The sequence below is a fragment of the Arachis stenosperma genome, chromosome 9 (assembly GCF_014773155.1).
Source record: "Arachis stenosperma cultivar V10309 chromosome 9, arast.V10309.gnm1.PFL2, whole genome shotgun sequence".
In the NCBI taxonomy this organism is placed as follows: Eukaryota; Viridiplantae; Streptophyta; class Magnoliopsida; order Fabales; family Fabaceae; genus Arachis; species Arachis stenosperma.
The window spans coordinates 4,327,128-4,399,216 of record NC_080385.1 but is presented as its reverse complement, the minus strand read 5'-3'; the positions used below and the strand labels follow the sequence as shown (position 1 = coordinate 4,399,216).

The 72,089-nt window shown below is 29.9% G+C and overlaps 5 protein-coding genes and 1 pseudogene across 7 annotated transcripts; 4 read left to right on the top strand and 2 right to left on the bottom strand.

The window, feature by feature from the left end:
- Positions 1-5,263: 5,263 nt before the first annotated feature.
- LOC130948434 (protein IQ-domain 26-like) lies at positions 5,264-7,927 on the bottom strand. The gene is made up of 3 exons (XM_057877158.1): positions 7,225-7,927; positions 6,466-6,672; positions 5,264-6,045 (listed from the first exon to the last, which is right to left on the bottom strand). Exons 1-3 carry the CDS (start codon positions 7,708-7,710, stop codon positions 5,458-5,460), a joined length of 1,281 nt encoding a protein of 426 aa, XP_057733141.1. The 5' UTR covers positions 7,711-7,927; the 3' UTR covers positions 5,264-5,457.
- Positions 7,928-15,463: 7,536 nt separating this feature from the next.
- On the top strand, positions 15,464-20,774 carry LOC130948433 (nuclear poly(A) polymerase 4-like). Of its 3 annotated transcripts, none has more exons than XM_057877156.1 (12): positions 15,464-15,888; positions 15,994-16,071; positions 16,633-16,740; positions 17,297-17,359; positions 17,445-17,606; positions 17,940-18,053; positions 18,165-18,227; positions 18,362-18,691; positions 18,790-18,954; positions 19,086-19,877; positions 20,164-20,235; positions 20,325-20,774. In XM_057877156.1, exons 1-11 carry the CDS (start codon positions 15,775-15,777, stop codon positions 20,185-20,187), a joined length of 2,013 nt encoding a protein of 670 aa, XP_057733139.1. In that variant the 5' UTR covers positions 15,464-15,774; the 3' UTR covers positions 20,188-20,235; positions 20,325-20,774. The 3 variants fall into 3 exon arrangements, with proteins under 3 accessions (XP_057733139.1, XP_057733138.1, XP_057733140.1); XM_057877155.1 differs by having other exon boundaries at positions 20,159-20,235; XM_057877157.1 differs by lacking the exon at positions 15,464-15,888 and having other exon boundaries at positions 16,633-16,738; positions 20,159-20,235.
- Positions 20,775-22,640: 1,866 nt separating this feature from the next.
- Positions 22,641-29,187, top strand: LOC130950501 (uncharacterized). The gene is made up of 6 exons (XM_057879017.1): positions 22,641-23,075; positions 23,678-25,219; positions 25,340-25,524; positions 25,628-25,798; positions 28,034-28,486; positions 28,579-29,187. Exons 2-6 carry the CDS (start codon positions 23,716-23,718, stop codon positions 29,017-29,019), a joined length of 2,754 nt encoding a protein of 917 aa, XP_057735000.1. The 5' UTR covers positions 22,641-23,075; positions 23,678-23,715; the 3' UTR covers positions 29,020-29,187.
- A 1,367-nt stretch (positions 29,188-30,554) lies between these two features.
- Positions 30,555-32,632, bottom strand: LOC130948887 (BES1/BZR1 homolog protein 2-like; annotated as a pseudogene).
- Positions 32,633-44,588: 11,956 nt separating this feature from the next.
- On the top strand, positions 44,589-50,324 carry LOC130951108 (hexokinase-2-like). The gene is made up of 9 exons (XM_057879721.1): positions 44,589-44,944; positions 45,842-45,992; positions 46,087-46,269; positions 46,858-46,932; positions 47,073-47,228; positions 47,340-47,438; positions 47,524-47,654; positions 48,924-49,005; positions 49,785-50,324. The coding sequence occupies exons 1-9, from the start codon at positions 44,673-44,675 to the stop codon at positions 50,121-50,123; spliced, it is 1,488 nt and encodes a 495-aa protein (XP_057735704.1). The 5' UTR covers positions 44,589-44,672; the 3' UTR covers positions 50,124-50,324.
- A 2,445-nt stretch (positions 50,325-52,769) lies between these two features.
- LOC130948100 (auxin-responsive protein IAA26-like) lies at positions 52,770-58,802 on the top strand. The gene is made up of 6 exons (XM_057876808.1): positions 52,770-53,049; positions 53,170-53,665; positions 55,545-55,870; positions 56,641-56,803; positions 57,946-58,010; positions 58,573-58,802. Exons 2-6 carry the CDS (start codon positions 53,238-53,240, stop codon positions 58,608-58,610), a joined length of 1,020 nt encoding a protein of 339 aa, XP_057732791.1. The 5' UTR covers positions 52,770-53,049; positions 53,170-53,237; the 3' UTR covers positions 58,611-58,802.
- Positions 58,803-72,089: the final 13,287 nt, after the last annotated feature.

Below are 72,089 nucleotides of genomic sequence, written 5' to 3'. Positions count from 1 at the left end.
AAAAAAAATTAGAGATCAATTTTGATCTAAAATTTTTTGTACACCTTCTAAATATTTATTTAAATATTATCATAAAAATTTGTATCAAATATACAAGTCGTTTGTTAAATACAATTTTTTTATTTATAAAAGATATAATAATTATTAATTATTTTTGTTGTATTTTTAAATCATTCAAATATTATTTTATCGATAATATATTTTAAAAACTCTTTTATCAATTGCTAAATCTTTTTAATACCAAATTAATAATTAAAGGAATAGCACATATAAGTTCAAAAAATTTAGGAAGGCAAGTTACACCATTAAAAGAATTCATGAAAGTAATTTATATGTAACCAAAGTTTTAGAAGTTAAAGGATGCTAATTTCAATTAAAATAAATGTGCATTAAGAAGGTTTAGAAAATGCATTTGTAATACATATTGATTATAAGGTGGGCATCATCTATATAATTCACACCAAATAATAATAATAATAATAGAGAGCGTGAAGACAGTGAGAGAGAAGGTCCTAATGGGCACACTGCACGAAATATTGACATTGATGTATGGATGACGTCATACTTATTCATTCCAAAAGGGTTTTTAACAAATATTTTAAAAAAGACATAATTAGTTCCATTAGTTTATATTTCTTAAATTAAAAAAAAATTAATTTTTTAATAAAATTTTTAATATTTAAAATATATTTATTAGCTAAATCTTTCTTTATATATAATGTTGTTTTGTTTTTAACAATATTTACTTAAAAATTTTAAATAAATATTGTTAATCTGGCCTTTTTTTCTATTTTTCATTTAAATTATTAGGCAATTTTTAATCAAATTAAAATAACATAATGAACTAACCTTAAAATCATTCAGTAAGATAAATATTTAAAAATTGTTAAGTAAATAAACTATGAATTTATTACATATTTAAATATTTTTTAACTAGACCAACGTTTTATAATTTTTAAAAATTTTCCACTGGCAACCACGTGAGGTTATGGCTATAGACTATAGAGTAAGAGTAGAATATGTGCATGAAAAAAAAAAATGCAACGCGAAATCCAAAAAGAAAAAGAGTTCTAAAAACCCATGAGTCAAATGAAACCCTAATCATTGCTGATATGAAATTTAAGATTCAAACACTTTACACTTGGACAGCATCTCCCTTCAACACCCACGCGCTGCCTCAACGCGTGTACTAAACTCTCTCTTCCTCATCAACAATAATAATTCCTTTCATTTTCTCCTCTTATATCTAAAAATATAATTTATTTAACTTCTGTCTTAAGTAATAAATTAAGAATATTTTTTAAAAATAAAAAATTTAAATTTTAATATATTTATTTTTTATTTATTAAATAAAAATATTTAAAATATTTTATTAATATATAATAATTTTATTATATGTCTTTAGAACATATCATAACTAAATTTATAAAAATATTATATATTATATATTAATTATCAAATTTAGTATTAAATATATATTATTTATATATTTTTGTATATATTTTATATGTTAATAAATAATTTATATGAGTTATTAATTATATATATATATACACATGAATGTTATATTTTATTTAAGATAAATTGCATAACTTTTTTAAAATTGTTATTTTTCGATGGTGTCTTATTCTATATAAATCATTATAAGATATAGATGTTTTAAAATTTATACATAAACCGTTATAAAACGTAGATGTTTATGTAAAAATTAACTATCATTATAAATTATTATAAGATGCGTGTAAAAATTTATGTGAAAATTGACTATCATCATAAATTTTTATAAGATGTAAAAGAAAATTTATGTAAAAATTGACTATATCATATATTCTATAAGATATAGGAGTTTATTTGTAGAAATTTAGAAACTTATGATATTAGTCAATTTTTACATTCTGTAATAATTTATATATAAAATAAATATATAACCAAATATAATCATTTTAAAAAAATTACAATTAGATAAAATTAATTCATCCTTTATTTATTTATACAATTTGTCCTATACTTTAATTCTAATTAGTGTAACATTCCTTTCAATTTTTCACATCTATCGTATATTATTTTCACTCTACTAAAATGCTCAAACTTCAAACTCAAATCCTGATTTAGAATTTAGTTATCTAATTATGACACCCAACAACTGCTTCATTTGGATCTTGTTTCTATGTAATTGAAAGCAGGCTTGCGTAAAGACTAATCTTGGTACTTATCTTTTATGATGGTAATAAACATTCCTCCAAATTTTGCAATGATTCTATCTGAGTTTTGAAAGACTTCATGACTAATATATAGAGCTGAAATGTACTCATACCAAGATATAATTATGTAATGCATAAGTTAAACGAAAGGGAATAGTAAAATTATTCCTGATTTGCGGGGAAAAAACCATGGAAAGATTTGTAAATATACCATAAATATCGGTATTTTAATAATTATAATCGTTAATTTAAATAATATATTATAGTTAGTGTTTGTTTAGACGCTATTATTTTGATAAAAAAATATTTTTTTAATAAAAAATATTTTTTTTTATTTTTTAGTGTACTTAATAAAATTTTAATACTAAAAATAAAAGTACTAGAAAAATAAGAAAAATATTTTTTAAAAAACTGTAATTTACATTTTCTTTTGAAAGATTTTTTTTTCTTAAAAAAATATGTTTTTTATATAATAAATAAATAAAAAAATATTTTTATATCGTCATCCCCAAATATAATTAATAGATAAAAAGATCTTTTTAAATGAGATATCCAAACATAAAATTACTTTTACTTTTTCATAAGATCTTAAAAAAAAGATAACTAAAAAAAGATATTTTTCTTAGAAACTCACTCAAGCAACCCCTTAACATTAACTCTTAAACAACGTGAATACCAATATTTTGAATTATATGAAATGGTGATTTGAGCTTTAACACGTGAGGTTCAGATTCCTTATGAAATAGTGTCCGATTTGTGTTAATACCAAGATAATGCCATTCAAGTTTTTCGCGAGGAGGTGGATGGTGATACTTGTAAGAGACTTTAATGTTTAAATTAATAAGAATTTTAAATAGATTTTAGTAGATTGGTAGTTGAATATATTTGAAGATGTCAATGTATTTAGAATAGAATATATAATCACTTATTTTAGTAGTTTTATTTTATTTGTGGATGATCGTTCTCTTTATATTGATAATTTGATAAAATTTTTACTCTAAAAAAAATCAAAATAATAAGAGAGATTTTATTGGTAAATCTTTTTTTATTCGCGTCCGACCTTTTGATAAGTCAGATAAATAGAAATGATTACCCTTTTAAGATGAATCTCTTTTTTGTTAGGCGTGACTTTATATTTTAAGTTAGGAAATGAACAAGGCTCTTGTTTCAATACAATGAAACGATCATTCACAAATATGGATTATTATCCAAATTCATCACTCTATTATTGGTTTTCTTATCAATTTAAGCACCCGAATCCTTATAGCTACACTTATATTGTATGGACTATGACATGAATCCAAAAGAACCTTAGATATTCTTGTGGTAACATTTTGATTTTGGAGAAGAATTAGGAAAAAAAAAGAACTAAGATGATTATATATATATGAGTTTTGCAAAAGCTGTATTTTCTTAGTAAGTTCAAAAGAAAAAAAGGGGACTCTTAGCTTTTAAGAAGATTCCATTGCTAAGTTACTTCGCTTCGATTAAAATAATTTGCTTCCTAACATGAGATAAGACAATGGAAAGGAACATGTCTAGTAGTGTCACTATCTTAATATCTTTATAACCTTCTCACATTGTACCAATTCACGTAATCTTTGGAGATTTTCTTTTTCCAAATTGAAAATGCACTATTAATCATGGTTCTGATAATTGGATCTAATAGTATGATTTAACTATTTAAGTAGATTAATCAAAAGTCGGTTATGAGACCGATTTTATTTAGGATAAAAATTAATTATGGTAAATTGGTCAAATAAAGTTAGTGTTTTAACGGTTAATCGATTTAAAATAATAAAATATATCAAATTTATTTAAAAAAATATAATTTTATTATATTTAATTCAACATTAATTAAATTTTTGTTGAACTTTTAAACTTTAAAATATCTAATTCCATTTATTTCAATTTTGGTATTTGGAACCTTGCTACTAGTTCAATTCTTTAGTATTTACTTCTACCAAACATAAAAAAAAAAAACACAAAAAGAAAAAAAAAAGAGAAGAAAGAAGGATGCATAATCATTCATCTTTATTTTTTATAATTTTAAACAAAATTAAAATAAGTGTACAGAATAATTTTAATTTTGGGTGGCAAGTGGCGAGCATTGATTTTGAGTTTGAGTTTCAAATTTTCTGGCAAATTATTATGACCTTCACAACTGATAATTGTTCTGAACAACAATGTCCTTTTCAAGTGCTGGTTATTGCCAAACACATGAACAACTATCAATAGAGAAAAAACTGTGTTTAGTGAAAGTGACATTTCAACCATTTACCAGTGCTTCAAACTATTATGAGTTATGATTTCCCATCTAGACAGACCCCATCATCCTTTCCACTCTTAATTATTAATAATAAATAATAATAAATATATTTATTATTATAAATTTGGAAAATTTTCAAATGTATCAATATATCGGCATTTCAATAATTTTTAACTGTTGATTTTAATTATAAAAAATATATATAATATATATAATTAAGATCAACAATTAAAAATTAGTGAAATACCGATATACTAGTATACTTATAAATTTTCCAATAAGTTTTAGCTTCTAGTTCCTTACTCTTTCCCTGCATTCGGAAACCATCAATACAGCAACAAGCATTAAAGAACCATAAGATGTTTTACCTAAAATAGCACTCTGAAACTGTTTGAACTCCAATCCAAATTGTATAAAGTTTAAAAAATTTTCAAATGTTCACAGAATATTGAAATATTCTAATAATTTTAACTATTGATTTCAATTAATATATATTATATATTTTTTAAAATTGAGATCAATAGCTAAAATTATTAAAATATCAGTATTCTAGAAATACTTAAAATTTTTTTGAAAATTTAATTATATATTATTACATTGATTAAAAATATATATATATGAATTAATTATTTACTATTTTTAAAATTATAAAAATACAAAGATACAGACAATACATAATATTGAAAAAAAAAAAGGCCAAATCCTTTACTAGATGTAAATAATTTGGTACATTAAAGAAAGACATCATTCAAGAGAGAGAAAGAAAAAAAAAAGAATGTACATTAGCAAACTTTGTTCTATCCTTGAGTTTGTAAATTATAAGCACAAGGTTGGAAAAACAAATTCCAAGGTAAATAGTAGTACTAACAAACATCACTTTAGGCTTTAGACTTTTTGATCCTCTCTCAGATATTCCCTTTTTCTTTAGATTCTGAAACTGACATATATAGGGCATATTAACCAACCAACCAACCAACCAAAACCATGTCAAAAATTCCATGATTCTTGACCTTGAAAATTGGATGGCCTATGCATTCTAACACCACTTATGCTGTTCCTTGCTGCCATCATTTCATTGAGTGAAAGCCTCTTCTTTGGCTCAGGCCTTTGCTTTGGAGCACTATGACACCTTAATTTTGCATTAAAAGATTGAGTATTTGACATGTAATTTGGAAATTTTGAATAAGGCCTAAAAAATGTGTCCCCTCCACACACACTTTTAGCCGGCGTGGCCGGGGCAACTTTAGGATGCGCGTAGTTTGCGAATCTAGGAGTGTTGTGTGCCGTTGAATACCTACATTCGTCGGCACTCAAGTACCAATCGAAATCTTGAAGGTGCCGGCAATCTGGGACCGAGATTCGGCCGGGAAGAGGGGATGAGACAGCGTGGTATGGCGGATCTTCGCCACATTCGGACATTGTAGAGGTGTAACGCCTTGACCTTGATGATCTAGTCTTGTAAGTGTCAATTTCAACAATTTTTGGAGACTCATCAAATCCATTCAATGATGCTTCATATGATGTAGGTATCATCCTTTTGCTGTGGAATTCACTCCTTGTTTCATCAAATCGTTCCTAGTACAAAAAAATAAACATTGTCTTAAATTAGAATTAACTACAATAGTCAGTTTAAATTTAAGGTGAAAACTTAGGTGCAGTCGACTTCACGTGAAGTTGATAACTGAGAATCGTTAGACGATTTAATTGATTTGACTAAATTTTTATCTAACGACTCTCGACTGTCAACTATACGTGAAGTTGACTACACTTGAGTTTTCACCTAGTTGCATTTGGTTTGCATTTTTATATTCAGTTTCTTAAAATTTGTGAAGGAAAAAAAAAACAAACGATAAAGATAAAAAAACAGAATTTTATTATTTTTGTTATTTTCTTCTCTCACAAAATTTTAAAAATAAAAACACTAAAAATAAATCATCTTATTTTGAATCCAAAACAACCTATAATCAAAAGCTATCTAGAATTAAAAGCTTTTACCAGAGATTTTCTTGCAAGAACTTCAGGGAGGAACCTATTGTCCTTGCTCATGGAACGGCGGGCGCGCTGCGACCGGACGGCGGCCTGAGCTCGAATTAGAGCCTGCATACTGTGAAGAGTTGCGGCAGCCCTCTTTCTAACTAGAAAACCTCTAACAAGAGCTTGTATCTTAACCAATCCTTTCAGTGCTCTAAGAGCCTTCCTTGCCTGAAAAAAAAAAATGAAAAATCTTGGATTGAATGTTGCTACTAGAACATCCTATAATTATACAATATGCATTGATCAATAAAAAAATTTGAAAATTATGAAATTATCATTATCATTACAAAAAAGTGCACCAAACTTGTTTAAAACAGAAAATGGAGGATTTGGATGCTAACGAGGCAAGTCAAAGGAAAAGTGCATATGCTAGTTTCAATGAAGAAAAAGAAAAAGGACATTTGAGAGAAGAGTCACTGTTTCATTAAGAATCTAAAACCAACTTTCTCACCTTTTTAGAGAGAGGGGGACAAAAGAGTAGGAACCAAGCAATTAACTTCACTTATACCAACAAAAACAAAAGATGTGTTTTTTATAGAAAAGATCACAAAAACAATGGAAATACACAAAAAAACAGACATACCCATTTGTGAAAACAAGCAATAAAACATCAACACCAAATCAAAATTTGATTTTTAAACATACCCAAATGAGAAAACAAGCAACAACACATTACCATCAAATCAAACTTTGATTTTGAAAGAAGATAAAGTGACATACCAAATAGCCTCTGAAGAAAGTTTGGATTTTTACAGCAGCCCACTTGTCTCTGCTGCCACTGAACAATGTGCCTCTCCCTTGGCTTGTCAGCCTAACAACTGCCACCGCCGCCTGCGCAGCTGCCACGGCGGCATCTGCAGCCGCGGCAGTGGCAGCTGCCACAGCAATTGCATGCTTGTTCTGCTCACTCTCAGTGTCAGCAATATAGGATCTAATCCAAGCACCATCAGAAGAAGAAGAATCCAAAGCTGCACCATTGGAAGGAGCAACAATGTTTCTATTATTATTACTATTATTATCCTTCTCTACTTGCTTAGCAAAACTCCATCTTTTCTTCTCTTTCTTGTCATAAGAAGAAGAAAAAGAAGAAGCTATTGTTGCTAATGACCCTGAATTTTCAATGTGGTGTTGATCCTTATTACTATTCTCTTTATTCTCCTTTTTCATTCCTAATAGCCCCTTCAACCACCTTGTAGCTTTTCCCATAATAACAACTTCTCCTTCTTCAACACTATCACCAGAACTAGAAAGTGGAAGAGAGAGTGTTAAAGTGGGTTTCTCAAATGTAGCAACCAAATCCAAATGGATCCAAATGTGAAGGTTTGAAAATGAGAGGGAGGGGTGTGAATATTGATGATGATGCAAGCAAGCACAAAGGGATTGTAGAGGGAATAGATTAATAATAAACGGTAAATGGGGTGAAGAAGGAAGAAAAAAAAAAATTAAAAATTTTGGATAAAGATTGGAACTTTTTTTGAAAATTAACTTCTGACAGCACCTCGTGAAGAACTGCATTAGAAGACAAAAAGAGGGTCACAGAAAGTTAGCAGAGAGAGCCTCAAATGAGAAAAAAAATAAATTAAGTTAAATTAAAACAATTGTTTTTAAAAAAATAAATTAAAACAACCCCATTAAAATAGTTGCAAAATTTTTCAAAATCTAACCTCAGGAGTAAAGAGACAATAATTAACAGACAAAGCATAACGATGAAAAATCACATTGAAAAAAATATGGTAATAACAATAGGCCACAAAAATCATGGGGAGACCAAAACTGCAAAACACAAAAACAGGAACTCTTATTTTTTTTTTTCATTTAAATTCAAAAAAGAAAAAGAGCGCCGAACCATCCTTCCACTCACTCAACTAAAATAAAGAAATCACTGCAAATTCTTGTAAATTTCTTCCCTTATAAACTGCAAAACTTTCTTGAGTTTCTTCTTTTTTTTTTTCTTTATCTTTCTCTTTCTGGAGCAACGTGTACACTACATACATATGAAAGATTATATGATACTCACTGACAAAGTCATTTCTGATTCAAAACCTTCAATGAGTATGAACTATAATAAAAAGGTTATTGCTATGGTGCCTAAAAGTGTTTGCCTAACTTACTAAAAAGGGTTAAAAATTAATATTTAATTTTAAAAGTATAAAAGTAAATCATTATTAAATATTCAAAAGTTGCCATAAGAAGTAAGGCAAAAGTTAGACATCAAGTTATAGGTACCATAGAATTTACCTAATAAAAATGGCTGTTGTTTCAAGAATATCAATATGTTAATTGAAATTAAGAGTTAAAATAACTGAAATATCAGTGTTTTAGAATATAAATCTCTCTTTGAATTTTTATATCATTTATTCATAGAAGAAATTCTTCATTTATTTAAAATAACATGTTTAACCTAAAATACGTAGTACCCACTTTAAAGTTCAATTCTTTTTTGGTTATTTGCGGGATTTTTCATCTCAACAGGTTAAACACTAATTCGTTGTGGATTGTAATTCTATTTAAGGGTTTGTCACTAGTTAATGAATTGCTGCATGCATAAGACAAGATTCGAACTCCCAAATACTTATTTAACCACGACCAACCCAACTTAGTTCTAAAGTTCAAACTTTAATAAAGGCTAAAATTAGGGGTGAAATAGACTTTGCTTTTAACAGACTTGACCTGTCATGTAGTTAATTGGCTTGGACTTGGCCTGTAGTCTGTTATAAGCTGTTTTTAAAGTACTAAATCTAGACCTGGCCTGTTATTCAGTCTGGTCTGACCTATAACTGTAAAAAGGCTTGATAATTTTTTTTATAAAAATAAAAATATTATTTTAAAAAATTATTTTTTAATAAAAATATTTGTATGTAAAATATCGTATTTAATATTTATAAAATTTTTAAATTTTTAAAGTATTTAAAATATATAAAAGTATTTATAATAAAATATAATAAATTTAAAATATCTAATAAATGTGTTAATAATTAAATTAATTTACATATTTAATTATGTTTTAACAGGCCAGTAAAACTAATTAGTGAGCCTGAACTTAGCCTATTAACATATTAAGACTTTTATAAAAATCTAAATTTGTGCCTATTTTATAACAGATCATACCAAATCAGACTAAATACAAATTAAATTGCAAACTCCTAACAGATCGCTTGGCCTATTTCCATGGCTAGCTAAAACTTGAAGATCACATTGGACCTGTACTAACATGCATTAAAAAGGGACTAGACTATAATAAAAATGCACACTTTGTAATCTTCTTCTTTGTCCCATCTAAATATAACATATAAACAACATAGATTATAAGACATATATTCACAAATTAACACATAAATATCCGTCCTTCATTTTTTTTTCTTCTTTATCTTTTTATTATTATTGTAACAAATAGTAGTGGTTCCAGAAACAACTTTCTCGCTGACCATGATGATGATGATGATTCCACTGAGCTTCTTTTTCTATTTTTACTTACCCTTTTGCTGCTGCAACCACAGTTCCTTATTATTAATATTCTGCTGCTGCAAAACCTGAAACACTATTAGTATGTGTTAGTAGTATCCATTTGTCAAAAGGGTCTTTGATTTCTAAGTGGAATGGTCAATGGTGCTATATATTGCCATCATTTTATTGAACCTAATTATGAGCAATAAATTCAGGGTAGTTTTTCCTTAGCTAAAAAATTTTAATATGAAAAAAAAAAGTGAATTTTTGGTAAAATTGAAATTTTGTGGTGAATATATAGGTGAGTGTACGTAATAGACATACACATGTTAATATCTTTAAAATCAAACACTAATGTAAGAAACTACTGTGAGTTTATGACAATTATTTTCCTTAAAATTTGAATTGTGATAATTGTTTGGTGAACAAATTTGACTGATTAATAGTGAAGTTTTCTTTTTCTTTCTTTTAACTTGTGCCTGATTTAATTTGCATGAAAGCCAATATTCGTTTTTATTTAACTATTTTTCTGACTTCTTTTATTCGAATCCGATATGAATAAAAACAAATATATTTGATTAACTTATTTTAAAATATTAAAAATAATTTTCAATAATGCATAATATTAAATAATTTTTTTAACAATATGTGACATTATTAAAAATATATTTTTTAAAATATATTTTTAAATCTTAGAAAGGGGCAATATTTTAGTTGATTTCAACCAAATTCCTCCAAGAATATTATTTTGCCACGTAAGTGTTTTCCAAAATAGTTGTTTAAGTGTAATTTCTTTATATTTTTTAAGTGGAAACTTAAGGATGGATATAAGCCAAATCTGGCTATACAATTTAGGCCTTGTAACGTATTTAAGTGTGTGTTTGGATTACAGTTTGTAAATGAGATTTTATATAAAATTGATTTTATAAATTTGATTGTGATAAAAAGTGAGTTGGTATTAATTTATTTATGTTTGGTAATTTTGTATCAAAATAGATTATAATAAAATAAATGTTATTTGGATTACATTATTTAAAATTATATTTAGACAAAAATTACTAAAAACCATATGAATTTATATCATTTAAATTTATATTATTTTTACTTTTTTACTATAATTACTTTTGAAAATAATTTAAATTTATGTATTGAAAATTAGTATTTTTTTGTTATAATTTATTAATACTCTTCTTTAGTACTCTTTTTGTATTTAATTGTATTTTTTAATAAAATTTATATTATAAAAATTAATAATAATAAATAAAATATATACTAATTTAAGAATACATAATAAAAAATATACAAAATCAAATAAAAAAATAAAGTTCTATAAAAAATACATATTAATGAAAATAATTAAAAAAAGACATGAACAATGAATACTAAAAATTCTATTAAAAAAATACAATAATATACATAAGTAAACATAAAAAAATTCTAAAAAAAAATATCCATAATATTAATGAAAAAAATAATTGATAAAAATTAAAACTTAACAAAGAGTATTAATAATAATATTAAAAAATATTTATTGATAAAGCATAGCTATGAAAAAAAATTCAAGAATTCTGATGATTATTTTTTGTATTTTTTATTGTAGATGAGATTGAATGACACAATTAGTAGAATGTCAATTAATTTTTTAATTTATAAAGTGAATGCAGAAGTTAAAAACAAAAGCTACAATTTATTGCTTCTGCTGAATTAAACGTGAATTTAAATCTAGAATCATATTCGCATTCAGATATAAAAAATTAGCCAAACAAAAATTATAACATTCAAAAAGATTAAATGTACTCATTGTGCTTCTAACATGTTTACCAAACACATTCTAAATAGTGTGAGACGTGAGTTTAGTCCATAAATATTAAACTTGACTTATTATTGAATTTAGTATAACTTAAAGCCCGTTAAAGTGCCCAATATTTTTATTTTAAAAAGCTTTTAATATACGGCATATCAAATCTTAATGTTTACAACAATATTTAAACTTTTGAAATATTTAAAATACGTAAAAGTATTTATAAAAAATATAAAAATTAAAAAAAAAGTAATCACATTCTTTATTGTAAAAATTTTATTTATATATTTACTTATATCTTAATAAGTTCAAATCAATTTGTGAACCTGAATCTAAGTATATTATCAATTTAACTTTTTAAAAGGTTTTAGACCTAAAATTATTCTATGAAAGATAAATTAGGTTAGACTAAGTATATGTTGACATGTGTAGATTTTTGATTGGTCGTCTAGCGTATTTCTATTTTCAAGAGAAACTAAGAAAAAAATGTGAGAAAAGATATTATATGATAATAAAAATCTAATTTAATGATATCAATTAAGGAAAAAATATTCATAACTGTTTCTACTATTTTTTTTCCCCTTTCGTGTGCCGCCAATATAAATGACTTTCTTGACCTAAAATCAATGGTAAGTTGGAGTTTAAAAGATGTCATGCACATTGAAATAAGTACATTAAACAAACCAATGTATGTAATTATACAAAATGGTCGTCACCTGAACTAAATTAGCTAACAAGGGTGCTGTTTGTTTGATATTTATATGTGTTAATGACTTAATGTTATTTAGGATTGTCAAATAGACTAGTTCGGTTTATTTAGATTTGTTCCGTTAAATTTGCGAGTTAAATGGGTTGACTTGTTTAAACCAACTTTATTGCGGGTCATAATTTTTTAGTCCAAACTGTTTATGGTCAGATTGATGGGTTAAATAGATCAACTCGTTTATTTTTTTATTTTATTTTTTAAAAAATATTTTAACAAAAAATACTATTTTTAGGTCAAAAACTTTTAAAAAATAATTTTTTTAATTGATGAGTCGAATTTTTGAATTGGATCGAAAGAAATATTGACTAAAAATACTATTTTTTTAAAAAAATATAAAAAAATAAATGGACTACCTATTTAGTACATGGACTAGCCTATTTAATTCGTTATTTTTTTGGATTAATCGAGTTTAACACATTTAATCCAAAATTTAAACGGGTTAAATTTAAAATAAAAAAGGTTTACCCATTTAAATAGATAAATGGACGGGTGGTTGTAGTCCATTTTGACGGGCTTCATGTTATTGCCATGATTTTTGCAGAGGGGACCTTTTTTAATGATATCCAGCCAAACAGTAGGTAACATTGGACCATGACTCTGACCACTTGTGGTAGTTGTTTTTTTTGGTGATTGAAATAAATTAAACAAAGAAAAACAAAACAAACAAAATAAGGAACTATTTAAATAGAGGGGCAGTTCCGTTTAAGACTATTCTTAAACTCTTCCCAAGGTGAAAGAAGTTCTACATGCGAAAGTTGTAACTTCATCGCCATCTTTGCCATAGTATCTGCCACCGTGTTTGCATCTCTCATAATCAAACGAAAGTCAACACGCCAATTCCAATGCATGATATCTCTTATTATGAGCACCAATGGATCAATAAACCCAAAACCATCTTGAGTAACAAGATTAAATGCTTCCACACAATCCGGTATTAAATCACTATTTATGGTATTAAGATTTTTTTGTTTTTGGTCAGGGAAGATCTTTCGTTTTTTAAATAGCAGGAGCTTGGTCAAAAAAAATCTTAATAGTTAATTTAAAGATTATTTTTTTTAAATCACTATTAAGTTTTAGTTTAGATGGGATTTTTTGGATTTCTTAGAGAAGATGGGCTTGCGATAGAGTTGTTTCAGCTTTGATCATGTCAACATTTTATCCGAAAGCTGCTTTTTCAGAGCCCAATTTGGTTTAAATGATCCAGTTATAAAAGTAATAAAAAAATGTTGGGTTAGAAAATAAAAGATTTTTCAAATTCGCGACTCCTTGTCCTACGGATTAACCTAATTTGATGTGTTTTGTTTGGAATTTGAATCTTTTGAATTTTAAATTTAATTTTAAAAGATAAAATATAATTTTTTATTATTTATTTTATAAATAAGATAAAAAAATATTTAAAAATAAAAGATTATACTTTATATTTTTAAGTAAAAATTTAAAAATTAAAAGATTTAAAATTGTGTTGTTTGTGCCCTTTTTTTCTTTAACCAACAATACAAATAATTATATTTTATATTAATTATATAAATAATTATTCAAAAAACAAAAAAAAATATTATTAATATATCAAAATTAATTTTTTATAAGTATATTTTTTATAATAACATTACAGTAATATAAATCTTTAAAATTATGTCAGTATTGACACTATAAATTATGACACATAAAATTTATAATATTAAACTATTTTTATAAAAAAGTCGTAAGTCGATTAAGAAGATCAGAGTCTCTATAAACAAAAAATAAATAATAAAATTTTTAGTTATTATTTTTATATGAAAGAGTTTAATTTTTTACTAATAATTAACTTTAACATTCGTTATCTAAAAATTGAAAAAATTTAACGTGTATACTTTTATATTTGATTAGGTGTTGAGTTTGTTACACAAATAAAAATAATTAATTTTTATAGTTACTATTTAAAAATAATATTTTTTCTTTATATATATAAAAATATAATTAAATATTAATATAAAAAAATTTATATTGATAGTTATAAAATTAATTTAAATTTATTCTTTTAAAACAATTGAATCTTAATTCTAACTTTTAAACATAACATTATATTTTCTCTAAATTATATATAATTAATATTTGAAAAAAAGGTGAAAATATAAATTAGAAAGATAAGTATTAAAAATTTAAAACTAAATAAAAAATATGTATATAATAATATTTGTTATTTAAATTATATTATGTTATTAATTTTAATTTTTGTCTAACAAAAAGGTAAAAAAAGTAGAGAATGAGAGAAAAGAGAGAAAGATAAAGAAGAAGAATAAGAATAAGAGAGGGAGCTTGTTAATTTTGGAAGTTAAGAAAAAATTATATTTTAATTATAATAAAAATATTTGGTAATATATTTTTATTTGTCAAATTATTAATATAAAATATAAAATATAAATTATATATAAATTGAGAAGAAAGGAGAAAAATAGAAAAAAAAAGAGAAAGATAGATAAGAGAATGTAAGAAGGAGATTTACCAATTTTGGAGGAAAATATTTTTTCTAAATTTTAATAAGAGAGTATCTTGTAATATATTTTAGTAATATATAAATATAATATATAATAGAACTATATTTTAAATTTAATATTTTAATTTTTATTTAATTTGAATGTAATTAAAGAATGTCATATTGTATATTTTTATTTTTAAATTTGTAATTAGTCTTAGTTATTGATAATGATATATAAGAGAGAAAAAAATGAGAAAAAAGGAATTTTTTTTTAATTTAAAAAAAGATATTTAATTTCAATTATAATAAAAGAATGATATATAATATATTTTAATTATAAAATTAATAATATATAAAAAATAATAATATTTTTTTGTTGACTATATAATAGATAATAAATTTGAACTTGAAAGATAATTTTTAAACAAAATAGTGCAATATTAGAAGTCTTATAAGGGGAAAAAAATGAACATAAAACATATGAGAAAAATCGGTTTTTTAGGGTTCTCTCTCTCTCTCTCTCTCTCTCTCTCTCTCTCGGTTGCTCGAAAACCTTTGTTGCAATCTCTTCTTCCTTAACCTTCATTACATCCCCTTCTCACTGCTTCTAATTCCCTCTTTCTTTTCCTTCCTTTCTTTCTTCTTTCCTTATTACTCTTTTCAATTCACTTCTTAAATTTCGATTATCAATCGTTCTTTTTTTTTAGTCGTTTATTGTGTTTGATTCCTTTGGACATTTTTGTTTTTGAAAAAAAAAAAAAGAATTTTTCCCCTTTTCCCTTTTGGTTTGGTGTTGAAATCATGGGAAATTGCGATGAAGTGGGAGCATCGTCGAAGCAATACGGTGTGACGAAGCCAATTTCAAAGGCTGGCCCAACGGTTGCTGATATCCAAAGGACTAAGGAATTAGAGAAGGTTTGTGTTTAAATTAACTGTTCATGTTTTTGTTTATATTTGTTAATTAAATCAAATCAAATTAATTTTCTGAGAATTGTTTTGGTGGGTGTTTCTTCATGCAAGTTTCTGGTTGATTCTGGGCTTTACGAGAGCGAGGAGGAAGCTGCCAAGAGAGTAGAGGTTCTTCACCGACTTGGACAGGTAAACGCCTTAGTGGAATAAAAAAAAAAGATTTTTTTTTTTTCTTATGTTATGTGTATTTTGATGATTACACTTTTTGTCTAGATATATAGTTATTGATGATGATGGTGCCAATTTATGTATGTTCGGCTTTATTAGTGTAGTTGTTATCAACATGCTACTGATAATTGATTGTAGTGATCAAATACTATTTAATCATCTAATATATCATTTTTGTAATCACTTTGTTACTTTTATCTTGTTTTGCAACAAGAATGTAGTTCATCTGAAGACTTAAATGGTAAGAGCATTCAATCATAAACTGAGTGCTTATGGTTTCATAGGATATGAAGACCTATGTGGTAGACTATATATGTCAGATAATCTAACTCTAACCTCATAGTTTTCTTGTTAACAATTAAGGTTGTTGACTTTACCCTTTAAGTTGTGCGCTGTGGTTGCACTTTAGTGGAGCAAATCTTTACAATTGTGATTGTCATGTTTGCAATGATGTGTGGTATACAAGATTCAAAGCCTTCAAAGTAACTGTTATTGCTTATGATTTGTTTTCAATTTTCTTAGGTGTTAAAAAGTTGGGTGAAGATGCTTACGCGCAGAAGAGGATACACCGATCAAATGGTTGAGGATGCAAATGCCGTTATATTCACTTTTGGTTCTTATCGACTTGGTGTGAGTTTCTTTCTTCACCAACATGCACATCTTATTTTTTCTTTTTTGTTTTTAAAACTGTTGAAAGAAGATCATGAAGCACAACTTTCTGTTTTGATGTATTCCTTGCAAATTTAAAGATGTTCTTAAAGTATCTCTCGTCTTTGTACAATGTTTTAGGAGCATAATCATCTTGATTGCATGGGATATTGATAAACCTTTGATTTGATTGATAGTCAAACTTAGACCATTAATTTTACTACTTTGATGTATGTGATAAATTAAACTCCCTCTTTGGTGTAGCTTCTAAAATGTTTCCCAATATTTCCCAATGTAGAGTAATTTGTACGTAGTAGGCATGGCCTATTGTTAACTGTTGTAAAATTTTTAATTGTAAGTTGTGCGTGAAGCCGAACTCCAATCTTACAATACTTTAATTGTAAATTGTTTCCATTCCTTTAATGGGAAATTGACTTCTTCACCTGCTTCCATGGAGTAAAGAAATTGCCAAATTGAGCATGTATTTTCCCATAGTTGTTTGTAATCCCCTTCATTTTTTGAATTTTTCTATGATCAGGTTCATGGTCCTGGGGCTGACTTGGATACTTTATGTATTGGGCCATCTTATGTTAATCGAGAGGTAGATCGATACTGCAAATAAGTTGATTATCTTCATGGAATTGATTCTAAAATTTCAATTCTAATATTTAATATTTTTTATTCAGGAGGATTTTTTCTTTGTATTGCATGACATCCTTGCTAACATGGAGGAAATAACAGAACTGCAACCAATTCCAGATGCTCATGTCCCAGTAATGAAATTCAAGTTTGATGGAATATCGATTGATCTACTTTATGCAAGTATTTCTTGTTTAGTTGTGCGTGATGTAAGTAAAAAAATTTTGTTCTTCAACTTTTTTCCCCACTTAAAAATATGTTATAATGTCCAATCAGGTTTTAGATCTAATTAGTACTGTTTCTTTTCAAATCAAGAAAATAAGCATATGTGAATATCAAGAACGGCCTTTTTAGCATTCAATTTGCTTACAAATGAATCTTTTGCTGCTAAATAAGTGTTCTCGATTTGATCTTTGATGCATTTAGGAGGTCAAAGATGTTAGAATTCAACTATTTTCTTTATACGACTGTATCATTATCATGAGTTGATTCTTTATTTTTTGTCCTGTATATTGGAACCTTTTTCCTATGAATATGCGCAGGACTTGGACATAGCAGACGTTTCTATTCTACAAAACATTGATGAGCCAACAGTACGAAGTTTAAATGGCTGCAGGGTTGCGGATCAAATTCTTAAGCTTGTTCCAAATGTTCAGGTATTTTTTAGGGTTATTATTTTTTATTGTTTCAAATCACACATTTCCCATAACTTGTTGTGCACCATAAAAATTCTGACATGCTATTTTTTTTTCCTGGCGGAACCAAAGAATTTTCGAACAACACTTCGTTGCCTAAAGTTTTGGGCGAAAAGGAGAGGTGTCTATTCCAATGTGAGTTATACTTTATTGGTTGCATTTCATTAATCATTTTATGTCATGTTAGATTTGATTCTCCAGAAATCTGATTAGTGGCTCAGTGGTATTTGTTTATTATTTCTGTATTTACTTTTGCATACTTATTTCAGGTTACTGGTTTTCTTGGCGGTGTTAACTTGGCCCTTCTTGTGGCTCGAGTGTGCCAATTATATCCAAATGCAATTCCAAGCATGCTTGTCTCTCGATTCTTTAGGGTGTATACACAGTGGCGGTGGCCAAATCCTGTCATGTTATGTCCTATAGAGGAGAATGAGCTGGGGTTTTCTGTTTGGGATCCTCGTAAAAATCCTCGTGATCGAACCCATCATATGCCAATCATTACTCCTGCTTATCCTTGTATGAATTCTAGTTATAATGTTTCTACAAGCACCCTTCGTGTTATGATGGAGCAGTTTCAATATAGCAACAAGATATGTGGGGTAATACTTGTTAGTTGTTATGTTCTTGAGTTTTTCAGAAGTCTTAGATTTTAAGCTATAAATAATGACTTTGCTTTTGTTAAAAAAAAAAAAAATAGGAAGTTGAATTGAATAAGGCTCAATGGACTGCTCTATTTGAGCCCTATGCTTTCTTTGAAAGCTATAAAAACTACTTGCAAGTAGACATAGTTGCTGCTGATGTTGATGACTTACGTGCTTGGAAAGGTTGGGTGGAATCACGCCTTCGACAACTAACTTTAATGGTATGTCTACTTATTTATGATGGTCAAATGAGGAATGTTTTGAAGGGGTTGCCATGTTGAGTAATTTTCGGTGGAGAACATCAACTTGATTTCTGTGTCTCTCATTAAATTCATTTGGATTTTATTGACAGATTGAGCGTGATACTTTTGGGAAGTTGCAATGTCATCCCTATCCTTATGAGTATATGGATATGTCAAGGCAGTGTGCACATTCTGCTTTCTTCATGGGATTGCAACGGAAGTCAGGGGAGATTGTTCAAGAAGGTCAGCAATTTGATATACGTGGGACTGTTGATGAGTTTCGACATTCAGTTAATATGTACATGTTCTGGAAGCCGGGGATGGACATTTATGTTTCTCATGTTCGTAGAAGGCAAATCCCATCCTACGTGTTTCCTGAGGGTTATAAACGATCTCGACAGTCAAGGCCAACTGGCCAACTGGACAATCCTCATAAATCATCTCATGAGGATATCTCTGGAACTGAACATTGTGAAAGAAACCCAAAAAGGAAGTATGTTGATAAGGTGGGTGTGAAACAGGATATTGTAGTGAAAAAACAATTTAGTGTTCCGATGGATAGCTTCGCCAGAAGCAGGTTGAGCATGGGTTTTAGTGGTTTAACTGCTGATATGCACAATAGTGGCCATGATATGATTGAGAGGACAAAGTCTCCTGAATCTGACACTGAGTGTGCCTCAAATTCTAGTGTGGTTACCTCTCTTACAAGTGATGGTGGTTCCTGTGAAGATGTTGGGTCTACACAAATAGCAGTTTCAGTTGAAGATCACAAGGGTGTTGACGGGACGATCAGGGGCAGGTTTCATGATACGGCGTGTGGGATACATTCTGTCCCACTTGTGGAAAATGAAGTGGCTAGAGGAAATGAAGTATTACAAAATGAGCTACAACAACATTTGGAGGTTTTGGCTTTCAATTCCCTATAGCTTTATCAATTTCTCATTAGTCCAATCATTATCAACTCTTAGTTTTTTGATATTACTATAATTAGTTGTTGTGCCATCTTAGTTTTAAGAATTAATGTGCTAGTGCATTCATCAACTGCTTTCTGCCTTTCTATGTTACCATTATTACTTAAATGTCGTGAACTTCCTATTTCTGTATTTCATATGATGGACTACATTGAGCACTGACCAATTTACTTGTATTTTGTGTTTTTCTTTTTGGGGGCTTTATTGTGAAGCCAAGTCAAATGCCAGGGATGGTTCTTAATTCTAAAGGAAGCATCAACTCGGATGCTGTGCAAAAACCAATCATAAGGCATGTTTTTTAGTTTAATTTGTGATTTTTATACTTGTCTCTCTGTCTTTTGTCTTTTATGAGTTCACTTGCTCCTCCGAATATGGCAGGAGATTGACCCCTTGTGCAATGAAGTAAGAGGAGAAAGCCAGTAGTTCAGGTAAGTATTAGTTTAAATGCTGGCTTTCATTTCACTAATTTTTTCAGGCTTGCATGGTCTCTCTCAAGCATGCAAAAGTGGATAATTGACATTAAGCTGAAGAGCTGGGACAAGAATTAGTCTTGTTCTTTCTACAGTTCGTAGTTTCTGCGTGTCATGATGTCTATGTTTACTCTTAATCTAAGGTTTTAATAGGATACTCCCTCAACTTGGTACATATTTACAGTTTATGGCCGTTTCTTCAATGTTCTTTGATCCTACTGATGTTGAGTGTGGGTTACTCATTCCTTTTTCTGTTGCCTTTTGGAGATAGTTATAGTGATAGTGGGGTGGGGACTTTGACTTTTGTTTTCTAGAAAGAACACACATTTATGAGCAATATATTTTTATATGTACTTCATTTGAGAGGATAGTTTAGTACAATGTTATAGACTCTTCAATCTTGATTCTTTGTACATTTCTTGCTTTATCCTAGTACACTATTAGGGACCAAAAACCAGAAGCCGAAAAAAAAAAAGAACACAGCACAATTGCACAAATGATATTTTGTATCTAAAACAACCGATAACACTGCACGAGAAGATGCTTTATTTAGAAAAGAAGATAACAAAAAATGGAACTTTCTTTATTTAGAAATAAGAATTAAAAGGATGAATAAAAAATTAGTTTTCGAGTAGGGGTGATGATAAATTCAGATTTCGATCAACCTGAAAATTTGATCCCGAATGGGTGGTAATTAGATCAAATTCGAAGCTAGTTTGGATCAAATTACAAGTAAATTTACAAACTCGTGAATATGATCTAACAAGATTAAGACTCACGTATAGATTTAAAATGTTATATATATTGTTTAGGGATATATTAGATAATATATAAATTAATATTAAACTTAGAAGTTAATCTGTAAAAAATATTGTATAATATATTTATTTAATTTGCCAATTTATAGCCGATTTAATAATATTATTATTCAACAGAAAAGATACAAAAAAAATTATACTCTTTTAATATACATAATTGTGTTTAATTATTATTTTATAATTTAATTGAATAATAATATAAATTAAATTTAATTGATTAAGAAGTTTAAAATTTTGTCTAGTAGCATATCAAAATTAGGGGTGAAAAAAGGTTAGGCGGCTTGTCAGGACTTGCAGCATGGCTTGTGTTTGGCTTGGTCTGGTCTGGCCTTTGGCTTGGTCTGGTCTGGCCTATTACAAAATAGGTACAGGTCTAAGTTATTTTAAAAACTTTAATATGTTAATAGGCCAAGTTCAAGTTTACTAATTAGTTTTATTGGCCTGTCAGGTCTGTTTAGGTCTGTTAAAATATAATTAAATATATAAATAATTATTTATTATAACAAAATTATGAGATATTTTAAATCTATTATATTTTATTATAAATATTTTTGTATATTTTAAATACGTTAAAAGTTTAAATTTTTTTATAAATATTAAATATAGGACATATTACATATAAATATTTTTATTAAAAAATAATTTTTTAAATAACATTTTTATTTTTATAAAAAAAATTATCAGACCTTTTAACAGATTTCAAGCCAGGCCAAGCTGAATAAAAGGTCAGACCTAATATTTTATAAAGAGCTTATAACACGCTGCAAGCCAGACTCAGGCCAATTAATTGTATGACCGACCAGGGCCAGGTTTCCACCTCAAATCAAAATTAATTTAAATTTTATAACGTTTGATAATAAATGATAATTTAAAATAAAAAAATTAATTCAAATTATACATAAATTAAACTATAATAATTTTAAATCAACAGTAGCTTTTATCATATACCTTTCATCATCTCTGTTCTTGTTTTTGTTTTTTTTTCTTTTTTTTTTGAAATCTTCGCGCGATTCTGCATTAAAATCAATTTCGGCAGGAAACACAAGTTTGAGAAATTTTGAGAGAGATTCAAAGTTCTCGAATAGCAATTTTAAGATTGAAGAAAGAGTATTGTTTCATAACAAAAGCGTGAATTTCGGAGGTTTGGGACGTGATACACGCTCATTTAATGTTATTAGATTTTTTTGATATTGAACCAAATTGAATAGATTTAGATGAAAAATTACATAAATGTGTAACCTAACTGATACAATATACAGTAAATTCCTAAATTAATCAGCCGCAAAAAAGAAGTCTTAAATTACTTGAAATAAAAAAAAAATTAATTTTATCTCATCATGAAACGATATGATGTACCCATTTTACCCTTGTTGTTTTCGGTCTTGGCTTCCCCAGTGCTTAGCCATTCTTGCACATTTTCGGTGGAGTTGTCACTGTTGATGATGGTTCTGAAAACCGACCGGTTCCTTTAAACGACGCCGTTTTGCTTTTTCATCAAAAGGGTTTCTGAATTCAAACCCAGAAACCAGTCTCTCCCCTTTCACTCTCACGCTGTCACGCAGAAACCACTAGCCTCCATAGTTCCATCTCAGCTCTTCCTTGAAAACCCTAGCCTCCATAGCGCCGCCGTTCATCTCACCGTCGCCGCCTGGTTCTTGGTGGTCGTTCGCCAATCCTCCTGGTTCGTTGTTCTCGAAGGCCCTCCCTTCGTTCGCCCAACGCCAGTGTCTCCAAGTCCTGCTCCGCATCTCTTCGCTCGTCGCCGGCTCGCCAGTGTTCGTCGCCAGCTTCCTGTCGTCCGTCGATCTCCCTCAAATCTCTGCTCCCTGCCCTCGCCGAAGGTAACGCCAGGATGCACTAGAATTGTTCAGTGCTTTGTTCTTGGTTGATTGGCTTTGCTCACTGCTTCATAACAAATTTTAACTCTGTTACTGGCTTGTTCTTGCTTGCTCTTAGTTGATTAATTTTGTTACTGGCTTACTGCTTGACGATAAATTGATACTGATTCACTGTTCTTCCTTGCTTGTTCTTGGTTGATTAGCTTTGCTCACTCCTTGAAAATAAATTTTAACTGTTACTGACTAGTTCTTGGTTGATTAACTCTTGTTATTGTGCTGAGCTTGTTAAAATTGGGTTGAAAACTTTGTTAATCTTTGTTAAAGCATGTTAATTTTTGTGTTGACCTTGTTAAAATTGTTTTGAAAATTTTGTTAATCTTAGTTAACGAAATTATTTTGATATGGATTATATTAAGTCTTAAAATTGTGTTAATCTTAATGGCATCCAAACAAATACTGATGGATTACATTAAGTCTTAAAATTATATATGGTAAAAATTATTTTAATAAAAACTATGCAATTTTTATTTTTTATCACTGACAGTGCACAGTCGTTACTAGTCTACATCTTCTCATCACACTTCTTCTGCTGCTGCTGTTCTTAGATTGATAAGCTTCCGTATCCAAATTCTCCTCCGCCGTGATGCCTTCATCATCGTCAATTTCTCAGGACCTGTACCCTTCCCAAGACGACCTTCTGTACGAGGAAGAGATTCTCCGAAACCCTTTCAGCCTCAAGCTATGGTGGCGATACCTAATTGCTCGTTCCGAATCTCCCTTCAAGAAACGTTTCGTCATTTACGAACGCGCTCTCAAAGCCCTTCCAGGTTCCTACAAGCTCTGGCACGCTTACCTCCGCGAGCGGCTCGATCTCGTTCGAAACCTCCCAGTCACTCACTCTCAGTACGACACACTCAACAACACTTTCGAGCGTGCTCTCGTCACTATGCACAAGATGCCTCGAATCTGGATCATGTACCTCCAAACCCTAACCCACCAGAAGCTTCTTACAAGAACCAGGAGAACCTTCGATCGAGCTCTTTGCGCTTTGCCGGTCACTCAGCATGATAGGATCTGGGAACCCTATTTGGTTTTCGTGAGTCAGAGGGGTGTACCAATAGAGACTTCTCTTCGGGTTTATCGTAGGTACTTGAAGTATGATCCTTCCCATATTGAGGATTTTATTGAGTTTTTGGTGAATTCTTGCTTGTGGCAGGAGGCTGCTGAAAGGTTGGCTTCGGTTTTGAATGATGGCACGTTTTTCTCGATTAAGGGGAAGACTAGGCATAGATTGTGGTTGGAGTTGTGTGAATTGCTCACTAGGCATGCTAATGAGGTCTCGGGGTTAAATGTAGATGCCATAATTAGGGGTGGGATTAGGAAGTTCACTGATGAGGTTGGCAGGTTGTGGACTTCGTTGGCCGAGTATTATATTAGGAGGGGTCTGCACGAGAAGGCGAGGGATGTGTTCGAGGAAGGGATGTCAACTGTTGTGACTGTTAGGGATTTCGGTGTGATTTTCGATTCGTATTCACAGTTTGAGGAGAGCATGCTTGCTTACAAGATGGAGGAGATGGGAATGAGTGACGAGGAGGAAGAAGATAATGGTGAAGAAAACGGTTTTGGGGATGGGGAAGAGGAGGATGTTCGGTTTAAAGGGGAGGATTTTGAGAGGAAGATCTTACGTGGGTTTTGGTTGAATGACAAGAATGACATAGACTTGAGGTTGGCACGTTTTGATTACCTTATGGAAAGGAGGCCGGAGTTGGCTAACAGTGTGCTATTGCGCCAGAATCCTCACAATGTGGAGCAGTGGCATCGGAGGGTGAAGCTTTTTGAGGGTAATCCTACGAGGCAGATACTGACTTATACCGAGGCTGTCAGGACGATTGATCCCATGAAGGCAGTGGGAAAGCCTCATACTTTGTGGGTTGCCTTCGCCAAGCTGTATGAACATCATAAAGATCTTGCCAATGCCCGGGTCATATTTGACAAAGCAGTACAAGTGAATTATAAAACTGTGGATAATCTGGCTAGTGTCTGGTGTGAGTGGGCAGAAATGGAGTTGAGACATAAGAATTTTAAAGGAGCACTTGATCTTATGAGGCGGGCTACAGCAGAACCATCAGTTGAAGTCAAACGAAGAGGTATTCTTGAATTGATGTTGCTTAATACATTGTACTTCCATTCTAGTAGTTTGATATCAATTGTGTTTGTCGAGGGAAATGAACTAAGTTCTATGTTTTTTCCTTATGTTTTACTTTTAGTGGCTGCTGATGGGAATGAACCAGTTCAGATGAAGTTGCATAAATCTTTGAGATTGTGGACCTTTTATGTCGATTTGGAGGAGAGTCTAGGTACTTTGGAGTCTACCCGGGCTGTTTATGAGCGGATATTAGATTTACGAATAGCCACACCACAAATAATTATTAATTATGCCTACTTTCTGGAGGTATGGAGCAAAGACTGTGTTTAATACTTATTTGCTTATTTATTTTCCATGATTTCTTGTGATTTGGATTGATATTTATAATTTGTTACACTGATGCATACAGGAGCATAAATACTTTGAAGATGCTTTTAAAGTGTATGAAAGAGGGGTGAAGATATTCAAGTATCCACATGTGAAAGACATATGGGTCACATATCTGTCTAAATTTGTGAAGAGATATGGAAAGACAAAATTGGAGAGAGCAAGAGAGCTGTTTGAGAATGCAGTTGAAACGGTAAGTAAAATTTTTTTGTGTGGAAACCCAAGTGTTGTTAAATTATTTGTTCTTTACAAGTTTTGTGATGATGATATGGGAGCTGGATTATGTTTCAAATTTATCAAAAATACAAAAAACCTCTTTACTTGTTTCCTTAAATGGCCCACTATTAGTTGTCTGCTTAAGTTAGTGTTTCTTTGAATTCTGTATGCCTATAATTTACATTATGCAACTTGAATGTATAGAACGTTGGTTACTTCTACATGAAACGCTCAAGTTGTCATGTTGATGCAGATTAATTGTCGGTTAGTTATTTGGTTGGAGCACTGTTCACATGTTAAATGATAGATTTTTTAGCCAAATTTTATGGGATAAGATTAGATGTTTTACTTTTATTTGGTGTAAAAGGTTAAAAATAGTGTAGATTAAAGCTAATATGTGTGTGCTATGAACTTTCAAGTTGTCATGTTGATGCAGATTAATTGTAGGTTAGTTATTTGGTTGGAGCACTATTCACACGTTCAATGATAGATTTTTTAGACAAGTTTTATGTGATAAGACTAGATGTTTTACTTTTATTTGGTGTAGAAGGTTAATAATAGTGTAGATTAATGCTAATATGTGTGTGCTATGTGTTTTTTATTATAAAAGGGTACTAAGTAATGTGATTAAGCTTGTATGATACTTATAATTAAGGTTTACTGTGCAAGAATATAGTCATCCTCCAAGCAGAAAGAGTGAATTTTGATGGTGTAGGGTCACTTGGTGATTTACTCTTTTAGGGTTTTAATGGTCATTCTACCATTTGGGATACAACTACTCTTTACCTGATCAAATAGAATGAAGATACTGCAAATTTTTTTTTTGGAGAAAAATAAAGGGGGGGGGGGGGGTTATACTTCTCGTTCTGCTTAGGTTAAAACGAATTTAAACCATATTTTGGCCTATATACGTAAAATAAAGGACATTAGGAATTTAGGATTGAAGTTTCTATGTTTGAGGCATTGGACTTGTCTATTATGAAATCTTAGAGGTTGATAGGAACCAAGGAGAATTATTAAAAGAATGTGTGTCCAATGAGCTTTGTCATAAAAATGGGGATAGGAAAGATATTAGGGAGGCATTCCTTTGGTGATAGGCTTCAGCATGGATCTCTTTTACATTTTTGATGGTTTGATTATTTCTTAGCTTATGATAGGGCATTATGTAATCTATGTAGCTGGCTCCATTTAGTGCGAGAAGAATAGTTATAGTTTTGTGATATTTGAAGTTGTGCTTGTTGAAAGTTTGATATTTATATTTATTATAGCAGTACAATTGCGGCCTTAGACTTTAGCTTATGTAGAACAGGGCCTATTGTCAACAAATTTGGAGGCCCCATGGTGTTATACTACCTTTAAGTCTTTGGTTTCCTTGAAGGTACTGCCTAAGGGGCCCTTGCTTCTGATTCTTGGAGGACCATTGGATGTTTATTTTTCCTTTTTTTGTTGGGTTTACTTTTCGTTATCTTTATCAGTTATCCCCCTTTACATAATTCCCCTATCCAGGATTTTTGTGTTAGTGTTCCAATGTATACAATAGCATCTCACTTTCTGGTATTTAGACAGATTTTAGACAAAGATGTTTTTCTAGAGGACTTTCTATCTCTGATATGTTGAGAGATTAGAAAGCCACACACTATTGAGATTCATCTTTTTTTTTTTCTTGTACAGAAAATCTGTTATCCTCCTAGCTTTCTGTAATTATCAATCTTCTCAATATAATTTCTACTTTACCATAACGGGATTAGATAGAATTAGGAGGTTAAACTCAGGATTATGTAGATTCCCTGGAGAATCGCTGGTGTCTATAAAGTATAAACCTTATCATTGCAGAAATTGATAACTGCTTATGTGGGAGATTCTCAGACGGGAAATTTGTTTAGAAAGTCAATCTTCCCTGCATATACAATACTATTATGTACTGCACCTATTTATGCAATTTATGTTTATATAGTATTATAGTATTATTGTATTTAAATGTTTAATGGATTAGAGTAACTTTTACCGTTAGCTTGTGTTGTCTTCACATTTAGTTGTATGGAAGTTGTTTCTAGTTTGTCAAGGATCATTGTTGCTAATCTTCTTTTAATTTCATTATTCAATGTTTTATTCTAATAATCTGTTTGTTTTTGTCAAATATGGCTGTTTAATGCCGAGGACAATATATATGATGCCTAGCTAATCCAAATTTTGGGTGTATGTTACCTAACAGGCTCCGGCTGATCAAGTGAAGCCTCTTTACCTGCAATATGCTAAGCTGGAGGAGGACTATGGACTAGCCAAGCGAGCCATGAAAGTGTACGATGAAGCAACTAAGGCTGTTCCTAATGATGAGAAGTTAAGCATGTACGAAATATACATTGCTCGTGCATCTGAGATATTTGGTGTACCCAAAACTAGGCAGATCTATGAGCTGGCAATTCAATCCGGTCTTCCGGACAAAGATGTCAAAACTATGTGCCTAAAGTTTGCTGAGCTGGAGAAAAGCTTGGGAGAAATAGATCGAGCACGTGCAATATATGGACATGCCTCTCAGTTTGCCAATCCACGATCAGATCCGGAATTCTGGGAAAAGTGGCATGAATTTGAAGTTCAGCATGGAAACGAAGATACCTTTAGAGAGATGCTTCGCATTAAACGAAGTGTCTCTGCAAGCTACAGCCAGGTAACCTAGTCTTTTTCCTTTTGGCTTACCATGTAAGTCTGTAACATTGTATGTTTTATTTTTGTTAACCATTACTTCTATTGTTTCTGCAGACACATTTCATATTGCCAGAGTATCTGATGCAAAAGGATCAGACTGTGAATCTTGATGAAGCCAAAGACAAGTTGAAACAGGCTGGGGTCCCTGAGGATGAAATGGCTGCTTTAGAAAGGCAACTAGCCCCAGCAACAAACGATACAGCGACCAAAGAGAGAAAAGTAGGGTTTGTGAGTGCTGGAGTGGAATCACAAACTGATGGAGGGTTAAGAGTCAGTGCGAATCACGAGGATATTGAGTTACCAGAAGAAAGTGACTCTGATGATGAGGAAAAGGTTGAAATTGCACAAAAGGATGTCCCTTCTGCTGTTTTTGGCAGTTTGGTTCGAGGTAGAGATGAGAGTGGAATGAATGGAGAAGCGGATGGTACTAAAGATCAAGATAATGAGAGTCGGCTTGGTGCCCTTGAGAGAATAAAGAGGCAAAAAACAAAATGAAATGCCTGATCACAAGTTTTGTATACCAGTAAAAATATTTGAATCTTTTTTTATGGTTTGTAACTTAGTAATACTAACTAACATCAATCTAACCTCAGTTGTTTAACTGTATTTCAGACGTCTTGTGCATCTTGCAGTAAATTGAGTTGTAGCACAATGCTTTTGTTCTTTCTAAGGTTTCTGAGCTGCAGCAACATTCCATCGTTCTGTCTGATATAGCATCCAGCAGGAGCTGAAAATTTGTGCATGTTTTCCTCAAGATATGTATTTTGTATTCATCTATTATTTTTATAAGTTATGGAAGGGCAACCTCTCCTTAATAGAGTTAGTTCCCTACATCCAGAAAGAGAGATTATTAGTATTAGCCATTAACAAACTTCCAAGTCCTAACTAAGCTAGAGAAGAAATTGAGGGGTTTTGACTTTTGTGTGGGGACAAGCTTCTTTCTTATTTTTGCCTCTAACCAAGACAAACCAAATTCATGTTCTGTTTTTTGTTTTTCTTTTATGACCTCACTCATTACTTCTTGGACATGTCAACATCGCCCAACATTTTCCTATGGACTCCATTTTACTTTCTCAAGTAATCATTTAACCTTCAATTAACACACTGATTTCTTTACAAGATCTCCTAACCACTCAAAGTTCCTCTAAGTCTGACAACAATTTCATTAAACCGGGTCAACCAGTACTTAACCTTGAGCTAGATATTACAAGAAAAGTATTATCGTTTTTTTTTCTTTTTTTTTTTCAATTAAGAAGTAAAATTAGATGTAAAAAAAAAATCTAACAACTTATAGCTTTCATCTAGAAAAAATTAAAAAGAACTATTTAATATTTTTAAGCATGAATATAAATAAATTATAAAGAAAATACATTAAAAAATTACACTCTTAATTAACATATTTCTTGATTAATGTTAACTATCACTTAAATTTATACATAATTAAAGAAATCCAAAATAAATGAATAAAAAAGTGACTACTTTTATAAAGACTAGCAAGATATTCGGCATGCGCAGGCAAGATAAATAAAGACTATAAATGACATAAATGTAAAATATATTTGAGATATTATTTGGTGTAAAAAATAAAGGAGCATTGATATTGTTTGAAAAAAAATAAAAATTTGTAAGCAAACAAAAAATTGCTATGAAAAAAAATGCTATGGAGTATTATGTTATGTTGTTATTCATAAGTGATGCTGTCAAAATATAAATAATGTTCTAAACTCTATTAATTAAAAATAAAAATAGTACTTTATTCTATATTAAATTAGAGTACATTATCCGACTAGTCACAAAAAAAAATTAGAGTACATTACTTCTCAGAACATTAATAGTGCTCATTTATTTTTCACACCAATTAACAATTTAAAAATAGGTTACATTGAAACTTTTGTTTTAAAATAGAAAGCATACAATACTTTCTCTTTTGTATTTGTACAATGGAGTATTCAATAATGGTTAATTTGCATAAAACTTAAATAATTAAATACAATTATAACAGAAAAAATATATAAAACAAAAAACAATCTTATTAGATTGAAAAGGAAAGAAAAAGCCTGAGTTACTTCACCCTCTAATTGACCATTATTGTTGTTTCTGGAATAGGATTTTGGCCGGGAGCACATCAAGTGCTTCCATGGCCTCAAATAAAAAAACAGATTTAAATTAAAAATGATAAAAAAAATTATAGCTGCTAATACAAAAGATACATATCCGTTTACATATTTTTGTGTATAAAAGACCTAATTTTTTTGTAGTATTCTTTGTATATTACCATTTAATAAGTTGCTTAATAGCCAAAGCTATTTGGAGTAAATCTCCAAAATGATCCTACAGATTGAACCCATGCACCAACGTTATTCTTGATCCTTCTATCCATTTCCGGCGTGACTCAGCAGTCGGAGTGCTGAGCTGGCAGTTTGTGGTCCACGCAGGTAGCCTTAAACGACGCCGTTTTCCCTACAGGTAGCCCTAAACATTGTTTTCAACATCGGGCCTTTCCACGGCCTAGAGTAAGTTCCAACTCATCCACTCCCACCTCAGTATCCTCTCACCCTCCCATGGCTTCATTCTACCATTCTCAAAGTCAAAATCCGATGGTCTTTCTCTCTCTTCAGCCTGGCCCCATTGCATGCCTTCATTCATATCCATGGAACCATGGGGAGTGATCTGTTGCATTGCTGGTTTCCCAATGTTAAAGGTAGGCGATGGAGAAGCTGCCGAAGCAGTCATTGTCTGAAAACTAACCCAGCTACCGTAGTCCACAGTGGAAGCATCAGATTCATCACACTCAGAAATGGTGGAAGTAGCCAATTGGTGGCAGCGGGAGGGGTTGGATGGGGTGGATACCGTGAAGAGAGGATGGCGGAACGAATTAAGAGAGGAGACATTGGAGAGGGATTTGAAATCCCCCTTCTTTTAAGAACCCCTGGAGGTTGGGGAAGAAAGAGGAGGGGCAACAAGAGCACTATTGTATATTCTAAGAGGAGGAAGGTTTGTGGGGATGGAGGTGATGTTATGAATGAATGGTAGGAGGAATGAAGATGGGTTTTGAAGGTTGGGATCAATGCGAGAGGGGCTGTGAAATGATGAGGAAGTTGGGCTAGCATGGTAGGAAGGAACAGGGCTTGGGAACGCTGATGACTGTGGGCTTGGCTGTAGTGAAGAACAACCACTCATGTTTGCTGGAGTTCCTCCAATCTCACCTTGCGGCCTCTTGCATCTCTGTCATCAAAATACAGATTTCAATCAAGATTTTTAGGGTGAAACTAACGGAACATAATCAATCATCTAGAACTATCACAATGACACCTGATCTCAAATTAACACTACAAAAGCTAGTTAGATCGCAAGCCTCCAAGATCAAATCAACTTTTTAGCAAGATTAGAAAGCGGATCAACAAAGCAAGCAAGAAAGAGTAAGTAGATCTGAGAGGAAGAGAAGTAGAAGAAGAAACCTTGCGGTAGGTAGTACCGTCCTCTTCTTAACAAACAATGGAAGTACCCTCCGGCTGCTGAGTGACGTCGGAAATGGGTGGAAGAACCAGAATTTCGCACGGATGTCAATTTGAAGGGTGTAATTAGAACATTTTGAAAGTCAGAGGTAACATTGGTGCGAGGGCTCAATCTGAGGGACCATTTTGAAAAAAGCTATTTGCTATTGAGTTGGTTAAGGTCAGACATTTCCTTTTTGTGAACTTTCTTTCCATTACAAAATCGAGGGAGTACGCAATAAAATTAAGAGAATACTGTATTTTTTATTCGATTAAAAATAGAAAAAAATGACTTATGTATATATATACAAATGCAAAACAAACTAGCAAAATTTTAAATTTTTAAACTTCTGAGAGTGATTGATTCAATACTATTCACTTGCTTCCTTCAATAATCTAAAGACGAGTAGGGTGATGCGTGTTGACTTTGAGAAGCTTCTACTTGGTTGTCCGATTCTTAAAATTGTTGATGTATTCGGTTGTCGGTTATATAATCCGCTCTTTTAAAGAGTTTGAAGTCTAAGTTTGAATAAGTAAACCTCATTTTCTTATTGATGGTATTGACTATTGAGTTAATAAAATTAAAGTTACTGGCTTATCTCTTGAATACCCATAGTTGTCAGAATCGAACTGGTGATTGAACCGGTGAGGTTATTAGGTCATTGGGTCACTAGTTCAACCGGTGGGTCACTGGTCGAACCGGTTAACTCAGTATAATTAAATAATTATATAAAATTTAATTATTTGACTAGTTTAATTAAATATCATCTAACAATTTTCAACTATCAACCTTATATGAAGACAAAAAATAAAATAATATATTAAAAAATTAATATTAATTGATATCATATAATCATAAAGAAAAAATAAATTGTAATTAATTAAATTTTTTGTTTATCTTTTTAATTTGTATATATTTAATAAAATTTATAGTTAAATAAAATGTAATTGATTTAAAAATGAGTGACTTTGAAATTAAAATAAATTGAATATAAGTGAAAAGAAAATATGTTATATGTATCATAATTTGTATATTAATTAACGAAAAACATTTCAGCTTGGTGGTAGAAGCGTGCATGTTTTAAAAAGAAAATATGTTTTATCCTGGTAGAAGATTCTGCTTGGTACAACATAGAGTACACTAAATTAAATAAAGAAAAAAGTTTGGTAACCAAAATTTTTCAACTATAATTAGCTAAAATTTTTTATATTTTACTTCATTTATATCACTTAATAATAGTTTTATTTTTTACTCCACTCTCTTATCATTTTACTTATCACCGTTCTTATCAAATCTACTTATTAATGATATTAATTATAAAATTATATCCCTTTTTATTAGGCACTATTGTAATCAATACTTAATATTTTTTTTTATAATTTGATTTTTATATATAAAAATACAATAAAAATTAATAATTATATTTAAAAACGGTAATTATAATATCAATTACATTAAATAATTGCAATTGACTTTAATTTTTATTTCCTTTAATTCATTTATTATCATTTCAGGAATTAGAAAACGTGAAAGTCTTGTTTAATACCTTTATTATTGTTACGAGGATCATGAATTGTAGGTCGTATAGGTTAGAAGTTAACAAATACCATTCTAGTTCAATTACAAGCATAATTGGGATAGGCCAAGGAAATTTACAAAAAATCATTTTTATTATTACAAATAGTATGACATTTGAAATCAACCTTAACACAGTACTTATGTCAGAAGGAACTGAAGAATAATTTGAACAACAGACGACTCACTCAATAAAATTGTTGTCAGTTAACCAATCTTCGAAAATATAACCACATTAACTTTGATGAGGTAAGTTAATAAACTGATATAATTTTTTTGTGTTTTTATGTGCATTTATAATTATACTGTACTAACTAAGTTCATACACATAACATTCATAAGTTCATATACATAACATCTATAATTACATACAACTAACATCTAAAAATTAAATTCATATTTATTAGACATTACATCCATACACATCATTTTTTAGTTATTGCATAAGTAACTATCAAGTTACTACAAATGTTTAAATTTTATCATAATTAAATTTAAAAAATGTCAAATTCTTAAATTAATTTATTTAATTGATAAATTTACTCATAACATCCATAAATTTATACACATAACATCCATAATTTCATATTAATAACATCTATAATTTTGTGCACATAATATTCATAATTTTATACTTATGATATCTATAATTAATAAATTTTTATAATTAATATTACCAAATTTTAAACTATGCGTCTTATTGTATTCTTCAAATTATCTCATGTGCACTAATAAGTCATAATGTTAATTATTAATATTTTTATTTAATATTCATATGTATACTTATTTATTGATTTAATATAACAAGTTAATAATTATTTCTAAAAATTTATTTTTTATTTTTTTATATTTTATATTTTATTTTTTATTTTCTAATAGTCTATATGTAAAATATGAGTTGTATAGTGAAAGTTGTTAAAATTTTTTAATTTAACCTCCATAATTTTTGCAGAGAAATTGCATTTTAATGAGTAATAATGTGATTGAGGGATGTTAGGGATTTGATTTGAGAGAAACTGAAACTAATTTTAGAAAGAACATTAATGACTCTAACCACGCAGAATAAATGTAAATAAAAATGAGAGTGTGTGATAAAGAGGTGTATATCACTTGTTTATCAAGAGAATGAAAATTTTTTGGTAACATTTCTATATTGTAATTACTCTTTGGCTACCTAGCACTACCCTTAAATAAATAAAATGACTTATTAAATCACTCTTCCACCTTAGCCCATGACAACAATAAAGACGTCTCACGGCAAATTCAGCCCAACAGAATACACAAATTCAATTATAATTTTAGTCTCTATCTTATCTTATAGTTATCTTTATCTTTATCTCTATCTTATCTTTATCTTATCTTTATTTACTTTTATCTTTCATAGGCCAATGCTCTATATATACTTAGTTTTACCTTCATAGTGAATAATTCAATCAATCAACAATCAATAAAATTTCTTCATCTTTTCTTTTCTTTCATTATCATTCTTTTACAATGTTATTATCTTTGCGTACTCTTTCCGTTTTATTATGGTATCAGAGCTCCTCTTGAGCTCTGCTGACATCCATGGATCAAGGAGAAAGGGCACATCAGCAACTTCATCCGGAGCCTCTTTTGGACCTTTCGTCAGCCTAACACTTTTCTTTCACGGCACTTCCTTTCAATGAAGAAGCTCGTCCTTCAAACCAACTTGAGCTTTTTTCAAGTCCAACTACTCATTATCTTTGTTCTTTCAATACTTTTTCTACTGTTAACAATTTTTCAAATCGAGATTCATTCTTGAATACTTGGATCATTGATTCTGGTGCCACAGATCACATTGCATCAAATTTATCTTGGTTTATTTCTTACACACAAATTTCTCCTATTATTGTTCATTTACCAAATGTTTCTCAAACTACTGTTTCTTATAAAGGCATCGTTCAATTTTCACCATCATTGGTTCTTCATGTTGTTCTTTATTTACCTCATTTCAACTTTAATATTATCTCTGTTTCAAAAATTACTTCAGCACTCACATGTGAACTCACTTTTTTATCTTCTTCTTGCACCTTACAGAGCAACAATTTGGGGACGATTGATTTGGCCAGAATGAGAGAGGGATTATATGTCTTTGAACCCAATTTCGTAAAAATTCATCCACTGCACACTCCATAAATTCCATCCAATCTCCACTCATTACACCTTCTAATATATGGCATTTTCGTTTAGGACACCTTTATGGGCAAAGGCTTAATCATTTACATAAACAATTTCCTTTTATCTCTATGCATCATGATGAGACTTGTGACATTTGTCATCTTTCTAAGAGAAAAAACTTTCATTTTCTCAAAGTTTTAACAGAGCCGATGCAAGTTTTGATTTATTACATTTTGATATTTGGGGTCCGTTTTGACAAAATTCTATTCATAATCATAAATATTTTTTTACTATTGTTGATGATTTTAGCCGCTTTACATGGGTTACTTTATTAAAATCAAAAGGAGAAATGCAAAATCAAATAAAAAATTTTATTACTTTAATTGAAACACAATTGAACTCCAAAGTCAAAACTATTCGTTCCGATAATGGACCAGAATTTATTTTACCTGATTTTTATGCTTTAAAGGGCATTATTCATCAACGTAGTTGTGTTGAAACTCCTCAACAAAATGGAAAGGTAGAACGCAAGCATCAACATATTTTGAATATAACTCGTGCTCTTATGTTTTAATCTAATTTACCATCATCTTTTTGGTCTTATGCTGTTAGACATGTTGTTTATTTACTTAACAGAGTTCTATCATCCGCAATTAATTTTAAAACACCATTTGATATTTTATTCAATCATCCACCAAATTATCATGACCTTAAAGTTTTTGGATGCTGATGTTTTGTTTCTACCCTAATGACAAATAGATCAAAATTTGATCCAAGAGCCAAAAAGGTTGTATTTATTGGCTTTCAAAGTGGTTTTAAAGGATATATTGTTTATGTTTTAGAAGATAAAAGAATTGAGATTTCTAGAAACGTAATTTTTTATGAAATGATCTTGCCCTTAGTCACAAAAAATGCCCAATTCCATACACTCAGCCCAACATTGCCAAACACACCTTCTCAAAAACAAGATTCAGTTAGTCTTCCAGTTGAACTCTCACCTATACCCATTGACCAAACTCCACCTAGTTCTTTATTTTCTCCAACAACCTCTCCTTCTTCCTCAACCGAATCAATGCTGTAAGCTACTAAAGTTACTGAATGGTTTACGACAATCTAGTCGTATGTGGTATGACAAACTTTCTCATCTTTTACTATCTCAGGGATATCAGCAGACCTCATCTGATTATAGCCTATTTGTTAAATTCATTGGTGATCAAATTTCTATCCTTTTAGTCTATGTTGACGACATTGTTCTCACCGGTAATTCCATTTCTGAACTTGCTGCCATTAAGTCTATTTTGCACCAACACTTTTGAATTAAAGACTTCGGCCCATTAAAATATTTTTTGGGTATTGAGGTTGCTCAATCAGAGAAGGAAATTTGCTTATCTCAGAAAAAATATTGTCTTGATCTTTTGGAGGATTCTGGTTTATTATGTGCTAAACCTGCTTCTGTTCCAATGGATAGTACCTCAAGACTATATCAAGACAAAAGTCCCCTGCTATCCGAACCTTTTGTATATCGCTGTTTGGTTGGTCGTCTTATCTATCTCACCACTACTCGACCGGACATCATGTATGCCACTCAACAATTAAGTCAATTCATGGCATCTCCAATTGAATCTCATATTCAAGCTGCCAAGCATGTGTTACGATATCTGAAAACTAGTCTCGGCAAAGGACTTTTCTTTCCAAGGGAATCAGAAATTCAGCTTCTTGGCTTCAGTGACTCTGATTGGGCCGGATGTCCTGACACTCGACGATCTTTAACAGGTTATTGTTTCTTCTTAGGCAGTTCTTTAATCTCTTGGAAGACCAAGAAACAAACCACTGTTGCCCGCTCATCCACGGAAGCAGAATATCGTGCACTTGCCAACACAACTTGTGAACTTCAATGGATACTAAATGTGTTACAATTTTTACGCATCTCTCCTATTCGCCCACCAGTTTTATATTGTGGCAATCAGAATGCTCTTCATATTGCTGCTAACCCAGTTTTTCATGAACAGACCAAATATTTAGAGGTTGATGATCACTTGGTTCGACAAAAAGCTCAAGCTGGAGTGATGAAACTTCTCCCAATTCTCTCTTCTGGGCAACTAGCCGACATCTTCACCAAACCTTTGTCTCCTCAACCCTTCCATCTTAATCTAAATAAGCTTAGTATTCTTGACATCTTTCATCCTCCAGCTTGCGGGGGCGTATTAAATCATTCTTCTACCTTAACCCATGACAACAATAAAGACGTCTCACGACCCACAAATTCAGCCTAACAGAATACACAAATTCAATTATAATTTTAGTCTTTATCTTATCTTATAGTTATCTTTATCTTTATCTCTATCTTATCTTTATCTTATCTTTATTTACTTTTATCTTTCATAGGCCAATGCTCTATATATACTTAGTTTTACCTTCATAGTGAACAATTCAATCAATCAACAATCAATAAAAATTTTTCATCTTTTCTTTTCTTTCATTATTATTCTTTCACAATGTTATTATCTTTGCGTACTCTTTCCGTTTTATTATGACTCTAAACAAAATGTTTTACCAAATCATATATTACATTAAACTAAAGTAAATAAAATACAATAAATAAATTCAAACAAATATGATTCAGCAAAAGAATATAGAGTACATTGAACTAAATAAATAAAATGATTCCAAAAAAATATGTTTTAACAAATCATATATTACATTAAACTAAATTAAATAAAATACAATAAATAAGCTCAAGCAAATATAATTTAGCATAACGTATAAATATGATTTAGCATAACTCTGCTAATCGGATTCATATCCTCCATTCTTCTCGGAGTTTGAGTTATCAGGGGTTATCTCTTCTTGTGCAACCTTGTCTTTTTTCTTGTTTAAAGTATTGCCAGCTTACTTCTTTCTTTTTTTTATAGATGGCTTTACCTCAGATTTAGTGCTAGATTAGGTAATAGATGTAATTTGTAAAGACTATCTTCTGCAAATTCATATGAATAGAATGATTTACCACCAATCCCAATAATTGGCTTTTGAGGTGTCTTCTTGCCTACAAATCTTGTTATGATTTTGTTGAAGTGTTAAATTTGAAATCACCAAATTTTTTTGTTTGTTTGGGAGTGAAATTTTTCTAAACAAATTGTGTAATTTTTGTGTTTGTTTTTTCTGAATTGGGAGAGTGGATGTAATTGAATTTGGTTGAGACAATGAAATCAATTGTGATAAGGGCATGTTGAGAGTGGGCTGTGGTGTAGGCTGTGGTGTGGGCTGTAGTATGGGCTATGGTGTGGGTTGGGTATGAGTCTAGATGACTTGGTATTTGGATGCACAATTGGCTCACTAGGTGGTGTTAGAGTCTCATTAAAGACACACAATTGGCTTAGAATTATGTTGATTTTTTTAACACAATTGTGTTATTTTAAGTCATTCTTATCACCTCTTCCACCAACACATTCATCATTATCAGACAGTTCCATATAATCTATAAATAGGGGTGTACATGATTTGGTTAATCCAAAAATTAAACCAGTTTTTTTGTTAATAAAATTTTTTATCTTGATTAATTAATCAAATTAGTTTTACATGATAAAACTGATTATTATTCAGTTAGCAAATTTTAAAACTGATTTTTAACTGGTTATTAAAATAAAAAATGATTTTAAAAAAATAACTGATTTTTAGTGTAATGTTGCAGAAACATAGCATAATGCAGCAGCCAGAACAACAATTCTCCATTCAATGAGACAGATAATTAGAACAATAATTCTCCATTCAATTCATGCAAATTAATTAAGTCCTAACCAATCAAAAAGTGAACCACAGTGAAGAAGAAACTTACAACAGAATCCATTGAAACGAAGAGCTTAATACTGAGCGATTTTAAAATCTGCACATTTTTAATCCATTGAAATGAAGAAGTCAGAAGTATACTAATGAAGGAACAAAATAGAACAATCAACAAAATAGAAAAAACCCAAATAACAAACTCAGGATAAAACTCAGAACTCAGAACCAAAGGCAAGGAGGAGGCTTACCTCAATTGATGAGCTTCGGTGAGCCACCGACAAAAGAAGAAGAGAACAAAAAAAGAGAGATACTCCGACGAATCAAAGTGAAGACAGAGTCGCGAATGGGAGGTCGAGGTAGAGAGACAGAGTCGCGAGTCAAAGTGAAGACTCGAAGAGGTAGAGGTCCGACGAACCACCGGCGAGCTCCGGCAAGAGGCAGAGGAGAACAACTGTTGACGGCGGCGAAGAGTGAATTTGGTTTTGTCGAAGAGGCTTTATCATTTTGAAATTAGGTTTTGATTTTAATTTGATTTTGGTTAATCGGTTAAAAACCGATTTTTTTTTTAATTTGGTTTTGGTTAACCAATTCTAAAAGATATGGATATGGTTTTTAAAATTGTTTTATTAAACTGATAACTAAAATGTGGTTATGATTTTTTAACCGGTTAATCACATTTTTTTTATGAACACCCCTATCTATAAACTCAGGGACAGAGGGACCATGTTCAAAATAGATATGAATGGCATTATCATTTTGGCAACAGAGACTAACCATATTTCTTAGATCCTGGTCCAACTTTAATCTCCTCAAACTGTATTCTAAACCATCTTAGGGTCCAGGTACCAGCAAGCATCAACTTTATCATAGCCCAACTCCTTCTTGTCGACAGATCTTGTCATATATTTTCTAAGTGACTTTGTTGAAGTGTTAAATTTGAAGCCATCAAATTTTTTTGTTGGTTTGGTGGTGGAATTTCTATAAACAGTTTGTGCAATTTTTGTGTTTTTTTTTTCTAAATTGGAAGAGTGAGTGTAATCGAATTTGGTTGAGACAATGGCTTGGTGCTTATGCGATTTTTCTTGGGAGCAATGAGAATCAGTTGTGATAAGGGCATGTTGATAGTGGGCTATGGTATGGGCTGTAGTATGGTGGCGTTGGCTGTGGTGTGAGTTGGGATATGAGTACAGATGACTTAGTATTTGGTTGTACAATTGGTTCACTAGGTAGTGTTGGAGTCTCCTGCTCAGTAAAGACAGACAATTGGCTTAAAATTATGTTGATTTCCTTAACACAATTGTATTGTTCTAAGTCATTCTTGTCACCTCCTCCACCAACACATTCATCATCATCAGATAGTTCTATATAATCTATAAACTCAGGGACAGAGGGACCATGTTCAAAATAGATATGGATGACATTATCGTTTTGGCGGCAGAGGCTAACCATATCCCTTAGATCCTGGTCCAGCTCAACCTCCTCAAACCGTATTCTAAACCATCTTAGGGTCCAAGTACCAGCAAGCATTAGTTTTATCATAGCCCAACTCCTTATAGTAACCAATTATGACAAAAACATCTAGGTAATTTGTATCAACTCTAAGCCATTCATCTGCGTGACTTGATGTGTATACAAATTTTCCATCAGAAACTTGGTCTCAAACCTCCCTCCATCGTGAAAAATGAGCCTCGGCCGATCACTCATCTGAAAAAATACAACAAAATATATCAGAGTTCACCATTAAAGGAATTTCTAATTTTCAAAAAATGTTAAACAATCACATACTAACAAACCATTAACTAACAAACCGTTAACTACACACTATCAGATACATTTAACTTTGCAAGCGAAAATAGAAATTCTAAACCCTAGAACACAACCACCAAAAAATGAATAACAAAAAACATTCAAAAAAGTTAAATGCAAGTATCAGAATCACAACATATATACTATGGTAATCACCCAACTAACATCAACACAGTGAAAAAAAATAAAAAAACCTAAACCCTTACTGTTCACCGGAGAAAATGTTTGCGGCTGATGATGTTGACAGAGATAAAAAATGTCGCTGATCAAATGAAGGGACAACAGACGACCGCCGGTGAGCTGCAATAATACTGTCTTGAGGAAGACGAAGAGATAATGAAGGTGACAAGAATGTATTGCAATTTTTGATAAGAAAGAAATTTTAGGTAATGAAGAGACCATTTGAGAGTTTTTTGATTGGGGAGGATAAATTATAGGGACAAATCGGCATCATTTTACTGTAATGTGAGATTCATCACTAAACGACGTCATTTAGTTAAGTGTACACTTCAGTATTATTAAAACGTTTCTTAATTTTTGGACTAATAGAGATTCACAATTTTAAATGTGAGGGACTTATTTAATCATTTTAAAAAATAAAGAATTAATCTAAATCGAGTTAGAAATTTGAGGAACTAAATTAAATATTTTGTCTTTATTTAAATTAAAAAAAACCCCTTTAAAATAGTATTAAATGAAAGACTGCATCTTTGGTCCAATTTTTTCGTCAATGTCCATTTACTTGCATATGTGTGTTGCCGAATTGAGGTATGCAACTTTAATTTTTTAAATTCGTTTCTATTTTTATAATTTAAAAAAGAATGTTGTTATTGTATGTTAGGACATAGGTTAAGTATATAATAATATAAAAAATATTTTAATATTATTTTTTGTAAAAATAAAATGTTTTACGTTTTTAATATATAGAAATAATAAATAGCATTAATTTTTTTTTATAATATGCTTAACCTATGTTCTTAGGACTCATGATAACAAATTTTTTTAAAAAAATAAAAACAAAACAGAAATTTCGTTTTCTATTTTCATAATTTAAAAAGTATATAAAAATAATTTAGTATTTTAGTAATTTTCAAAATTTAAAGGAAATATTTTTAATAAAAAATTAATTTACAAAATTTTTTAGATTCTAAAAAAAATTATAATAAAATAAAATTCACTTGAAACCAAATATCCTAATGTAAGTGTGTAATACACATAAAAAATTATAATAAAATAAATTTCATCTGAAACCAAATTACTTAATGTAATACTCATCTTTGACGAATATTAAAAAAAATAAAAATAGTCTAATTATATATATAAAATTCTAACAAATATCATTCTATCTTTTTTAATTTACCTTTTAGAATACTACTAATGCTTTTTCTATGAGTTGCTTTGTTTTTTAATCTAAAATCCTAAAAAAAATGATTTAAAATATTATAATATTATTATATTGAATTGACACAATACTTTATTTTTGTATGATCAATACATACACAAAATCCAATTTCAACAGAATTGTTTTGTTAGGATTTTATGTACATAATTATATAATTTTGATTTATATATATATATATATATATATATATATATATTAGAATGATTGTGATAGTGTTGATATTACGTGAGATATATGCAATCCTTGTTTCACATGAATTAAGAGATAAATATTCAATAAAAATTCATTGATAATGCAAATATGTATGAATCGCAAATCGATATAATGTAAATTGGAATTATAAATGTTGATGACATGCAAAATTAAATTTTAGATCATGGTCAAAAGTGCTTAAACGGAGCCTTATTTCTTGCGATAGGAGTGTTGATCAACCTGATTTATTTGTATTACGAGTCACCCACACATAATTACCTAACTATTAAGCTTGTTATTAATATATATGCAAATAAATATATATATATATATAACATTCAGCAAATAATTTATTTTTATTTAATTTATTTTAATTTTAATTATAAATTTATTTATTTTTAAATTAATTATATTTTTATTTAATAATAATTATAAATTCATTTTTTTTATAATTATATAATATCTATTAATATTTTTTCAATAAATACTTGTAGTATATAATAGTATAATAGATATAAACTAATTAATAAATTATTAAAATTTAAAAATAAATATTATTTTAATATAAAAATAAAATAAAAATATTTATGATAGAATAAAATTAACAAAATATTTATTATTTTTGTTTCATATTATTTTAGAATAGCTAAATATTTTTAAAATGTTAGTAAAAATATATTTTTTAAATTTTTGACTATATTTTATTTTTTATTTACACGGGCAATCGATTCAATCAATAATCTATCGATTGAAGAGCGATTTGATCACCAATTCAGTTCTCACAACTATGATATCAATATTATTTTCTAATAGTTTTTCCTTAATCTGTCTTTTTACATTTAAGAAGGGTGGATTACCTGAAGTATAAAAAGCCTCTACATTGTACTTTTGTTTTATGAACCTTTAATATAAGCAATTAAATTAGTTATAATTTAGAGTATAGAATTTAAGATAAATCATTCTTACCATCTTTTGAATTTTTATATTTATTTGAGTTGAATTAGTTATATTTAAAAAAAAAATAGGATACTAAGACAAAAATACAGAGACATAAAATCGTATTTGATAGATGAGATATAAATAGAGACATTGAATTGGTATATTTTGTGTTCATCCTAGTAAGAAAGATACACAGAGACACTAACAAGAGATACGATATATTTTTTATTTTTTTATTATTCTTGTTAATTTTTTATAATTATTTTTTTTATTATTATTTTTCTCAATTTTTTTGAATGAAAAGAAATAAGAATGAATTAGATTTTTATAATTTATTCTAATTTATCACCAAACAAAATACAAGAATACAAAATTTTGTATCTTTATTCTTTATATTTTGTTCTCAGTGTCTTGTCTTATTCTATCTTCAAAAACAAAACCTAATAGAATAATAATATTATTTGTTATATTTGAAAAAGAAAATAAAAGGTTATTTTAATAACTCTTCTTAACAAGTACACAAAGTAAGTAAAATATGGATGGTTACAACTTACAACTTAAAAGAGTTCATAACCTAACACAAGTATTTATTTACATTATTATCCATTTTGAATAAAAAACCTCACATTTTTTCTGTTTCATTCTTAGCCATCTTTTATAGGAGATGCATTTTTTTCTTGGCCATTGCCACTTGTAATAAGACGTATAAATAAATCTCAACACGAACACGCTCTCGGTCATGGCGATCACATCATATGGCATGTAATTAGACAGCACACACAATCTTCCAAATTCGCAGCGATTCTTTCAAGTAGTAGCTATGGGTCGAGTGGTGGTGGTCGCGGCGGTGATTGGGGTGGCGACGGCGGTGGCTGTAGCAGCAGTGGTAGGTCGGCGGTTTGTGAGAAAATGGCGTCGTAGGGCGAAGGCATTGGCGATAGTGAAGGAGGTTGAGGAGAAGTGCGCAACCCCTATCGCCAAGCTGAGACAGGTGGCGGATGCCATGACCGTTGAGATGCACGCCGGTCTCGCATCTGAGGGTGGCAGTAAGCTCAAGATGCTCATCACTTACGTCGATAATCTCCCCACTGGGTAGTAACACCTCTCTCTTCTCTAATCTCATGTTTCTTTTTCAATTTCTTTGATCCGATTAATCTATCTATCTATATGCATTGATCTTAATATGAATCCTATGCTGCATGAATATGAATATGAATATCAATACTGTTGTTGGATACAATGCCGTTTGATAAGTGTTCCTTTTGTTTTTGAATTCCTCGAGAAATTAATGTATCTGGATCTCGAGGAACATAAAGAGTGGAAGATGCATTTGTTTTGGCAATGTAATGTTGGATGAAAATATAAGGTTTCAAAATAGCTGTCAATTTGAAAACTTGGTCTATTAGTGTGTTTAATTATTTGGATGCAATTTACATTAATATTACATTGAGTTATGAATGTATAAGATTTTCAAAGTGATAATAGATGTTTTGGAACGGAAGTTTTGTACTTTTTTGTGTGTCACAGTGGCATTTTGGCATTGGTTTGAGGATTAATGAAGAGTGGTAGAGAGAGAAATGGAAGGCAATGTAATATTAAACATATATTTCTATAAGGCAATGTAACGTTAACAATGCAATGTATATGGATAAAAATTTACACCAATATTACATGGAATATAAATGTAACAGATTTTCTAAGTCATATTCAAACTGAGATGTTTTTGAATGGAGGGTCTGTTTTATATACAAATATGATACGCATACATTTTTGACTGTTTTTTGTTCATGGACTAGACGGAAACACATTTTTTATTTTTCTTTGCTTTTGGTTTTCGACTGGTTTTTATTTGTTTCGAGTTCTTGTTCTTTTGATGAATGTAAATCCATTTGCATTGTCAAAATTTTCTTTTTTAGTTGTTCTTCAACATTTTAAAACTATGGAGACAGCGAATGAGCACTGATTTGATGCATCCCTCCCTTTTTTTAGGGATGAGGAAGGACTATTTTATGCATTGGACCTTGGAGGAACTAACTTTCGTGTATTACGTGTGCAACTGGGGGGAAAGGGAGGTGGTATTGTTAGTCAAGAATTTACTGAGGTGTCAATTCCACCTAAGTTGATGGTTGGATCATCAAGTGTGAGTCCTTTGTGTTACCTTAACAATTGTTAATTTCTTTGTGCAAGTCTTTTGAGAAACAATGACCAAAAAGTTTAAACAAACTCTGATGCAGGCACTATTTGAATATATTGCATCAAAACTTGCAAAATTTGTTGCCGAAGAAGGACCAGATTTTCAAATTCCTCCTGGTAGACAGAGGGAACTAGGTTTCACCTTTTCCTTCCCTGTCATGCAAACATCAATTGATTCTGGGAACCTTATAAAGTGGACAAAAGGCTTCTCCATAGATGATACAGTTAATACCACATCCTGATTCCTTTTCTTTCATTTACTTCATTTCAAGTCGAATCTTCTTGCTGTATATTATGGCACTTTGTGGATATGATTTATTAATGATTAGGTTCTAAATCCTCAATTCTGACTCCCCAACTTTGAATTTACAGTTACATCACAAGTTGATATAATAAATTATTGTTAATAATAATCATCATATTATCTTACTACATTACATAAGTTACTGAGGATATGTTCATGAGGTCCCAAAATTTATTTCCTTCTTGTTCTGAATGTCAAGTGTCAGTTCATCTATCAAAAATAGTTAGTTTGATCACTTTTCTGTTTAAGTCTTGTATTTCTTTCCACTTATTTCTTAAAGAAGTGGCTGAAAGTTTACATTGCCTGTGTATAGTCTCTGACTTTTCCATGTATAAGGTATCTTATTGTTAAAAACGTGGTAGAATCCCCTCCTTAGGTGGTTCAAGGTGTAGAGTAACTTGTTTATGTGGAGTAACTCATGCTTAGTGCATAAAGGCATTAGGAGATTTTATCGTGGGACATAGCTTATCTCTGCATTTATACTTTTTTTTTTGTGTTGTTTGAATAGGTTGGTAAGGATATTGTGGCAGAATTGACAAAAGCCATGGAGAAGCAAGGTCTTGATATGCGTGTAACAGCTCTGGTAATTGAAGTTTTGGACTCTCGTATGACATTCATTCTCAAGAGTTTTGTTTATTCTGAAAATTTTTAGTGTTCCAAAGTCAAATTTCTGTTTGTGGCTTTTTTTTTTCAGTATGTACTTATTTTCATTGTATATACTAGGTCAATGATACAGTTGGAACATTAGCTGGAGGTCGATACACAGACAAAGATGTCATTGCTGCTGTTATTTTAGGTACTGGAACAAATGCAGCATATGTGGAGCGTGCTCAAGCAATACCAAAATGGCATGGCCTTTTGCCCAAGTCCGGAGAAATGGTAACCAGTTTCTGTCTTACTTTTCTTTAGTGTAAGATGGCTACAGATTATCTGATATGAACGGTAGAATAAACATTCCAACCTCTCTGAATTCATACGAGATGGCTGCAGGTTATTAACATGGAGTGGGGAAATTTCCGGTCTTCACATCTTCCCTTAACCGAGTTTGATCATGCATTAGATATGGAGAGTTTAAACCCTGGTGAACAGGTGAATTCATGTTCTTTCTAAATTCCATAATATCTGCCTTGACAAAGGGGGTTATATCACTTGTCTGTTCATTTCTAATTTCCAGGTTTATGAGAAGATAATTTCTGGTATGTATTTGGGAGATATTGTTCGAAGAGTGCTATGTAAAATGGCTGAAGAAGCTTCCTTTTTCGGGGACACCGTTCCTCCAAAGTTGAAAGTTCCGTTCACATTAAGGTTTAAAATTAGCCTTTCTATTACTGGGATCCAGTTTATCCAATTAATTTTCTTTCTGTTGTGTCTCTTTTCCTTTTCTCTCCACCTGCTCAAATAACATTCACCTTGAAACTTGCTTCTGATATCAATAGTTAAATTTGAACAAATAGACACTTATTGCATGCTTTGTTTATAATGAACAATGAACAATGAACATTTGAAAGCATAAGTGGTACATCAGTGACACACCCATTCTGCTCCTAAATATAAATGATTCGCTGATTCGAAATAACAAGCAAAACTATAATAGGAAGGAATAGAATTTGTGGTTTCTCATTATTTATTCTGAAATTGCTGTTAGGGTAAGCATTTAGCCATTAAAGCAACGATCTGTGACTCACTTTGGAAGAGAGTGATTGCGTTTTTTAATGAAATAGGAAATGTGCAAAAGAATGTTTTTGTCGTGTCTACTGGATATAGAAGGATCCTTCTAGGTTTGGTACTTTCTTAATAATGAAATAGGAAATGTGGCTAGATGAGAGATCTTTACAGTTAGTTGTAAAGCTTATGGAGGATTTTCAAGTTTTCATAGCCATCATAATAGAAACTAAGAGGGGAACCTTATACACTGACATTCATCCATTCTCATTTGGAGTAGGATTCTTGGTAGTTTGTTGCTGGTGATTTTTAGTGTATCTTCAGTCTGAGAGAGTTTCTGTTAATACACATATCAAAGGTTTTCTCATGAGAGTAATAACTATCTAAATGACAGCTTTCATTTCCCATGTTTAGTGATCAGAGTCCATTATCAGATTACCACCTGGCACTCATGCAGAGGGATTGCATAATTATGCTTTACCAATGTTTTTTTATATGTCTTATGTTTGAAGGCTCCAACTTCTGTGGGGCATTAAGAAAGTAGACCTTGGATAGTCCAGGCCTTGAATCCCTAATGAAAGTCTCCAATACTCGGTACAATTTTCATATGAAAACTGTGATTAGTTAGTTAACTACAGGTGTTTATAGTTATTATACTGCTCACTATGGGTTTGTCTTAGGTATCCATTAATAATTATATGGGCTTAATTGTAATTGGGAATTATGTGAAGAGTGTGGGATGCGTGGCATGGGTAAAGTGTGCTGTAACTAAAGGGAATAATATAACTGAATGGAAGAGAATGGGGGGTTTTTAGGGTTTAGGGATTTTGCATTATGCTTTAATACAAATCTGAAATTCTACTATTGTTGGGACAAACTTTTATGTCATGACCATGAGTGTTGGATGTGCAGGACACCTGACATGTCTGCAATGCATCATGACACGTCTGCTGATCTCAGTGTAGTTGGGAACAAACTGAAGACCATTTTTGAGGTATATAAAATTCTCTATACAGTTTAATATTTATAGGAAAGCTTCTTCTGCATATGTTATGCAAGTTATTTCAACCTTTGGTGATATCAAGGTTATCTATACTCTTATAATTAGGGTACAAAATTCACATATTGAAGAGTTTAATTTGATACATTGTTCAGTGTAATATTTTCTTTTTTTGTTTCTTCTTTTACATTGTGATTTGATTAGACCTTGGCACACTGCTGAACGCATGTTAGTTTCTCATTTGAAAACCTTCACACAATGGTTTATTTAGGCAAGGATTTCTCTCAGATTTTTGTCTAAACATGGTTTGATATTTTAAACAGAAATCCAAAGATATTCTAAGGGTATAACTATTTACAAAATTTATGTAAAGGGTCAAGCAGCAAGTAATATGTGATTATTTGACAGTACTAAACTCTTAAACTGAAAGTTTATCAATACTAAACTGCATACTGAATACCTTTATTACATTTTCAATAATTTAGTTCTATCTGAACTTGTGATTCATGTTGCAACGTCTAGCTTTTAAAAGAGTTCCATTTATACATGGGTAAACTACATTGACCTCCCATATAATTAGGCAATATTATATATAACCTCCCCCCATTTATTGAAGTTTATACTAACCTTTTCGAGATTTAGGTTACATAATACTCAGCACTTATATTTTGCAAAATGTGACACTAACTTCCTCTATAAACATAGCACTGAAGTGTATTTTTCCCATGATACTTTTATTGACTTTACTAATTTTCTCCTTGTACAATATTTAGATACAAGATAGTTCATTGGAATCAAGGAAGGTGGTTATTGAGCTCTGCAACATTATTGCTACACGCGGCGCTCGTCTTGCCGCTGCCGGCATGTTGGGTATCCTGAAGAAGCTGGGGAAAGACACCCTCAATGACAGTGAGGGTCAAAGGTTTGTGATAGCCATGGATGGTGGATTGTATGAGCATTATGATGCATACAGCAAGTGCCTAGAGGATACCGTGGCTGAGTTGCTTGGAGAAGTTGTCTCACAAAACATTGTCATACAGCACTCCATGGATGGTTCTGGAATTGGTGCTGCTCTTCTTGCTGCTTCTCATTCTCAGTACCTTGAAGGCTAAGTTACCACTTATATTAGTATTTTTTTGGGTTTGTATCAATTTTTTTGGAGGTCATTTTTCCCTTCTTGATCCTCTACAGAGTTGACTCTTACACTTTTGTGTTAAGGCAAATTTTGCTCTTTAAACTTATTGTTTAAGGCAACCTTCCTTGGCACCATTCCTATACATTCATATATTTAATTCATTCAGAACAATTCTTTACTTTTTTACTTCTTGTATTTGTCTTGACCATATTCTCATCCCACTGTATTTCAGTTATGTGAAAAAAATTTGCAGTGCTACAGTTAAATTGAAATAGTTTCTTTAAGCAAATTAGTCTCCTTTAAACTTAATTGCCCATCTCATTATAACAAGTGAACTACTCAATTCTTTGCCATAACAAATTGGTACAGTGATAGGCAAGTTTGAAATTGAGTAAGGTGAGGAAATTAATAAACACAAGCAAGGACCCAATCAATTCAATTTTATGACCTGATAACAAGGTAAGCAATATGTTTTTATTTCGTTTCTCTTAATACCTCAAAAGATGTTTAGATCTTGTCTCATACGACCAACTTAACCTGCACTTTACTACTTTGTTTTGACATTTAACATTAATAAAGATCATTAACTAAAGGCAACAACCTTTACTTTGCCTCCATTTGTGCCATCAAGGACTTGAGTGTACCAAGTGTCTTCCTGTTAATGAAGACTTTGAAGTGTTAACCAAAATTGTTCACGTTGACTCTAAAAAAAGATGAAACAGAAATACTGTTTTAAGAAACAAAACAAGAAAGATATATCTTTATTTAAGAGTCATTAATATATTAGTAGTAGTTTCTTGAGGAAGTGTTTACTTTTTTGTACCTAGTGATGGACACCCAACTTGGTATTTGATAATTACAATCAAAACAAGTTCATACTATTTCAATTGTTATTTAGTGCTGAATGCAAGTTTAGTTAAAGTGGATCTACCCTATTATTGAATACAAATTTCTGATTTGATATTTTCCAGATCCATAATTAATTACATGCCGAATTGGATACCTAAATTATGATATTTAAATCAACTATGCTACGTGTACACCAAAATCAGCTACTAGTATAAAATATATATTGAAATACAAATACACATTGAAAATAAATTAAATCACACATGTATTTATCCAGAAATACAATAGTAGATAATTTTAGTGCCTGATTTTAGTGTATAAATAGTATTTTTGTATTTAAATTAACAACTAAAATGTGTCTATTTATGGACTATGCTATGTGTGTACCAAAATTAACCACTAGTATAAAATACATATTAGAATATAAATATACATTGAAAATAAATTAAATCACATATTTATTTATACACAACTACATTAATGGCTGATTTTAGTGACTGATTTTAGTATAAAAATAACATTTTTGGTTTATTTATACATCAAAGAGTAAGACTATACTATGCATTGGCACGTAATTAAATTGGTATAGATACAAAATATAAAAATTTAGAACCCACTTGGATTGGTCAAGTGGTCAGCTCATTTGTTTGTTTAAGCAAGTGTCAGGAATTCAAACCCCGCCTTGTGCGTGCAGCAAGCTATTAGATACCAAGTGTAATTATATGGTGTTAGTACTTAGTAGGCAAAGGCATTATTTGTCAAACGTTTTCAATTGTGAGAGGCAATGTAAGTATCTTTGATGAGAGGTCCTTGCAACTTGCTTTTACTTCTTTGCCAAACAACCTGCTGCCTAACGTTATTATTTTAGGGGCTCTAAGGTTGCGTGTGTAATAATTCCCTTCAATCATGTTTCAGATTTTTGGGCAATGACAACCTCTCTTTTTTCTTTTGGACATTACTAATTTTGGTATTCATCTACGAACTTAGTCTGAATTCTAGTTCAAGAGAAATTTAGACTCTTTCTAATAATGAACCATCATTTGTTATTGCCAACATAAAGTACCAGAAATGTTATGTATACAGCAATAAAGTTTTAATACACAGTTGTAATTGTTAGCAATATATATAACTATTTATGTCTTTTTCATATTAAGTCAAATTTTTGCAATAAATGATTTTATAATATAGTATTAAATATTTTATGATAAAAAAGTTAGAGTTCAATCTTTGTTGATCCAAAAAAAAATTAGTATAAGATAAATAAATAAAAATTGAAAAAAAATATAAAATTTATGGAAATTCAAAAAATATATATATATAAAAAAATGTATTAGAGATATAATATCAATAACTAATAATTATAGTTACTAATGCATAACGTGTTTATTAATACTCCCTTTTATAAAATTAATACCAAACTCTTTATAATAAAAGATAGTTATGTATATAACTATGCGTATCATAAAATTTTATTGTTTATGCCAAAAAAAATTATGCAGCCTGTTGTATTACGTAAATAAAAGAAAAAAAACATGCAATTTTAAAAACCATGCATTTTTTTGTTGTCCTACTATGAATTGCCTTTCTGTCTTTTCTTGGTTGCCTAGGTATCTTTTAGTTCGACAGACTAAAAATTAATTCATCGCAAATCTAAATTTTATTAAAGGTCTGACCAATAGATTGCTGCATACACAATGCGAGATTCGAAACCAACACGTACGAGTGATTAGTTGCCTTCCTCTCTTTAAAAAGGTGGAAACTGGAAAAACACACTAAAAAGAACCCAAACAAACGTGTGGGAATAAAATATTTGAAAACATAAAATCTAGTCAACAATTTCATGCTATTATATTACATTCCTTTGCTTTTAGTTTGTGTTCTTCTTTTTTTCTTTGGTAGGGATCTTAATTTGTTGACCTGTGATAATTATTATTCGTGATCAAATTCTTAGTACTAGACCTTCCAAGGTTAATTACCTTAGCTACAAAAGTTGTTCATATATCAAAGTCTTCAATTACTTCATCCAAGTTCATTTTAGAAAGAAATTGATTAGGGTATGTGCACTACTACTTACTATTTTGTTGTGTGAGATTTGTATTATTTATCTTAATTATTATCTCTGTGTTTCTCAATTGTATTGACACTTTTTTTGGGGCCATTGTTGCATGAACCAGTGTGCTGTGTTGTTGCATGAAGGGCAATTCTATTTCCTTGCACACAAAGTGTTTGTTTTAATGCGTAAATGATGGATGATAGTAGAAGAAGGAGAAGAAGCAGCCATAACAAGTTTTCAGAGGAAAAGGAACTAGAACTAAGACTTGGTCCACCTGGTGAAGAAGAAGAAGAAGATGAAGATTATTGGTCTCATCACAATGAAAACAAGAGAGAAAGAAACAGTGATGAATCATATCAATCACCACTCTCTCTTGGTTACTTCTCATCCCAGAGAATTTACAACTACCACCAGGACCAGGCTACTAAGGCTAAAGCTTCATCATTTCTTCAGAACATGTCAATGGTGGGAAAGGAATCAAAGGATGCAATATCATCATCACAACCATGTCGTTCTGAAGTGATAGAGTTTCATAATGGTGCAGTCTGTGCAGAGAAGAAAGCATTATCATCACCTTCTTCTGCAAATACAGCTGCCCCCAACAGCTCTCAGAAAAGGTACTCCAGCTTTTCTCCCTTCTTTCCATATATTGTGTCTTTCTTGAACTTTTAGACATGGAATCATAATTCATAACATTATGGTAAATTACAATTACTTCCCCTTAAACTTATGTAATATTATGTTAATGTCATAGTGTATAAAATACAAAATATACGCTTCTAACTGTGGCTGGAAAATATTAATATGGAAGAATTATAAATGTATATGTCAAAAAATAGTCTTAATGGTGTGATTAACATGTATACGGAAGCAAGTAGTTCTGAAAAAAATTTCTTTTCAGTAGGGTGAAAAGCACAAGTCAATAGTAGAAGAGTTAACGAGTTTTTTGCTCTCAGCAAAATTGCTTTTCCCCTCTAACAAATTCTTGCGGTCCATGTTTCTGTATTACACTATTTTGGTCCACCTTTATGTAAAACACTTCCATTTAAAAAATAAAGTGTTTGAGTGTTGTATTATAACATAAATAACAAGACAGGTTAGTATATATTTTATGAATAGAAGAGTATCAAAAATGCAATTTAGTCTAAATACTATTATAGTGTTGTTTGATCAATACAAGTGATCTCACTGATAAAAAGAACAAAGTTTAGTTGCTTTTGATGTTAAACTTTTAGAGAGAATCTTTGCCAGCCGGGTCAGATTTGATATTGTTTGTGGTCCATTGTACTTTTTAGTGCAAGAACCAATTATGAAGATTCCAGCATTAATTGCAAAATGATTTTGGCATATTTGCACAGTACTCATCCTAAAAAGAAGGGCAACTTTAGCTATGAAATCTTTGTGATATTCATTATATATATTGGCTGTTCTTTTCTGTATTGTTACACACACTTTCCATGCCATGCTTTAGTGATGTCTGCATCTGATTGCTGTTTGCTGATACTATCTGTCATCAATTATGTGCCTTCCTTATCTTTTCTTGAAATTTGATATTGTCTTTGCCATGTGAATGTCTGAACCTCTGTCTTGTGTTTTTATTCTTAGTTTCACTCACTCACCAATTTCATTCAGCATAAGGAAATGCTATTTGAACATTTAAAAAATTATTCAATTAAACTTCTAAGTATCTAACATGACTCAAAAGTGGAATTAGACTATTGTAAACTTATGCTGAGGAAGATTGATATCCTCATGCTATTTTTTCTAATGATTAATTCTTATTCTGATCAAATTAATGTAGACGCTATTCACCAGAAATTTGTATATATTCAGTATAAAGGTTGTAGAAAAATCAGCTTACGAGAAATATTTTCTGTTTGAACTTTGATGGTGTTACTTCCTCTAACTAAGTTTTGCTTTTAAGGAGACACCGTGCCGATTCATTTATGATCTACTATGATCAATTGTTGGATAGAGTGTGGATTAAATTGAATTCAATCCAATAGTAAATGATGGATGATAAAGTCATCACAGCTCTTAATCATAATATAGAGCTTCATTATCTATGAAGCGCAGATACTTTCATTTTGGACACGACGCTCATTTCTTCAGGAGATACACTTAGATACACCCAAATATAATTACATGTTGGTGTATCTAACCTTTGTTCATTCTTAATTTATACTTTTAAAATGAATTTAAAAAAGATATGTATTATTAATTATTAATAAAAAAATATCTAAAATTATTTATATAATTAAAAAAGCATTAAATATCAACATATGACTATAATTTATCCAAAAAATTCTTTATTTTGTACATGTATGTCATATTTCTGATAATTTTTAGAATTAGTGTGTCGCTGTATCCAGTAATGTGTCGTATTCTGTGTCTGTGTCAATCAATGTGTATCATAGGTCATGTAGTGCTTAACTACTAACGTATCCTGTTGGTTCTCATGATTAAACTTTGTACATGGAACCACCCCAAAAACAGAAGTGCAGCTGGTCCAGTAGTGGGTTGGCCTCCAATTCGTTCATTCAGGAAGAACAATGCAAGTGGAAGCACTTTTTCTAAGCCCCCTCTTGGGTCCCACCACAACCATCATCATCATCTTAATCTTAATGTGGAAGACAAGGCTGCTAATAATACTACTAATAAGGAACATGTTAACAACATTAGTGGTACTCCTAATAAAGGCATGTTTGTGAAGATCAATATGGATGGAATTCCAATTGGGAGAAAAGTGGATATTAATGCTTATGGCAGCTATGACAAACTTTCCTCTGTTGTTGACCACCTCTTTAGAGACCTCCTTTCAGGTAAGTTATTTTGTTTGTGGACCCCTTTTTATCTTTTGGACAATTTAATCAAAACTGTTTGTTCATCATTCAATATAAGGTGGATACTTTTATAAAAATATTTTTATGTAAAGATTATATTATAAATCGTTAGATGATTTGACATGTTTGACTGAATCATTGTCTAACACTTCAAAATATAATTTTCACATAAAGATAAGATATCTTTACAGAAGTAGCCACCTTAATACTCTTCACAGGGTATTATATTCTCTTGTTTAGTTGTTTTGTTACCTACAAAATTCTGTTATTAATATATATACATCAATAAAACTTTATATGTAATAACATTTAACAATAAGATTGATAAAAAATCAGCAATTTCTTTGGTTTAATGGATGAGTTCTTGTTTTCTTTAATAAATAAGCTCTTCTATTTAAATTTTATGATTGAAAAAAATTAGTGATAAGAAAGCTTTATCCTTATAATGAGTTAGAGTTAATTAAACCCATAATTAATTAAAATAAGTTGAAGTTTACTTGATGAACTTTGAATACCGATAAATTTAGGCAAAAAAGATTGACAATAAGACCAAAAGTAAATGAGTATATCTAATAAAATTTTCAAGTGGCCTTTTAAAACCATTTTTCTTCCAAACTTGTCTTTCTTTTATTATTTATTTATTATTACTTTTTCTTTGTTTTATAACATCACTTCAAGGTGAGAATTCAGATACAACTGAACTTGATTCAGAGAGAAATAAATCTTATTTTGTTTTTGTTGTTGATCAGCTCAAAGAAGAGATTCGTGTGGTGGTGGAAGTATTAAAAAGCAAAATCAAGAGGAAGAGAAAACAATGATAACAACAGGTGTATTAGATGGAAGTGGGGAATATACTCTTATTTATGAAGATAATGAAGGAGACAAGATGCTTCTTGGGGATGTCCCATGGCAGTAACTATCTATCTCTTCTCTCTATCCCTGTCTCATTCATCTTAAATTTTTATTTTAAAAAGTTACATAAAGATGTTTTTATGTAAAAACAATAACTAAAAATAATTAAATTATTTAATATGATACGTGTTAATATTTTAATTATTTTTTTTTTTTTAGATGAAAAGATCAAAATAGTCTGTTTTATTTTTATCTATCCTCCTACTATTCAAATTATATTATTCAGTTTTTTGTGGTAATCTTTGTGTAATGTAGGTGCTTCTTTAAACACGGGCTTATTTAAAAAGTTAGATATTTTTCAAAAACTACAATATATATATATATATATATATAGAGGATAAAGTATATTTTTTGTTCTAAAATTTTGTTAAAAATTTTAAAATACTTTAAGTTTTATTTTGTTTTAATTTTGCCCTAAAAATTTTTTATTTACATCATATTTTCAAAAAATTTGGACCAATTCAACAACAATTTTACAAGAATAATTTTCAACACAAATAAGTTAGACATAGTTGTCATGTATCATTGCTAGATTAGTCCTAAACTTCTTGAAAATTTAGTTTTCAAGAATATATTTGATGTAAATAAAAAACTTCAGAGACAAAATTGAAGTAAAATAAAAGTTAAGAATATTTTAAAAATTTTGACAAACTTTAAAGTCAAAAAATATATTTTATCTTTTTATCTATTATTATAAGTTGTATAGTGGAATAATGGGATGAAAATGCCAAAATATAATAAAAAATGTTTTAAAAAAATTATAAGTGTTGTCCAAAACAGCCTCTAAATAAATGTGTCTTTCTTAACAATCTCTCTCTATTATTTACTATAGTTCGAAGTCCAATGCTTAATTAACATATATAGAACTAAACAATTATCTCCCTCTATACTTTGTGTCTCTAAAAGTATATGAGCACTATTTATTTATGTCCTTTCTAATAACTATATACACATAAAATTAAGATGTCTCTTTCTCACGTGAAAAATTTGCATGACTGTCCCTGGCCAATACAATAAACTATAGATCACTTTGCAATAATTGGGTTTCAACATTATTAATTACTAGAAAAATGTTATTGGAAGCTATGATTGTTATTATTATATATGTTATATGATTCCTTTTTAATGTGTATGTTTGGCAGCATGTTTGTATCAACAGTGAAGAGATTGCGAGTGTTGAAGAAATCTGATCTTGCAGCTCTTTCACGTGAGTTTGAATTGATATCTTAATTAATTAATTAATTGGACAATGCTATCATGATTCTCATGCATAGATTCTAATCCTTGGATTATTTTTTAGTTAGTGCATGCATGATGTACTAATTTTAATTAAAATCCTTTCATGTTTAAAATAAATATGACCTTTAATTTATTGTCATATTCATATTTCAACCATTTCTTCATCAGTAAATATAAGAAAGTTACGAATTACTAATTCCTAGATGATATCATTCTTAATTAAATAATGGCAATGGCACCATGCTGTGATACTCTCATACTCAAGCACTAAAGTAAATTTTTTTAATCATTCATGCACTAAATAAAGTAATTTAATAGTATATATATTTGAACCATAATAAGCAGCAGGATTAGTCATCATGCATGATATTTTTTCATGTTTAAAATGAATATAATATGACCTTGTCGTGTCCATATTTCAAGCATTAATTATTTACCCTTTTAGATTTATTTTTATTTTTGTTTTTATTTTACTCATGTAACCAATATTAATTTAATAGTATATATATTTACTCTTGTTTAATTTTCAGTTGGTGGTAAGCAAGGCCACATACACCACTCAAAATGAAGGTTGAGGCTATGATTTCTTGTTCCATGCTTAAAGCTGAAGAGACTTTGTATTACACATTTTTGTTAAAATGCATCAAGGAATGAAATTTTCTACTTCTAATGTGTATGAATGTATCAAGGAAAAACTTAAACGGATATGCATGTATTCATCATAATTTCACTAACTTGTTTTGTCTTGTATTATTAATTAATTAAGTCCCTTTTGTAGGGTTGCTCATTTTCTACATGATTTTCTTATGATCATTTTAAAAGCATGTGTATGATTATTATTGCATTTTTTTATACCCAATTTATGATCTTATGAAGTGGAAGCTGCATTGCCAGATTGGTTTGGATAATTGGTAAAAATGGATTCGAATTTTACAAAGGCTCGAGTTGAATTTTTGCTACTATTTCAACAAGGGAGCCATTAAAACGTATTTTTTTAAGATGTTTTTTAATAATTAAAATTTAACATATATAATCGATTAAACTGTGTTATTTTTGTTAAAATTAGGTCTGACAAATTAATTTGACCGAAAAAATAGTGAATCAAATCTTAAACTGGTTTAAATTAATATTATTTTTTATAAAAAATTACTACAATATCTTTATTATAGAAAATGACTAAAATACTCTTATTTTTTATAATAGAGATATTATAGTCATTTTTTATAAAAATATTAATTTAGACCATTTCAAATTTTAATTTATTAATTTTTCGGCTAAACTGATTTGTCCGGTCTAATTTTAGTAAAAATAACATAATTTAATCGATTATATATGTTAAATTTATGTTTATATGAGTGGCTCCCTTCCAACAAATGTGAGATATATAAATATATAATATTGATCTTTTCGAGAGTAAACTATTATTTTTGTAAAAGATTTAATCATCTTCAATTTTAATTATAAAATGTGTAAGTTAACTTAATATCCATAAAAAAATTAAATTAGTACAATAAAGTTATCTAAAACGTTTGATAATATTACCCAACAAACTACTTCTTTTGGTAATTTGTCGAACTAATTAATCAAACTATTGATGTGCATCAAGTTAGTTTGTATGTTTCATAGTTAGAATTATCAACATTCAAATTTTTCTAGTTAGAAATAATAGTTTACTCACTTTCTAATGCTAATACTCCAATGGTTGTGTCTAGCTTAGAAAAGACGGATTCAACAATCAAACAAAGTGTTTTTTTTTTCTTTTATTTCTCCTTTTAATCCGCAACTATATTTGTTTTGTTTTCAAAAGTTGAGATACGAGTTGGACTATGATATAAAAACAAATATAGGGTAATAACTAATAAGGATTAGTGATGTATGTATAAATGATAGTTTTCTTTTTCTTTTTTGAACGTGATAGACACTTGAAAATATATCACAAATAAAGGTTCACGGGTCATTGTATCCACCCATGTTCTTAGAGATTGTAATGGTGCCTCCAACAAATGGAAAAAGCTGGCTTAGAAAATCAGAAGGAGGCTTAGCTAATGTCCCCAATAGAAAATATATTAAAAAAAAAAAGTAAATATCTTGGTATAAGTTTTAGGTTATCGAATTGTTTTAATTTAGTTCATATAAATTATTGAGGAAGGGGCAATGCCCCCCTAAATTTATTTTGTTCATATAAATTATATACAAATTTTAATTTAATTCTCCATAAAATTTTTGTTTTAATCTTATTTTATTATGAAGTTAATTTTTTGGCTCCTTTCTATTATTCCATCTAGCTTGGTCTCTGCTTTTATCACCACTGTTACTAGTTTTTGGTGAAATTAAAATCATTGTATTTTTTTTTTCCAAATAGCTTTGTGTCTTTTAAAATTCAGTATTTTTTATTCAGAAACAATTACATAGGTTTTTTATTTTTATTTATTTGGAGCCGAACCAATCAACCAAACATGGTATAAATTTTTTTTTTTCCGTGGGTCTAAGAGTCATGAAATACGCAATAATCATGATAAGATGATTAGGACAATTGACAGATTTAACTAAACTTTTTAACTCTCAACCCAAAAAAAAAAAAAATACTAAACTTTTAACTAAATACAATAGATAACTAAATACAATAGATGGTCTTTTTATTTTGTCAATATTTTATATGGTCTAATAAAGTAATAATTTGTCAATATTTGAGCTTTCTTTCTTTTTTTTTTTTTTGGTATTAGCAAGGTTTGAACTTTGAAGCAATATTTTAGTTTGGGTCGCCTCCAATATTCAGTAACAGGCTTGGGCTTTGTTACACTTTGGAGCATATATTTGTTGAAATTATCTTTTATATTTTAATTTAAGCCCACCAAGTTTCAGGCCCAACCGAGAAAAAAGAAAAGCAGAGCACCAGGGTAATGTCGAAAATCATAAAAAAAAAATCCTTATTATTAGTAAACAATTTTAAATATTTTTATTTAATAAATGCATTAAAAACTATACTTTTTATATTTTTAATAAAAATTTTCTTAATTTATAAATTTAATGTGTGTCTTTAGGGTTCAAAATAGATAAACCCAAAAAACATGATGTGATGAGTGTATATTTAATATCTAATAAGTAAATATGCACAAAATTAATTTGGGTTGGTTGAGTAGTCAATTTACTTATCCACTTAATTAACTATCGATAACTTGAATTTTATCTTATGTATATAACAATCCATTAGCTAATTGCTACGAATTAAATATTATAGAAGACTAAAATATTAAAAAATATTATAGAAGACTAAAAAAAAAGTAAGACTGTCCAAACAAAGAATCTAAAAATAAGCTGAGCAAATGTACCAAAAAATAAAAAGTTACCTGAACGGAAAACAAAAAAGGATCTAATAAATAAAAAAGAATGTACATTTAAGATTGTTAGAAATGGACTTAAATAATTTATATCTGTATCCGTAAGACTGTAATAACACCAAACCTAAATGAAAGTACTTCATATTTATTTATTATTGAATGTCAACATCTAATGTATGTATTCTAGTTTGGAATAATCAATAATGGTTGGTCCCAACCATGTTAAAAGGGTTAGTTATTCATGGTAAGTGGCGCGAGTTGTTCATTATTTGATTGTGATCACATTCCCATGTTATTAATATAATAATAATTTGCTAAATTATTACGTCAATGTCAATCCTTTTGGCATTAAAAATACTAAAAACATGCCATGGAAGAGGAAGATGGAACCATGGTCATGATCATGAATATGCATTACTCACCACTTTGAAATTCACCAATACCTATTACTCTCTATGTAATCAATATCCTTAATTATTATTTATAAACTAACCTACCACAACGGCTTGATAGGTATCCTTTTTTCATTATTCTATACATAGAGTTTTATTTTATTTTTAGTATCTTACTCTTCTCAAAGCATATAAGGTATAGTTTCAATTTTTTTCCCTAACATTGTAATCAAGATTAATTTTGATTAATTGTTACTATGATGGATCAGAATGGTTCTACGTATCACTCAATTACATAAATTATTTGTTAGATTTTTAAAACAATAAATATATTAATTATTAAGAGTAAAAAACTTTTACTAATAAGATATTAGATATATATTATTACCGAGTAAATAGTCAAATTGGTCTCTGACTCACTTTTTAAATTGATTTTCAAAAGATTAAATTAATCAAAATCATCTTTGAAAGATTTAAAATTAATCACGTTAGTCCCTCCGTCTATTCTGTCACTAACGACGTTAAATTTTGCTGATATAGCACGTTAGCTTGACAACTCAATCTGAACCCGGATCATACCCGCATCAAGCCAAACCCAAACCCAGCAAAAAATAGGATTTCCTTCTTCCCACATTCAACAGCTTCTTCGTCTCCTACCTGAAGCTCCACCATGCCGCCGTCCTGCAAGGTGTTCTACGTCGCCGTCAGTCCCTGCACGTTCTTCTACCATGACACCGCCGGTCTTTACCCGCAGTTCTTCTCTGTCGTGAATAAGTAGATGCTGCTTCGCTGAACACCTTCCGCCCAATGTCGCAGAGATTGTCGTCGCTGCGCCATCCAACTCCTCTCCGTCCTCTTCCTCAGTGACCACCGCTGGGCACTGGCTTCTGGTGGAGCTGTGTGGGTTGATTTCTGGTTTTTGATTATTTTGTTTGTCATCGCCGAATTCCTTCCCCAAAAAATATCGTATTTATCTATATTCGCGCAACAATTAAAATCGAATCCAATCGAATCTTGCCAAATCAAGGGCACAGCGGCATTAAGTTAATAAATTTATAAACTTTAGTGTTCATTGTTGTTGAACAAAATCCTCGCTCACCAGAAAATTCACCATTTACAGGACTTAAGGATCAAGAACAGCAACAACAAGAACAACAGAAAATTTTCTTGTGATTTCTGGAAAGCATTAAACAGAGTTGTATATTAATGTTGACATTGGTGCTATCTACCTACTCCATGAGAAAAAATCAAATTTTGATCGGTGGGTGATTCCATTTTTTAGCTGTTCCTATTGCTGGGATATGGATTGAAGTCTGGGTTTGATTGGGAATGAGCATCATGAAGTCATTGGATCACTAGAGGAGTCACTTCAGGTCTTGTTCATCTTCTTCTGACATATTTGAGATAATTGACCATGCGATCATGGTAGCGACTTCTGATTTTCCCAAGGAGTTCAGGTTGAGAAGGGACTGTATTGTTGAGATGTTATTCTCTTGCAAGCAAACAAGGTGCGTGGATTGTGACAGGATTGAGCTCTCTGTCCCTGGTGATGACGTGATGGTGGTGCTCGTAGTGGTGGTAATGATGATGGTGCCTACAAGATTAGTGGTTTTTAACTTTTCATCACAATCGGGATGGTGTTGTTGAGTTTGAAGCTGGGACAAGCAAGGAGAGCAAAGTGAATAGCTCAAGGGATGATATTGATGATCATAGTGACATGGATGTGAATAGAGTCCTTAGCAATTATAGTTTTGATGAAGTTGAAGCATTGACTGATGAAATGGAAGACCAGTAAGATGCAGTATTGTTTGAATCACTAAGGAGTCTGCAACTGATGGAGGCAACAGCTGTTGGAATCGGCATGGAGGCTGAGACACGTAGAAAAGAAAGAGAGTATGTGACCGCGGGGTCGGGTTGTTGGGTTAGGCTCCGATTTTTCAATGGTTTTAGCCTGTCTGTGAGTTTGAATCCTAACAAAAACAAAAATATTAACGTGTCACATCAGCAAAATTTAATGTCATTAACGTGATTAATTTTAAATCTTTCGATGACACTCTTGATTAATTTAATTTTTTGAAGATCAATTTAAAGATCAGGTAATTTTTTAGAGACTAATTTAATTATACTGTATTATTATCTGATTAAATGGTAAAGAATCTTCTTTCCCTTAGTTTACCAAATTATATTCATTATAATTTCTTATTGAAAATGTTATTTCTTTGTACATGTAATAATTTCATAATAAATGTGATACAATAATTAATAATATATCGAGAAATTCTTTCACTATGCAAATTAAATTATAGAATTAGCATTACTCATTACAAATACTACTAATAAAAATATGTCAATGCCAATGCCAATGCCAATGTTATAGTACTGTTGCCACTATATATATAACATTAAATTTCATCATTAAAACTTACCAAAAGTCATAATAAGGACTCCCGTTTTAAGAGATGCGGCATTGGCAGACAAGATCCAAGTGCTATATATATTATTTTAAATTTTTATAGAAGGGTGCTGTAGTCATTTTAATCGTGAATTTCAATTACAAATTAAAATCAACCATTAAAATTACTAATCACGAGTATGTTTAGAAATATCTGACATTTTTTAGTATTTGATAGTAGAATGTGCGTATATTAATGAATCATAGTATTTTGTTTACTTATAAAAAAAATTAAATATTTTTAAAATATCAATATTTCAATAAATTTAACAATTAATTTTAATTAATATATATTATATATTTTTTAATAATTAAAATTAATTATTAAAATTATCAATATTTTAATAAATTTAATTATTAATTTTAATTAATATATATTATATATATTTTTTATAGTTGAGATCAACAATTAAAATTACTAGAAGACCGAAATTTCAGAAATAAATAAAATTCTTTCCTATCTATATATATGTATATATGTATCACATTACATTCTGGATGAGGATGATGCATATTGATTACTAAATACAAAAACAAAACAACAAAATATATTAGAAAAAATTATGAAAAAATAATAAAGGAAAAACATTAATTTTATAGAAAAGAGGACACACAAAAATAAAAGAGAATTTAAAGAAATAGAAAATAACAAAAAATTTCATTGTCTTTTACTACCCAATACATTAATTAAGAATTCTATAACATGAATAATAATTAGCTGGAGTATGATGATGATGATGATGATGATGATTCTTGTGACACATGCTGATAGCTTGTGATGGAGGACAATGATTTATGCTTTGAAGGGGCTTCCAGCTCAAAATGCACATGCAACCAACGTAAGTATTGGGTCCCTCAATTATAACTTTTCTTAGATAAAGCTTAATTTGGTTATTATATGTTCCACGTATTAGGTTGATTAGGTATTATATGGTATATCTTGGAGACATAATAACCCTAAGTTTATTATTTCTCCTCGTTTAAATAAAGCATAATATGTACTTAATTATTAGCTTCAAAAGATGATTCCCTTTTATTATTGCAAAATACTTGTCTCATTTTAAAATTCAATCTATTTATCTTTTTATTTAAAAAATTATAGTATATAATAAAAATCAAACTCCAAATATTTTGATGGTATATAATATAATTTTGTGACAGTTTAAAATCGTTGCTATTACTAAAATAAACTGTCATTATTCAACGCATTTGTTATAGTGTACTTCTAAAATTAAAATTATCGTTTTTCACTTTTTTTTTGTACTTTTTTTTTTCAAAATATCCTTCATCTTTATTAATTATTTTTTATAAAACTTTTTATTCTAAAAATTAAAGCAATTAAATAAAAATGTATATAAATATAAAATAGTAATATATCTTAACATCTCATCACATTTCTTATTAAATTTAAATCTGACCTTAACAATCATGTATATATTGTAAACATAAACCTATGCACAAATTATTTGTGAAAAGTGAATAATATATGGCAAATGTTTACTATAGATGCTTGTACCTTTTTTTTTTCTTTTAATGTAGATGTGATATTTCATTATTATATATTGACTATATGCAACTGGTCTTGGAAACACTTAATTGATTGAATATCTTTTTCATAGAGATACAGCTGAAAAGTGTATGTGGAAATTTATTGAAAATATTATTGATCTCATTTCTTCTTTTTTTCCCCCCTTATTTTTTATCAAGCTTATTATCCACAAAAAGTAATTATAGTTTAACACAAGAGATGATAATAATCTCATAAACATTTTGATAGTATTAGAAAATCATTACGACTTTGCAATGAAAGTAGTTAACTTTATTTATCCACCTCTATGCTTTTTTTTTTAGAGAAAATTATTACAAAATAATGTTAAGAGATCTTAATTTAAAAAATGATTGACTGAAATTGCTAAAACAGGCTAATTATTATATATTAAAGCTATATCGGAGAAAGACCATACAAAATTTAACAAGTGAATAATAATATCCCTATCTCTTTCAATCTTAATTGTTCATTTAAGAACATTAATCATTTTATTGGTATCTAACATTTCATATTCTAAAATTTTCCCTTTTTCACAATTTTAATATGATTTATAACAGTCATTACTCATTACACTAATTTTTCTATTTTTTTTAAATAGTTTACATTTCTTTAGCTTTATTCTAAAGTGACAAATAAACCCTGAAAATTTATATTTGGGTTAGACCAATCCCTAAAAAAAAATATAACAAATTTTTTTTGGTTTTCTATTATATCTCTTAACATGATAAATCAATAACTAATTCGTCGCAGATCGAAACTCCATTTAAAGGTTTGTTGTTAGCCAATTAGTTAATACATACACAAGACGAGATTCGAATCCCAATACTTACTCAAACGAACTAGTGAGTTAACTACTAAATTAACCTAACTTAGTTGTACCAATAAAATTTTTTATATTTATAAACATGAACAAATTAATTTAAATTAAAACCCTTTACCATAATTATAAAGATAATATATCTATATTGTTATTTTAAAAAACTTTATTAATATTTTTATTTTAAAAAAATAATATATTTAAAATATAAATTTTTAAAAATTTATTTATTAATTTACTCTTAGGTTTATTACTATATTGTTCTGTGAAGTCATTAGATTGATGCAGGCTAAGATCTGGGTGCTGTTTAAACGACAACGTATATTTTACAGTTGTCTTCTGTCCACGTGCGGGCCTACACAACCTAAGCTCTTCCATTTTTATGCCACTATCTCCGGTTTTTTATTTTTATAAATTAAATAAATTTAATAATTATCGAAATAAATAATTTTAAAAATATTTACGAAAATAAATATTTTTTTATTTTGTTTACATGTTAAATAAGATAATTTTGTATTTATCTCGTTTACATCAGACAGGTGGACGCGATACGTATATATTTTGTTTACGGTATAAACGAAATATATATATTTAAAAAAATTAAAAATAATAAAAAATATTAATAATATCAATAATTCAAATTTTTAGCATGTAATTAATAAATAAAAAATTGGTAGAACAGATAAAATGAATATGTTTGATTAATTAATACTCAAAAAAGTATATAAAAATTTTTAGATTAAATTATGATCTAATTGAAAGATAGGAATAAATACGGTAATTGTGTCTATTTCTAAAAATTGGAAGATTGGAAGGATGAAGTTGATGCACAATAAATAAAACACAAACAGATGAGATAACCTTTTCCAATTATTAGGAGAAGTTGACGGGATAGTGGAAAGATAATTGAAAGATTATCTCCCACGTGAACAGTGATACATAAGGTGAGAGATAACTGATTCAATTCTCTTCCCACTATTCCATCAACCTCTCCTAACAATTAGCAAACTGTTATCTCATTTTTTTGTTTTATTTATCGTGCATCAACTTCAGGCTTCCATCTTTTCATTTTAATCTATTCTACCGAGTTTTTTATGTACTAATTACATGTTAAAAGTTTGGAATATTGATATTATTAATATTCATTATTATTTTTAATTTTTTTATTATTGCTAATTTTTTTAAAAAAAATATATGTATCTCGTGTATACAAGATAAGAGAGATATTTATTTCAGTAAATATTTTTTAAATTATTTATTTCGATAATTATTACATTTATTTAATTTATAAAAATAAAAAACCCCTCTATCTCTCTATTCTCTATTTCTCTTTCATCAAAAATTGATTATTTTTAAACTTTTTATATTTTTAAAAGAATATTTATCTATTTTGACCCTCAACAAATTTTAGAACTCCAACTAAAATTAATTATTCGATTAATCTCTAACAAATAATTTCGTCAATCACTTAGGTCCTAAGTTCCGTCAATTCTAACGAAAGACAAAATAGTCCTTGACAACTCTAACAGGGAACAAAATGATTCCTAAATTCCTGACCCCTTTGTTCGAAAACGACACTATTTTTCCCCAAATTTCATCATATCTCGCATAACCGTAACATTCATATTCTCCTTCTTCACATTCACAGTTTTCTTTTCCATCTTTTCCTTCCTCCTCTTCAACTTCAAAATCAAGCCATGGTTAACTGTCATATGTGTCGCACCTACCTCAACATGTCATGGACCACACACTTCCTAAATTTCTGTGATTGGTACACCCACCTCCTCCGCATTTCACCCACCAGAAGCATCCACCTCTACGTCCTTGATAACAGCATCACCTCCAACCTCAACAACATCCACCACATCCTCAAGATCAAGTTCCACAACTACTGTAAGGGCATGTCTTTCTCCACTCTCCGTCAAGCAATATAGATAGTTGGACATTAGGACATCATGAGAAGATTCTCATTCGACATCATATGCAAATTCTCATTTGAAAATTGAAATATTGGTTCGGAGAAAAAGCTTAAGGAAGCGATCGGAGTGGTAAACAATGTGGTCATGGAGAAGATAGGGCAGAGGAGGAGGGAGATGGCGACCACGACGATAAATCTTAACAAATCAGACTTGCTGTCTAAATTCATGGAATCCATCGAAGACGACAAGTACTTGAGATACATAGTCATTAGTTTTCTGAGTATGAATTGGTTGAGAACAAGTTGATGATTTTTCTTCTTGTGAACATTGAAGTTGCAAAGTGTGCATTGTGTAACTTGAAGTTATAGTGTTAGACTGTTAATATTATGCGAGATATAATAGAAATTTGGGAAAAACAATGTCGTTTCGGAATAGAGGAGGTCAAGGACCATTTTGTCCTCTGTTAGAGTTGTTAGGAACTATTTTATTCTCCGTTATAATTGACGGAACAAAGGACATAAGTGACTGGCGAAGTTAATTGTTAGGAACCAATCAAGTAATTAATTTTAACTGGGGATTAAAGTGTTTGATTCGAAATTTTTTAAGAACCAAAATAAATAAATACTATTTTTAAAAATAATAAATAATTTGGATTTTTATTTTTATACTAAAATTTAAGCGCTGTTCATAAGTACTTTTTCAGATGCGACAAAAAAAGGTTGACATTGATAGGAAATGTTTAGAATACATTTCATAAAAGGGTCACTCTAGGGTAAAGATGCAACTTCATACAGATATACAGATTTTTGTCTTTTAGTGGTTTTAAAGTGTGTTATTAAAAAGCGTTGATTAAGTAGAAAGTGTTGCTTTTGAATCGTTACTTTGGCTCTGATACCAATTTTTGATCACAATTGCAAAAATTCATATTTAAATATCTTTCTTGCAATTTTTGAAATATCTTTCTTTGGTTGGGTTTGTATTATTATATTCTTCTATTTCTTCTAGCAATTTTTCTATTTCTCTTGTTATGCAATCTATACAATTTTTACAGAATTGTTCTACTTCTTCTCTATTTCTTGTGTAAATGTTACTATTCTGTAATCTTACTTCATAATATCTTTTTTGATTTTTCTGAAAATCTAAATCATTTTTTAAATCTTGTAGTGTTTGATTTTCTATACCAGGCATTTAGATTATAGGATTTTGTATAGGTGATAAAGGCTCTTGTAAATTTTGTTCGGATTCAATTTGAACAGTTTGTAAAGATTCAGGTTGTATTACTTGAATATTTTGAACATGTATTCTTGATTCTAAAGCTTGTAATGCAACCATGCTTTGAATATGAAGATAATGTAGTCTTCGACTATGAAAAATATGTTTATTCTTAATACTTTCTTTTAGATTTTTAACTGTTTTCTTGGTCTTTATATGTTGTAAAAGTTTTCTTGTTTTAATTATTTTCTTAGTTATCTTTTTAATTTCTACTTTCAAATCTAAGATTCAAGTGTTAGTTTTCTTATTTTCATGGCTATAGCCAAAAATCTTGTTTTCATATTTCTTTTAGTAGTTTTTAAGGAAATAAGTCTTTTTTGAAAAATTTTCATATTGAAATTTCAGCATCTTCTGCCATAGATTCATGATTATTTTCTAAAGATTCTATTATTTTTTCTAATTCTTCGACTTCTTTTTTCAGATTATTATAAGATAATACTAAAGCTTCGAAAGCTCTTTGATTTATTTCAGAAAACCTTAAATATTTCAAATGATTTTCTCTTTCAAAGAGTTCTTGTTTCTTATTTTGATAAGACACATATATTTCTTCTTTATTTATCGTCATAATTTATTATTTAGAGTTTCATTCAACTTTTCAATTCTTTTTGTTAATTCCTTTATTTCAGAATCTTTTTCTTCAACTTTTAAGTGAGATAAACTTAGAGGACTATTGATTTTAGATTCTCTTATTCGAAAACTAGAGGAACATGATTTTCTTGATGAATCTCTTAATAATAAAACTGGTTTTTCAATAGGTTTGCGACTTGGTATTTCAGTTTTGACAACCTTCTGGAATAAATCATCAATATAAATTCCTTCTTTGTTTTTAAATTCTATACTATGATGACTATTGGTTAATGCATAGTTTATTGCATATGTAATTGAAAAAGGTTCGTCGTTTTTTTTCATTAAACTTTGTCTATGAAATTTATAAGCTAAACTTATGGATCTATCAAAATTCTTTGTTGATAAGGGGATAGCATATCCAATATGGGTATTAAATTTAACATTTATATTTGCCAAATTTCCATGAATAATTCCAATTATTTGATCTGTGGGATCAATAATTCTTTTATCACAGATTGCTAAACTTATCGGTGAATTAATTCCTTTCATATATGTTGATTTTACTAAAACTTGAATAGTACTAATATGAATCCATCCAATCTTAGATCTTTTCTGTTGATCTTTAATTTTCTTTAATTGTTCATTTATTTGTTCTTCATCTATTAGAGCTATTTCAAGTTCTCCATTAGCAGATTCTATTTTTACAGGTGCTTCGAACTGCATTTTTCCATAATATATTATGTTCTTTCTATTAAAAATTTCTTTTAACAAACTTTGTTTAAAATTCTCATTTGCTTTGAGATCTAGTTCTGATTTTAAAATAGCTTGTTTTTCATTATCAAGTAAAGCAGTTATTTTATAATAATCAGATTCTTCAATTATTTCCAAATTTTCTAAGTAATTCATAATATAAAAAGATTGAGATGAAGATGTACCTTTCTGGAGAATAACCTTCTTTATTTATTGCTATTTTACAATATGTGTTTTGTTCTCCAGAGGGGAGATTTACAATTTAACTCCAGAGGGGAGTTTAAACTAATTTTTCTAATGACTTTGGTGGTCAGACTTCAGAATCGCCTTGGCTTCTTCCTCTTTGCCCTCCTAGCTTGTGAGTACTTCTAGCCTCCTGCTTTCTGATTTCTGATGCCCTATCAAATGACTTAGCACTCTATTTATATTGGTTGGGTCTGATAGACAAATCCCATCCTTACCCTTCTTATGACGTCATTGCTTACGTCATTAAGCAATAATTCGCACCAACTACATTATTGGTGCCTTGTGACGTAAGCTCTTACATCATTCAACAATAATGTTGATGGATGACTCATATGTCTCATCCACTTCTTTTTCCACGTGGGTGGGGTCTTCAGCATTGTTGCTTTCTTCAGACATTTCTGAGGTGCACAGCTGGCACCTATGGTCTTCTTTGTCTTTTAGTAAATGGCATAGATTCCTCCTTATCCCTTCAGGAAGCTTTTCTAGTAATCCAGAAAAATTGTAAAATGCTGATTCAAAATCTACTAGGAGTCTCATTTCTCTTGATTCAATTTGGTTTTTCTTACTAGAAACAATTAGAGTGTTTCTGCTTTTGTAGTTTATTCTTGTTCTGGATTCTTTGTTTATTTTTTGGGCTCTCTCGAAGACCCTTGCTAATGTGCTGGCCAATCTCCCTTCGTTACTATAAATTGATAGATCTTGAACTTGTTCTATTGGTTGAAAATCTCCTGGGAAGACTGACATG

What these genes read in the sequence shown, in the direction of transcription:
- LOC130948434 (XM_057877158.1), bottom strand. Translation starts at nt 7,710, where the DNA reads ATGGGAAAAGCTACAAGGTGGTTGAAGGGGCTATTAGGAATGAAAAAG. An exon ending in CTTTCTTCAGAGGCTATTTG is followed by an intron (nt 6,673 to 7,224) that starts GTATGTCACTTT and finishes TTTTTTTTTCAG; the next exon opens with GCAAGGAAGGCTCTTAGAGC. An exon ending in TTCTTGCAAGAAAATCTCTG is followed by an intron (nt 6,046 to 6,465) that starts GTAAAAGCTTTT and finishes TTTTTGTACTAG; the next exon opens with GAACGATTTGATGAAACAAG.
- LOC130948433 (XM_057877155.1), top strand. Translation starts at nt 15,775, where the DNA reads ATGGGAAATTGCGATGAAGTGGGAGCATCGTCGAAGCAATACGGTGTG. An exon ending in AGCTTGTTCCAAATGTTCAG is followed by an intron (nt 18,054 to 18,164) that starts GTATTTTTTAGG and finishes GCGGAACCAAAG; the next exon opens with AATTTTCGAACAACACTTCG. An exon ending in GGAGAGGTGTCTATTCCAAT is followed by an intron (nt 18,228 to 18,361) that starts GTGAGTTATACT and finishes TACTTATTTCAG; the next exon opens with GTTACTGGTTTTCTTGGCGG.
- LOC130950501 (XM_057879017.1), top strand. Translation starts at nt 23,716, where the DNA reads ATGCCTTCATCATCGTCAATTTCTCAGGACCTGTACCCTTCCCAAGAC. An exon ending in TTGAGAATGCAGTTGAAACG is followed by an intron (nt 25,799 to 28,033) that starts GTAAGTAAAATT and finishes GTTACCTAACAG; the next exon opens with GCTCCGGCTGATCAAGTGAA. An exon ending in TCTCTGCAAGCTACAGCCAG is followed by an intron (nt 28,487 to 28,578) that starts GTAACCTAGTCT and finishes TTGTTTCTGCAG; the next exon opens with ACACATTTCATATTGCCAGA.
- LOC130951108 (XM_057879721.1), top strand. Translation starts at nt 44,673, where the DNA reads ATGGGTCGAGTGGTGGTGGTCGCGGCGGTGATTGGGGTGGCGACGGCG. An exon ending in GTCGATAATCTCCCCACTGG is followed by an intron (nt 44,945 to 45,841) that starts GTAGTAACACCT and finishes CCCTTTTTTTAG; the next exon opens with GGATGAGGAAGGACTATTTT. An exon ending in AACTGAAGACCATTTTTGAG is followed by an intron (nt 49,006 to 49,784) that starts GTATATAAAATT and finishes TACAATATTTAG; the next exon opens with ATACAAGATAGTTCATTGGA.
- LOC130948100 (XM_057876808.1), top strand. Translation starts at nt 53,238, where the DNA reads ATGATGGATGATAGTAGAAGAAGGAGAAGAAGCAGCCATAACAAGTTT. An exon ending in CCCAACAGCTCTCAGAAAAG is followed by an intron (nt 53,666 to 55,544) that starts GTACTCCAGCTT and finishes CCCCAAAAACAG; the next exon opens with AAGTGCAGCTGGTCCAGTAG. An exon ending in CTTGGGGATGTCCCATGGCA is followed by an intron (nt 56,804 to 57,945) that starts GTAACTATCTAT and finishes TATGTTTGGCAG; the next exon opens with CATGTTTGTATCAACAGTGA.